This window comes from Schistocerca nitens, chromosome 1, assembly GCF_023898315.1.
Source record: "Schistocerca nitens isolate TAMUIC-IGC-003100 chromosome 1, iqSchNite1.1, whole genome shotgun sequence".
NCBI classification, from domain to species: domain Eukaryota; kingdom Metazoa; phylum Arthropoda; class Insecta; order Orthoptera; family Acrididae; genus Schistocerca; species Schistocerca nitens.
In genome coordinates, this window is record NC_064614.1 from 1069105642 (window position 1) to 1069177730 (window position 72089).

Genomic DNA, 72089 nt, shown 5'->3' on the forward strand with positions numbered 1-72089 from the left:
CTCAGTTCCAGACTGAAGCGCCTAGAACCGCTCAGCCACTCCGGCCGGCTAAGTGTACACAACTGTTTTATTCACGTCTACATTAACAAATATCAGTATCTCATGCATCGTACACGTATGTTTGCACTGTGCAGTTAGCGTGATATTACATTGATCTGATGGCTGTCCGGTGTTGGAACAGCATCCCAGCTTGGGACTTAATGGGGAAATCCTGCCTATATCTTAGGCGTGGATAATCTGTTGATCTGATGGAATTAAATTTTCCTTGAGATATCTGAGCCTCATCTTTATCTTCAAAAACATAGAAGACGAAGAAATAGATTAAAATTTGTGCCATAGTCATAACGTGAACTCATATCTCCTGGTTACTGAGTAGATGCACTAGCTATTACATCACCGTAGCAGTACAGCTAATACACCTGCATAGGCTAACGTAGTGTAGTGGCGCTCCCCCCCCCCCCCCCCCCCCCCCCCGCTTCCCCAATTCAATCAGTCCACGCCTTCAGCCTATTTTTCCCCTTTTCAAATCGTCAGAATTTCAGAGGCTCTCTGGTACCCGTCGAGGACAGTCCGTGCAGTTATGTAAGCGGGACTGCTATGGTGATGTAATTGATAGCGTAACTACCAAGTAAACAGGAATTCTCGTTTCAAGCCCCAGCCAGCACAAAAATTTTAATTCATTTCTTCAGCTTCCGTGATTATCGAAGGTAGAGTTGAAACTCAAATGTCTCAAAGAAAATTTAGTTCTATCAGATCAGTAGAGCATCTACGCCTGAGGTACAGAAAGGATTTCCCCATTACGAACAAAGCTGGGGTGCTATTCGAATGCCGGAGAGCCTCGACAATAATGTCAATTTAAGAACGGGAAAATAGGCTGAAGGCGTGCATTGATATTTGCACTGGAGTACGGTAATCCGTAGAACCGTGTTGGCTATAGTGCTAAGATGGTGTAATGGATATCACATGTCTAATAAGCAGATGATTGGGATTAAGTCAAAATTTTTAATTTCCTCGGCTCCTGTCATTATCCTTATATTACATTGTTAATTTAGATAGCGATCTGGCTCAGTAGGTTTTAAAGTTTTGCTGTCGCGCGCGGCGGGGGGTGGGGTGGGGGGTGGGGGGGTGAGGGGGGCGGAGAGAGGGAAAGCCACACTTTTGCTGCTATGTCTGTGCCACGGTTTATACTACTGATATGGACCGTACTTTGTGCATCCAGATACGACGTAGTTCATATATCCATCGTCTTCTAGACGTGCGCAGCGTGTGGGAGAGACTACCACTCGGGTTCTACTGTTATCTCAGATGTGATATGCCAGTTTTGTAAGAACAACAAAATATACAGACTGCAGATTCTTGATTCATGGACAATTGGAACAGCTGATACTGCTGACCTTAGGTCAAGGTGATGTCGTGGCATCTCAAATGGATTGCTACCATTGAACCAAATGACAAGAACGCGATAAGCAATGACTAAAAGATCAAGGGAAACCAGTTATTCAACTCGCGTTAGAAGAGAAATTCTGAGAAGTTCTGCAATTAGTCATGGATACAGAACTGAGCAAAACGTACCCCAGCTATAAATAATTTTTATTTCAAAATATGTATAAAAAATGCCAAACATCCCACAAAATATCGTTGATTGTTGTCCAGTGTCTCCTATCATTTCCAAACATGTATTTTTTCATTGCTGCCTGAGAAAATATCAGTTTTGAGCTGTTTTCTCTTTAATTAATCATCTCTCATTGTCACAAGCCAAACTGTTCATGAACACCGAATCTAAACTTAACTTTTTAGATCTAGTGCAAAGTTAGTTTGGAAAGTTCAAGTTTACCCAAAGCACGCGTGCTAATTTTTACTCTTGTTTCTGGCTTTGTGCTGTCCATACAGTTGTCTTCAGCGGTCTTAAATACGCGTTGATTGGTTCTAAAACTTCACCATATTTGTTAACTGCTGGTATGATTACTCAATCACTGTAGTTCAGACGATCCGTTAGCAAGTACAGTTTCACTTAATCATCACTTGGATTTGGAACTCTAACAGCAGGTGTTATTACTAGCTAAATTATGGTAAACCAGGTCAATCTGTCATGTAAGCAACTGTTCTTCTTAACGCCCAAACATGATTATAACCTTTGTAGCATCAAAAGTAGATATTTGTATTTAGTTCTCCAAAATGCAAACATAATTATTGTAACACCTTTGGGCCTATAACGGTTTGTGATTGTCTTGATTATTATCTTATTTACTGTTTGCAGTTTAGAGAATGAAATAACAGTCGCCACTGAGCGTCACAGAACGGTGCTGATAGGGCTGTGTGGGTATCAAAACTAACTGTTGATGCTATAACAGGCGAACCTGAACTCCCGTAATATAGTTACATTTCGCTGTCAATGTTACTTCTCGTTGCTTACCCATGTGTATGAACCAAATTGCTTATGAGATAGAGTACTTCTGAGACAGTTTCTTAGGAAACAGTTGGCTTGTAAGGAAATTTGAGCTATCTACAATTTCAGACACTTCTGAAAACTGTGGCAGACGACTACTGACAAGTGGAGGGGGAGGGAGGTCCTTTAATTAGTTCTTGACGAGGATTACGCGAACAAACCAGGCTAGATCACAATTTTCACCTCTAACATTCATGCCGCTAAGTTTTTATGACCGACCGCTGGAGTAAATATCATGTTATATCATTTTGCGGAGAACAGATATAGGTGGGCTACCACCAACCCTCACTTGAATGCAGCGCAGTTAGAAGAAAGACTCATGTCACATTCCAATTGAGGAAGGTAAACATCTCGTTCTATAAAAAGCGCAATGCCGTCAAGTACGGCGCTTGCCGATTTGGTGCAAGTCTACAAAACAGGAGCCGTGACCAGAAAACTTGTTTACGGGTGGTTCAAACGCTTTTGGGAGCAAAAAGAAGCTAATAATGAGATGTGACTTTCGGGGTGATCGTCAACAAGCATTAGGAAAGCAAAAACCAGCACGTGTAACAGATCGTGCCACAAAACAACGACTGCATCTGACTGACGCAAGAGAGATTGGGGACTAGAGACGATAGTGATAACATCGTCAACCAAACAAGATTTTAGTGACCGAAAATGTGTTCCCGATTCGTGCTACACGAACAATGACAACGACGCCGTTAGGCGTGTTATATTCAGTTCTTTAGTGTCAATATACTAATACTGATAAAACAATACAATTCTCAAAGTGAATTTAAAAAATATCAGTTCATTACTACAAAGAGAGAGAGAGAGAGAGAGAGACTGATAGACTAAAATCACTTCAATCGTTGGTTCTAACACCTGCAATGACAGGAGAAATGAAACAAAAAGAAATGTACGTACATATGACAGAATTAAATTTTTCCCGAGACATTTGAGTCTAATCTTTGCATGCGATAATGATGAAAGCTGAAGAAATGAATTCATATTTGTGCTTGGCAAGGGAAAATTGAATTACATCGGATCTATATATCACCTACGCCTGAGGTACAGGCAGGATTTCCCCATTACGTCCAACCATGGAGTCTTATTCCAATACAATGCCGGACAGCCTTGGCAATAGTGACGATCTAAGAAGGGAACAATGAGCTGAATAAGTGGATTGAAGTTTGTGTTAGGGAGGGCACTTACCTCGCGTAATTCGTGCAGCTTTTTTTCTTTGTTTCAACCTACAGCTCTCTCTGCTAGCATGGAAGTCGGTCACTGATGTCTTAACAGATTCCTATCATTCCGTCCCTTCTCCTTCTTGTCAGTGTTTTCCACATATTCCTTTCCTCTCCAATTCTGCGCAGAACCTCTTCATTCCTTAATTCCTTACCAGTCCATCCAATTTTCAACATTCGTCTGTAGCACCACATCTCAAATGCTTCGATTCTCTGCTGTTCCGGTTTTCCCACTGTCCGTGTTTCACTACCGTACAATGCTGTGCTCCACACGTACATTTTCTCAGAATTTTCTTCCTCAGATTAAGGCCTGTGTTTGATAGACTTTTCTTGGCCAGGGGTGCTCTTTTTGGCAGTGATAGTCTGCTTTTGATGTCCTCCTTGCTCCGTTCGTCATTCGTTATTTTGCTGCCTAGGTAGCAGAGTTCGTTAATTTCATTTACATCGTGACCATCAATCCTGATGTTCACGTCCTAGCTCCTAGCTGTTCTCATTTCTGTTACTTCTCATTACTTTCGTCCTCCTTCGATTTACTCTCAACCATATTCTGTATTAATTAGACTGTCCATTCCATTCAACAGATCACGCAATTCTTCTTCGCTTTCACTCAAGATAGAAATGTCATCAGCGAATCGCATCATTGTTACCCTTTCACCTTGAATTTTAATCCAAATCCTGAACCTTTCTTTTGTTTTCATAATTGCTTCTTCGATGTACAGATTGAACAGTAGGGGCGGAAGATTACATCCCTGTCGTACACTCTTTTTAACCCGAGCATTTCGTTCTTGGTCGTCCACTCTTATTATTGCCTGTTGGTTCTTCTACATATTGCATGTTATCCGTCTCTCCCTATAATTTTCTTTTATTATTATTTTATTATATTAGTATATTATATTATATTATTATATTTATTTTTATATTTTTATTTTATTTTTCTCAGAATTTGCACCATTTTGCGTTGTCGAGTGCTTTTTCTATCAAATCCTATGAAAGTGTCTCGATTTTTCTTTAGCCTTGCTTCCATTATCAACTGCAACGTCAGAATTACCTGCCAGGTGCCTTTGCCTTTCCTAAAGCCAAACTGATCGTCATCTGAGACATCCTCAGTTTTTCGTTAGATATAATGCTGTGGTGGTGTAATGGCTAGCATATCTTCCTAAAGTAAGGAGACCTGCGTTCAGTTCCCGCCCACAGCATGACTTTTAATTCATTTCTTCGGCTTCCATCGTTATTGTAGAAATGTATATGTTGTATTTTTGGTTCTTTCGGCTCTTTTTTCCGCAGCTGCAGATACACAAGTTGTATAGGTTAAATACCGTTTTTTGCAACTGTAGTGAAAGTCTTATTAAGACTTCGCTTTATTTCAAGGCATCTCCAGTGGTAAAATTTTTTGTCGTTTTCAGAAAAATAAAACGAAATGGCGAGATAACATTGGTTCTTCACAAGAAGAAGGCAGTATAAATGAAAGTGCTGTGTGCTAAAATCTAAGTAGTATCCGTGAAAGAACAGGAAGAATGATTTAAACAACAAATAAACCTGATCAATGAAGATGCTTTAGGATAAAGCGAAACGATTCTGGTCGTATTAAGACTTTCATTACATCTACAAAAGACGGCATTTAACCCAGACAACCGTATACAAGGAAAGACGTAAAACAGTGAAGCGGAGAATTATAGCTGACTGGTCACTGGACTAAAAAGTGAAATAACATTCACTCGGGAACACACTTAGATCTGCAGGCTCCGGGATTAAGGTGGAGTTTGCGCTGCGCACGAAAATTTAAAAATATAACCACACATGCCTTGTCACCAACTAAAATTAAATCAAACATCAAATTCAGAGCGGCCGTTTCGTCATAACAGAAAATTCACTCCTTTAAAATATTACGTACCGAAGTTCATACACCGCAGGTTCTTGAAACGGGTGGGCCTTCTCTGCAGTACCATGTGGTTCTATGCCATATTTGGAGACACATAACTGGAAACGGATAGTCAATCCAACGGTCCACGGCTTACCGTCCACCCTCTCAGAGTTACTCCCACTGATGCACGACTTTTGGGTCAACAGCGAATTAAGGTTCAAAAATGGCTCTGAGCACTATGGGAGTTAACATCTGAGGTCATCAGTCCCCTAGAACTTAGCACTACTTAAACCTAACTAACCTAAGGACATCACATACGTCCATGCCCGAGGCAGTGCCCGAGGCAGGATTCGAACCTGCGACCGTAGCAGTCGCGCGGTTCCGGACTGAAGTGCCTAGACCCACTCCGCCTCCACGGCCGGCGCGAATTAAGGGAATGACACTTTAGTGGAATCTGTTGTCCCTCAGACTTCCTTGACTACTGTGTCAGCTTCTTTGTTTCCGTATATTCCTGCATGCCCAGACACCCAGCTGAATATCACCTCCTACTACTGTTGTCACAAATGAAGAATATCCAGAATGTTACGTATCATTGTTTCGCTGGATGCATTTGTTGAAGACTCTACAAAGCACTAAAGAAATCGAAGCAAAGCAGAAAAATCTTCATATGTTCTCGTCTGATCTGTCCCACTGCCTTCACATTCGCGTGCACTTCACCATGGCGCACTGTAAACATCTGCGACAAGTGGATGCGGAAGGTGCGATCAGGGAAAACTGCTGAGCAATCGACAGCGTCTATCTGTTTAGAATTTGTACAGTTTTCAAATTGTGATTTTCACCCAAAGTACCACCAAACAGATATCTAAAAATTACATTTAAGCTTCTTTCTTTTTTAAAATTAGTCCAATTTAAAACAATTATGATATCTTACACAGACAAGCTGGTGATATACTATTGCTGTAAAACATTAATATTCGCCACACACATTTCTAAAAGACTGTCTTTGCACGAATCCCAAGAGACTTTATTGCACACGGACGACTATTACAAGATCGGTTCATGATTACTTATTTTGCCGGCCGGAGTGGCCGAGCGGTTCTAGGCGCTACAGTCTGGAGCCGCCCGACCGCTACGGTCGCAGGTTCGAATCCTGCCTCGGGCATGGATGTGTGTGATGTCCTTAGGTTAGTTAGGTTAAGTAGTTTTAAGTCCTAGGGGACTGATGACCTCAGAAGTTAAGTCCCATAGTGCTCAGAGCCATTTGAACCATTACTTATTTTATTCTTTCTGAAATTCCGCGTTGCCCTGGTATGTATTTATTTAAATTGTCTTATTCCGTTTCCTCCTTCCCCTTTTATCTGTTCATCTCCCCTCTCCCTCTCTTTGTCCATCTTATTTCCCGCTCTCCGTCTACCTTCTCCACCACCGCTCTTTTCCATCCCTTCTTCGCCCTTTTTCTGTCCGCCTCCTGATTCTCTCATATCTCCTCAACTAAGTGTCGTTCAATGACATAAGTATGTAGGCACATTTATCGGCATATGTAGATACTGTCTGCTAAATGTGTTGCGAATAGAATTATCAGCTAAGAAGTAATAAATTTAAACGTCATGAAGTCCTGTCTGATGGAATAATTTTACCGCAGCGTGAGCAGCGAGAATGTAGTAGGCGATAAAAAATTTTGTTTTCACCATTTTGTGCGGGTAGTGAGCAAGAAAAAGTGTCGTGAAGGTTTGGCATTATATGTAAAGTTTGTTGCAAGTCAATAAGCCCTCTCATTCTCAGATACTCGAGGAATAAAATCTGGGACTTTGCAAGTCGTGACGTACACTTCTCTTTCAACCTCACACCTTTGATACCTAGGTGGTGCTCACCCCCACAGTGATTATTTTCTAGTATAAAATAATGTGTGTACAAAGTTTTGTTGAAATCGATCCAGTGGTTAAGGAGGATCTACATATTATTTTCCGTGATGCGATTTTGATGAACTGCAACCTATACGTTGGCCCAAACTATAGCTACCTGTGATAACATCATGAAAAATCGACTAATAATTTGGGAGACTAGCATGTTCAAAGACAAACAAGCACGACGGTCTTACAGATTTATTATGATTATACACTGAAGTGCCAAAGAAACTGGTATAGCCGTGCGTATTCAAATACAGAGATATGTAAACAGGCAGAATAAGGCGCTGCGGTCGGCAACGCCTATATAAGACAAGTGTCTGGCGCAGCTATTAGATCGGTTACTGCTGTTACAATGGCAGGCTATCAAGATTTAAGTGAGTTTGAACGTGGTGTTGTAGTCGGTGGACGAGCGATGTGCCACAGCATCTCCGAGGTAGCGATGAAGTGGTGAATTTCGCTAGTGTGCCGTGAATACCAGGAATCCGGTAACACATCAAATCTTCGACTTCATTGCTGCCGGAAAAAGATCCTGCAAGAACGGGACAAACGACGACTGAAGAGAATCGTTCAATGTGACAGAAGTGCAACTCCTTCCGTAAATTGCTGCAGATTTCAATGCTGGGCCATCAATAAGTGTCAGCATTCAACGAAACATCATCGATATGGGCTTTCGGAGCCGAAGGCCCTCTTGTGTACCCTTGATGACTGCACGACACAAAGCTTTAGCCTCGCCTGGGTCCGTCGACACCGACATTGCACTGTTGATGACTGGAAAATTGTCACCTGGTCGGACGAGTCTCGTTTCAAATTGTCTCGAGCGAATGGATGTGTAGGGGTATGGAGACATCCTAATGAATCCATGGACATTGCATGTCAGCAGGGGATTGTTCAAGCCGATGAAGACTCTGTAATGGTGTGGGGCGTGCGGAGTTGGAGTGATGTGGGACCCCTGATACGTCCAGATACGACTCTGACAGGTGACACGTACGTTAGTATCCTGTATGATCATCTGCCTCCATACATGTCCATCATGCATTCCGATGGACTTGGGCAATTCCAGCGGGACTATGCAACACGCCACACGTCCAGAATTGCTACAGATTTGCTCCAGGAACACTCTTCTGAGTTTCGTCACTTCCGCCGGCCACCAAACTCCCCAGACATGAACATTATTGAGTATATCTGGGATGCCTTGCAATGTGCTGTTCAGAAGAGATCTCTACCCCGTCGTACTCTAATGGTTATATGGACAGCCCCGGAGGATATTTACACCAAGAGATATTTTGTTAATGTTTTATGCATTTGCTATCCATATTTTAATAGGGGATTAAGGAAAAATTTTATTGTGTTCCTGTGAGGCTATTAATGTTACCTGCTTTATTGTGTTAAAATTATGCAAGGTGATAAAAATTGTTTAACACAAGCTTCCTGTCTTATTATTGGGCGTAAATAGCACGTTCCATCGACGTTTCCAAAGTAGCATTTTTCATGGTTGCAGGAATACCCACATAGCCTTTAATGATCTTTTTCTTCTTTTGCACATCACGGATCAGGCACTTTTGTCAGTTCTGGTTTCACAGTTTTCTCCAACGTATCCTGGGTCATCCTCAATCTGTTTTTCTTCTCGGCATGTAATCCAACTCCATCTTGTGAAGTTTAATATTTTCCATTCTTTGTAAGTGATCGGCCCTATTCTGTGGAGCGATAGGCCCAATTCCGTCTATTATGTAATATTTTATATGCAGTGATTTTACATTTAATTATTCCCTAATATCTTCATTTCCGATCTTATTTGTTGTGACAGAGCCTTTTTTAACACTCCTTAAAAATATCATTTATGTCGACTGTATTTTATTCAGCTGCTTTTGAGTAAGGACCCAGCTGCCATAAAGCAATGTTGGTAAAGCCATTACTTCATAAAATTTCATTTTTTTTCTTTTTAACTTTATTTTTTATGGTCCCATATACAGTTTGAAAATCGCTGACTTTACTGCCTCCAATGCATGTGCGTTCCTTTTCTTAACTGATATTAATTACATATCTTCTAAGGACATTTGGCACTATTAGCTCGAAGAAACTCTTCAATATCTTGAAAAATACACATACAGAATGAAAAAAATGTAAGAAAAATAAACTAATAAAAAATACAGCATATGGGATAGAAATTTGTGGAGTACATGTAAATACAAAATGTAAAAAAATATGAAATAAGACTATAAACATCTTAAAAGCAAAATATTCTGGAGGTACTCAACGAAATTCTCATCTGCTGCCTAAGATTTGTATATGACATTACTAAATGACAGCGAGAAATGTATGAGGAATGTGCAATTATAAAAACATTTGAACTTAAAAGGAACAGTCAAATGAAGACTGAGAAGACCATAAGATATCAAAAGCGATAGAAATACAACAGAGAATGGTGGCACATTTTGTCATTTAGGCATCTTACTTACAGAAGACAATAGATACAGCATAGAAACCACAAAAACAGCACTGCAATAGCAAGATGTGCTTTCAATAAAAGAAGACAACTGTTACCGAACAAGTTGTTTAGTATAACAAGGAAACAAAACTATCTGGCAAACCGTTTATCTGAAGTTTGTTCGTGTGTGACTGAACACTGTTGCAGACAGGGAGGAAGCAGTTAGAATCAACAGAAATGTTGCCTTTGAGGAGGCTAATGAAGACCAGATGAGGAGACACAAAAGCTAATGAAGGTGTTTGGAAAGAGATCAGTGAGCAGAGACAACAACAAAAACAGCAACTAAAAAAACACTTTTTACACGTTAATTTAGACAACTTAATCAGTTTTTAATAAATATGTTAGAAGAAACATTTTTAGCAAAGAAATCCACGAGGAGATAAAGGATGAAATTGTAGAGCTACTGGAGAAAACAAAGTGTCAAAATTATCAATAAATTAAAAGAATAGTACAAAATAGCGACAGGAAATAACCTTTAGAAGACGATAATAATGATGCAGAACTGTGCCAAACGTACCTACCAACTATAAAATCACCTGCAGAGTTCAAATGTAAAAGCCACAGGTCCCTACAACACCCAAAATATCGTTCAAAGGCAGCTTTCACGCGCTGTCCATTGTACGCGTGCTTCCGAATGAGTGACGGACTGCACACAAGGGAAAGACTCAAAGCGAGAGAGCGGGATTAAAGTTCAGGCCTGGGCAACACAGGGGCCAGAATGGTGAAGACAAACGCGCCGCAGGATTTGCGAACACCGCCATAACCTTTCAGCAAACAAGCGCATTCAAACGAACTTCACACGAAATAGCCCCGAACAAACGTGTGCAGTTGGATCGTGCCCAATTATGTAAATGCGACTGGGTGTACTTTTGTTAGAGGAAGCGAAAATTAACCGCTCCGGGAACTGAAAATTTAGTTCGCATATCTGTGGAGCGATACGACTGTTTTCCAAATGTTTTGCGCTCTCTTTTGTTGTGGTTATTGCAAATTGTGTGCCTCCAATACATAAGCCTGGATTCTAATGCGTTAATTGGTACCACTCGTAAGGCGTACATATAAATTTAATTTTCGGATACAGCGTAAATGAAATTCGATGTGCCTGATATCGAAATAGTCTCACATGCTGTCCACATCTGGAGGTCGTCTCAGACACAGGTATGGAGACTGAGAGGACGATATATTTAAGTACATCTACATCTACGTGATTACTCTACTACTGACAATAAAGTGCCTGGCAGAGGGTTCAATGAACCTCCTTCAAGCTGTCTCTCTACCGTTCCACTCTCGAACGGCACGCGGGAAAAACGAGCACTTAAATTTTTCTGTGCGAGCCCTGATTTCTCTTATTTTATCGTGATGATCATTTCTCCCTATGTAAGTGGGTGGCAACAGAATGTTTTCGCAATCGGAGGAGAAAACTGGTGATTTAAATTTCATGAGAAGATCCCGTCGCAACGAAAAACGCCTATGTTTTAATGATTGCCACTCCAAATCACGTATCATGTCTGTGACACTATCTCCCCTATTTCGCGATAATACAAAACGAACTCCCCTTCTTTGTACTTTTTCGATGTCATCCGTCAGTCCCACCTGATACCCATCCCACACCGCACAGCAATACTCCAGAATAGGGCGGACAAGCGCAGTCTCTTTAATAGATCTGTTACACCTTCTAAGTGTTCTGCCAATGAATCTCAGTCTTTGGTTTGCTCTACCCACAATGTTATCTATGTGATCGTTCCAATTTATGTTATTTGTAATTGTAATCCCTAAGTATTTAGCTGAATTTACAGCCTTCAGATTTGTGTGACTTATCGCATAATCGAAATATCGCCTAATATAACAATATGTATCTGTCTTGTAAATGTCTTGTAACACTGTGATTGAGGCACTGGTCACACATTCCGTAAGAGCGTGTCTCAAATCGTTGTACAGACATCATGGTTTCCATAAGGTACGTCAGTAAAATATTGGGGTTGACCATCCACGACGAGTTTGGGCGATTTTCCCCACTAGTTTTCCTACCTACAGAACGTTCTGCACTAATTAGCTCTGCCTTATGCGGACGTTCTGACGACAAGAAGCGGCTGACGTGGTAAATAACTTTTGGGAAATCACGTGCGGGTAAAGATTCAATGTGTAACTCTACTTGTTGCGCTCTCTCGCCTGTTTATCCTATTAATTCAAAGACTTCCGAGACTGCACCAATTAAAAATATAGAAAAGTGAAGATGGTGGTGCAGCTGAACAGACTCCCTCCACTTAAATAGAGACCATACAACTTTCACACGAGGTAACAATGTGTCAGTGTCAGTAAGTGCCAGAAATGCGACGGCCGGTGTGGCCGTGCGGTTCTAGGCACTTCAGTCTGGAACCGCGTGACCACTACGGTCGCAGGTTCGAATCCTGCCTCGGGCATGGATGTGTGTGATGTCCTTAGGTTAGTTAGGTTTAAGTAGTTCTAAGTTCTAGGGGACTGTTGACCACAGATGTTAAGTGCCATAGTGCTCAGAGCCATTTTGTCAGAAATGCCGTCATTTGGAATGTTGTTCAACTCGCGCATCACGTAGGATTGAATGACCCTTTAAGTGAATTTCTGCACTCTGTAGCTTTGTGATAGGTTCGTGTTGATAGCACCAAGTGTAATCACCCATTATGTTTTTTTTTCTTTTCTTTCAGGAAAGATCTCGTTTTACTTTTAAATCAAACTGCGGTGGGGGTGCCTAGAAGTTGAATATGCCACCGTAATTATTGCACTGGCGTCGTTTATAGAACATAGAACAGGAATACAATTAGTCTCTGGATACCTCGGATGGATGCTGTACTTGTATACATAGAAATAAAAAAAAATTGGTAAGTGTGTATCGATTTAAGCATCCGTATGTCCATGAGTAGATGGGAGAATACATAAAGAGTGGCTGCCATCTGGTGGTTTCAAATAACGTTAGTGACTTACCCAAGCACAGTAATGAATAATTTAGTATATGGTTAGTATATGGTTAGAGGGTCTATACAAGAGCGATGTACTTGAGGACAATATTATGGAAATGGAAGAGGATGTAGATGAAGATGAAATGGGAGATATAATACTGCGTGAAAAGTTTGACAGAGCACTGAAAGACCTGAGTCGAAACAAGGCCCCAGGAGTAGACAACATTCCATTAGAACTACTGACAGCCTTGGGAGAGCCAGTCCTGACGAAACTCTGCCATCTGGTGAGCAAGATGTATGAAACAGGCGAAATACCCTCAGACTTCAAGAAGAATATAATAATTCCAATCCCACAGAAAGCAGGTGTTGGCAAATGTGAAAATTACCGAACTATTTGGGGAGCAAAATAACTGATGATGGTCGAAGTCGAGAGGATATAAAATGTAGACTGGCAATGGCAAGGAAAGCGTTTCTGAAGAAGAGAAATTTGTTAACAGCGAATATAGATTTAAGTGTCAGGACGTCATTTCTGAAAGTATTTGTATGGAGTGTACCATTTATAGAAGTGAAACATGGACGATAAATAGTTTGGACAAGAAGAGAATAGAAGCTTTTGAAATATGGCGCTACAGAAGAATGCTGAAGATTAGATGGTAGATCACATAACTAATGAGGAAGTATTGAATAGGATTGGGGAGAAGAGAAGTTTCTGGCACAACTTGACTAGAAGAAGGGATCGGTTGGTAGGACATGTGTTGAGGCATCAAGGGATCACCAATTTAGTATTGGAGGGCAGCGTGGAGGGTAAAAATCGTAGGGGGAGACCAAGAGATGAATACACTAAGCAGATTCAGAAGGATGTAGGTTGCAGTAGGTACTGGGAGATGAAGTAGCTTGCACAGGATATAGTAGCATGGAGAGCTCAATCAAACCAGTCTAAGGACTGAAGACCACAACAACAACAACATGGTTATGAATATTATTCAGCTATAAGAAAAGCCCAATACTCGCAGCTGCACTTAGAGCTGCAGTGTGCAAAACAACACAGACACTGGTCAACAGCTGACACTTGACGCGGTCACGCGAATGGTGATATGATATCTTTACGGAAGATGCAACATGCCGAGCGCACCGACAGCTGAATGAAGTGCTTAACACGCTCTGTGTGGATGGTGTAGTTCAGACAGCGAGTCTTTTTGTGGAGTTTAGGTGGTGTATCTCGTTCCATGATTTGGGCCCACCCCCTCTGGTTACTGTGAATATGAACCAGGATAATTACACTGCTGGCCACCGTAAATGCAACACCAAGAAAGACAAGAGGTAGCACAACAAAATTTATTTTGTAGATAACATGTTGACCAAGTATCAAATGATTACGTTTACAGACGTCTGTGACATGTGGTTTCTGCCAGAATCAGTAGCCAGAGTAGCCGCCATTGTTGGAGATCACCGATGCCACACGTCTCGACATTGAGTCAAAGAGACGTTGGATGTGTTCCTGGGGTACAGCAGCCCAAGCAGCTTCCACACGTTGCCAAAGATCATCTGGTGTGGCAGCTGGGGATGTAATCTGGGTCACTCGTTGAGCAACCATGGACCACATGTTTTCTATCGGGGAAAGATCCGGAGAGCGAGCCGGCCAGGGAAGCAATTCAATCTGGTTATTGACGAAGAACCTTTGGACAATGCGTGCCACGTGTGGTCGCGCATTATCCTGTTGAAATATGGCTGTGGCCGAGCCCTGAAGGTAAGGAAGGACAACTGGCTCCAGCACCTCGGATATGTAGCGCCGGCTATTTAAAGTACCGGCAATGCGTACTAGAGGCGTGCGAGAGTAATATCCAATACCGCCCCATACCATAATACCCGGTGCAAGACCAGTGTGGCGGTGCATAATGCAGCTGTCCAGCATCCTCTCTCCACGGTGTCTCCACACTCGAATCCGACCATCGCGGTGCTGCAGACAGAAGCGTGCCTCGTCAGTAAAGACCACGTCATTCCATTCTGCCGTCCACATCAGTCTGTCATCACACCATTGGCGACGGAGACGTCTGTGGTTCTGCGTCAATGGTAGACGAAGCCATGGACATCTTGCGGACAGACCACTCTGCTGTAAACGGCGTCGAATGGTACGCACAGACACTGGATGATGCGTTACAGATTCAATGTGCTGTGCTATGGTTCGGGATGTCACTGAGCGATCCGTCACTGCCATGCGCACAATTTGCCTATCAGCACGTGCAGTGGTGCACCGAGGTGAATGCGATTGACCACGTCGGTCCGTCGTATCCTCCTGCATCCAACGGTCACATATCCGCATTACAGTTGTTTGGTTTCGTCCAACACGACTAGCGATTTCTCTGTATGATAATCCACAATCTCGGTAAGCCACTATACTTCCTCTGTCGAACTAGGATACTTGATCAAAAGATGTTCGCTGTTGTCTACGAGGCATAACTGGTCGTCTTGTGAAACAACCACAAGGTAAACACATGTGCCGAACGTACACTCGTCGAAATCGCCAAGCCTTAAATGGCGCTATGAGGTGGCGCCACAGGCGCGCGTGATGTGCGTCTGCGCTGAAATTCTAATCAGTTGCATATCTCATCGCTGCAAGCTCATGGTGTAAATTTCACTCGATTCGGATGCTTCCTTCAGGGTGTTGCATTTACGGTGGCCAGCAGTGTATTTCAAAATTACCAATGATCTCATGACGCCCCTTTCATCTACATTTTCATGATTAGTATGCTGTGAAATCTGTCTTCCAAGATGATAACAGCAATGTTCACAGTGCCTCCTATATAAGTTCGCGGGCTGAAAACCCTAAGGAAGATTATCGCACTTCGACTGCCAGAATGATTAACCTCTTCTTAATCCTACAAAATGTTTGTTGACAATTAGGAACAAGGGGACTGATGACCACAGATGTTAAGTCCCATAGTGTTCAGAGCCATTTGAACCATTTGAATTAGGAACAGAAGGTGAAACATAGTAACTCACATCCCAACAATTTGGTAGCTCCCAGTGATCTAATAATCAATGAGTGTTTTCGGCTGGATATTGCAAACATGAAGAAAATTGTGGACTCTCTTCCTTGCTGAATTGAGTCACTAATATATGGTACAAATGTGATACCTTTTGGAGGTGGCTAATGTTTTGATCAGTGTCCTTAATTCACTTTCCTTTACTTAAAAATGTCGTACAAGCAGTGTGGCTGTGGTCATCATCAACAGAACATTTCACAGTACATGACTTAGTCATACCTGTTATCGCTTATGTATAAAAAGCTAAGTTTACATGTGCATGTCTGTGATCTTCTCCCAAACCCCTGGATTTATTTCATCAAAATTTGGCACAGAAACAGCAGGCCTCAAGAGTATCAGCACTGTGGGGTTTATATCCTCCTAGATCCAGCAGAAGGAACCATATCCACCTAAGAAAGTCAGCCTGCTTCGTAAGGCAGTCTACATGCCATGGGGAGAAATGGTTTCCCAGCTCTTGACATGTAGGATGTCCTCCATGACAGGCATGTTGTATTGGAGTAGTATCAGGTTGCGTTATCAACCTGATTTGAATGGAGGTCTGTACTGCAGGGGCAAATAACTAATTCTCAAGTGCCTGATTTATAGCCTGCTCTGTATGACAGGCGTGTTATGGGAGTAATACCAGCCTGATTTATTTAACTGTATTGCAGGGGCTACATGTGACAATGAGCATAGCTGGGACAGGTTGGGAAAACTGTAGGAGTTTATCGACAGAGTGAAGTGGAGGAGGGAATGAACAGAGAGAGGATGGAAGGAGGAGATGCATAAGGCAGATGGAAGGTGTAGAGGGGTAGTGGGCAGGGAGAGGAGGATATGGTCAGAGAGAGGAGGTGGAGACATGGAAAAGAGATGGAGAACGAGGAGGAGTGTTCAGTATATGTCTCAAACACGTTCTTTATAAGAGCAACGTTTTGATCTCTGTTACGAGCTGCCTATATCAGGATGATAAAAGTTGATGGTCCAAACGATCGTTTTATAAACAAATTGGCGATGAAGTCATATTCTTGGAAACATTTTACTGAAGAATTAGAGACATCGCTAAAATTCCAGATAATCATGTTTAATGCTGTTCAGGCCTTAAAATCAGCAGATCGTGTAGTTGCCTGAAACGGTGTCAATACCCACTTAGCAAGTCCTTCCGTTATAATAAGGATTTATGTGTATCTGCATGAAGTTTTTGCATTTGTGAACTACTGGAAGGATAACTTTGACACTCTCTAGTATCAAATTTTATCCAAAGAAGAATAACGGACTGAAGTTACCGCATATTAATATATACTCCCGTTCTCGTATTCATATTCCTTCAGGTTGCGATTTGTTCGTCTTATCATATCTGAAATATCCAGTAAATGCTGCAATTTTTTTCAACGAGCTTGTGCATGCCGTGAAATGATGTGTGCTAACAGGTTAAGGGTTTTACATATTTATACGAGTTAACGTCCTGAAATAGAAATAGACCAAACTTTGTTTGCTAGATCTTTACTACCGTACTATAACAAATGACATGTGAAACAGTCAGTCGTCCGGAGATCTGATCAATTTCCTCTGGTCGTTCATATGGAATTACACAAAAAATACTACATAAACGTACAGCAATTAAAAAATGGGCGTGTTAAAGTACTCCAGACAACGAGCCTTATAAGCAAAATAATGAAAAATAAAGAATATACCGTGGATCCAAGAAGTAACGATGGCGTGCTGGAAAGTAGTGCCTCCGAATCTTTTATGCGAGAACCGTTTAAAGATTTTTAAATAAAGTAAACATTTTGCACCTGTATTCTTAGTGTCTATGTGTTTATTTCCCAACGGCGAACACACTTCTCCCAACGAGAGACCCGTTTGTTGATGCCATCACTGTAGAGTATTTGACTTTGTTGACGGAGCCACTTCACCTCTCCGTGCACCGCGTCATCACCATCAAAGTGAGGTCCTCTAAGATGTTCTTTAAGTTTTTGAAACAAATGAAAATCGGATGGGGCTAATTCGGGACTATGGCGGCCTATCGATAACAGTGAATCCAAAGTGTAGGATGGTTGCAGATATCGCAGCTCTCGTGTTTGGCCTGTCATTTTCGTGCTGAAGGAGAGCGTGCTCCATGTACATCTACATCTACATCTACATGGATACTCTGCAAATCACATTCAGGTGCCTGTCAGAGGGTTAATCGAACCACCTTCACAATTCTCTATTATTCTAATTTCGTACAGCGCGCTGAAAGAATGAACACCTATGTCTTTCCGTACGAGCTCTGATTTCCCTTATTTTATCGTGATGTTCGTTCCTCCATATGTAGGTCGGTGTCAACAAGATATTTTCGCATTCGGAGGAGAAAGTTGGTGATTGGAATTTCGTGAGAAGATTCCGTCGCAACGAAAAACGCCTTTCTTTTAATGATTTCCAGCCCAAACCCTGTATCATTTCTGTGACACTCTCTCCCATAATTCACGATAATACAAAACGTGCTGCCTTTCTTTGAACTTTTTCGATTTACTCCGTCAGTCCTATCTGGTAAGGATCCCACACCGCGCAGCAGTATTCTAAAAGAGGACGGACAAGCGTAGTGTAGGCAGTCTCCTTAGTAGGTCTGTTACATTTTCTAAGTGTCCTGCCAATAAAACGCAGTCTTTGGTTAGCCTTCCCCACAACATTTTCTGTGTGTTCCTTCCAATTTAAGTTGTTCGTAATTGTAATATGTAGGTATTTAGTGGAATTTACGGCTTTTAGATTGGACTGATTTATCGTGTAACCGAAGTTTAACGAGCTCTTTTTAGCACTCATGTGGATGACCTCACACTTTTCGTTATTTAGGGTCAACTGCTACTTTTCGCACCATTCAGATATCTTGTCTAAATCGTTTTGCAGTTGTTTTGATCTTCTGATGACTTTATTAGTCGATAAACGACAGCGTCATCTGCAAACAACCGAAGACGGCTGCTGAGATTGCCTCCAAAATCGTCTACATAGATACGGAACAGCAAAGGGCCTATAACACTACCTTGGAGAACGCCAGAAATCATTTCTGTTTTACTCGATGACTTTCCGTCAAATGCTACGAACTGTGACCTCTCTGACAGGAGATCAAAAATCCAGTCACATAACTGAGGCGATATTCCAAAAGCACGCAATTTCACTATGAGCCGTTTGTGTGGTACAATGTGAAAAGCCTTCCGGAAATCCAGAAATGTATGGACGAACTCTTAGAATTCGAAACTCGATTGCAGCAGGCTGTTTCTCACGCAACGCCATAATTGCGTTACGCACCTCCCTGGTACGCGCTGTAATTCCGAGGCCTGTAGTGAGCAGAGGTCTGTAAATATGTAGACATGAAGAATAAAGATGTAGAATGATTCTATCATTTGTTTTATTTTAAAAGATTTACGAGTTCGGAAGCATTAGTTGTCAGTTCACCCTCGTGAGAAGGGCGCCGTAAATATCCAGATGGAAGCAGTGAATGTAGTAGACAGAAAACTGTTTACTCAAAGGCTAAACGGCTTGGTTGTACAGCCTGAGAATGCTATGGAGAAAGAAAAATAGGCTGCAGAGAGATTATGAGAGCCCTATCGAAATCTAAAGTCAATGACCCAAATGTGAAGCACCCAGAGGAGGAGATGGAAACGAAATAAAACTTCACGGGTTGATATGGTATGTGACATTATTTCAGTGAGTAATGTATCTTGTCGAATTTTTCAATAAAAGTAACGGTGTGAGCCTATTTATCAGTTTGACGTTTTATCCCCCCTGACCTGGACGCATCATGATTCGTTTGGGAACGGTGAAATAAATTCGTTATATCGCTAAATGAAGCAAGCTGTCCCACAACTGTTGTAAGTGGCCTTTGATGATACTGCCACTGTGTCGCAGATAACGTTAGAGCTAGTTCTTCAAGTGTTCTGTAGGAGATAGGTATGCGATCTTCATGGCTACAAGAGTATCTCATCGTCACAGAGACAGTTCATAGAGGCACGTGCCAAGTGCGACAACCATTTTCCTGTTGAAAAATGGCATCACTTCACTGCCTCATAAGAGTGAAAACATGAGGATGTGTTTGCCGGTAACGCAGACACTGCAGCCGGAGCCGCGTGTGTTGTGGAGTTAACGGCAGCCTACACATGTGACGGTAATTCGGTAGTCTGGCTGCTGCTGGTCTCCAACCTATGTTGTGGGATAACACAGTATATTGCAGCGAGTCCGTTAGTTGCACTCGAATGTCCGGTGATGCCCCCTTGTCGTTGTCAGACGCGGTCGCCGGGAAACTTTGACGACACCTAGTCTGCCCCCACGTTATCATGCAGTCGGACCACTGTCACATCCGGCAAACCTAAGTAATGCATAATTCAAGGAGCCGGCCAAACGAAGCACTTTAACGTGGACCCTCTTACATTCTGCAGGTGCCGATAACGCTGTATCATATGTGTACACGGTATCTCTGTTTCCTCCACAGGGATCTAGTAACGTCGGACTATTCAGGGCCCTCATTTACCCTACCAGGCCTGTAACCACACTAAACACAAAGAACATTGATGAACATCTGTGCCAGAGAATTGCAAATCTAGTCATGTACGTATCCCACCTTGGACTATACGTGTAGGAAGTCCGACCACGTTTTCTGGATGCTTCAGTACTTAGGCAGTAAACACTGATGAGTCAAAACGTTATGACAACCTGCTTAATAGCTTGTTCGTCCGTCTTTGGAACGAAATACATCACTGATTCTGTGTATCAGGGATCCGAAAGTTCGTTGGTAGGGTTATGGATGTCTGTGGTGTTAGATGTCAATGTACAGGTCATGGACTTCGTGTAAATAACGGGCCGCTGATTTGCGTACGTGGTACCATAGGATTCACATCAGGCGAATTTGGTCGCCGAGACATAACCTATAATGCTCCTCAAACCACTATGGCACGGTTCCGGTTCAGAGATACGGACAATTATACTGATGAAAGATGACATCACCGTTGGGAAGACATCAAGCATAGAGGGATGCAGTTGGTTCGTAAGTGTCAGCATGTCTACGATTACTATCAAAGGTCCCATCCAAGCGCAATAGAATGTCTGCCATACCATAATACCGCTGCCACAAGGCTGCGTCCGTGGTGCGCTAAATGTTTCGAGCTGCCGTTGACCTCGATGACAGCGCTTGTGGAGACGATCATCGACCTAGCGCAGCAATCTTAATGGACGATTTCATTTTGTGAATACGTATGGGTGGTCTACTGCGGAGCTCGATATTCAACAATGTACGATGAACGCAGTACTCCGAATCACTTGTTCGTACACCAGCATTGTGCTCTTTCGGCAGAGATGTCACAGATCAAATAGTTCAAATGGCTCTGAGCACTATGGGACTTAACTGCTGAGGTCATCAGTCCCCTAGAACTTAGAACTACTTAAACCTAACTAACCTAAGGACATCACACACATCCATGCCCGAGGCAGGATTCGAACCTGCGACCGTAGCGGTCGCGCGGTTCCAGACTGAAGCGCCTAGAACCGGGCTACACCGGCCGGCGTCACAGATCACTATCTCCTACTTTACAGAGCAGAAAAGCCTCCAATCGCCACGTTGTGTGAAGAGTTGTGGACGTCCAACCATTTAGCGCGTATTGGTAGATTCACTGTCCTTCTACCTCTTCCCGTAGATGCTCACGATTGTAGCACATGAGCATTCGTCCAGTCTCGCCGTTGTCGAAATACTCGTTCACAGGCTTTACGTAATAATAATCCGCCTTTTATCAGAGTCGCTTATCTCAATCGATTTCCAAATTTTCGCTAGGGTGTCCGAAACGCCACCAAGCGACGTACAATGCCGCCATGGGCAGTGGTCATAATGTTGTGGCTTATGAGTGTATGCCATACTTTTTTCCTTTTCCCAGCTGACCAAATACTGCATTCCATAATGAATTTTTAAGATAAATGAATAACTGAATCCAGATACCAGTGTAATTCTAACATGCGCATGGACTCATTAGACTTTAGATTCATTTGACTTAAAGCTAACATCGAATTACAATTTTAGAGTTTTAGCTCATCCATCTGTAGCCTTTTCTTTAACACTACTTGAAGCCTGTGTAGAACTTGTTCTACTGAGAGCATCTTGAAACATATTTAGTATGGGATGCTTCATTATATTAAATCTGAGTCAAAAAAAGAATTTCGGCACCACTGCGTGGCCTCGAACAAAAGTGTGGAATTCCACTTTTGGGCTAAAGGGGCTGCACCAGGAAGGGTTATTCTGGGTGCGAAGTGGAGACAGGATCCATCATTACGTTTCTACCGCCCACTCTACTCGGTGCTTTGTAGCAGAAAGTGAAAAATTTAATGAGGGATTCCTTCGCACGGTGCGGCCTCTAAGGGCACGCCCTTAAAGTTGAATCATTCCTCTGCGTGAGACGATGTGTGTTTCGTTAAGTAACAAGGGACCCTGTAAGTTCTTCCTGAAGCACTTGTCTCAGCAAAGTCTCCCTTTGTATGCATACGACAAGCAGCATTAAAGAAGAGAATTGTGAAGCAATGACACCAATCTGATTTTCAACCGATATCCCTCTAAGCTAATACCGGATCAGTGGTTCCGGCAGGTAACACTGCTATTACGAGACACTGTGAAGTATGAGTCAGGTCTCTGTATTTCCATGTTCAAAGTTTACCACCTCTTTAGTAATGTTAATTTTCATTTATTTATTTATGTTTATTTATAAGCCTTCTCTTACAATGTATCAAACCGTTCATATTTTTCTACGTAGATGTATTAGTTTTTGCCTAGCAATGAGTAGCAATAAATGGAAGCGTGTATTCCAAGGGCGCAAAAAGAAAGAAAGAAGAGAAGGGAAGATCATATAACAGAAAAATAGTGGTACATGAAAGGGTGCAACAAATTAAAATGTCTAAGATTTCCGGTATTTGTTCGTTGACTGTGGTATAGACAACATTGTGACAATGAGCGTGAAACCACAGCTGTGTTTCTACGTACTAGACAACAGGTTATTTCTCTGAAATTACGGGAAGCTTTTTCTGCAGACTATATTTTCCATCACAGAATGAGCTTGTGTTTGCCAAACAATCACTGAAAATTAAATATCTGGGAATGCGTAAGGAATCGAATTTCAAAGTGGAACTTTGGTAACCGTCCGAAGGAAATTACCGGGCTGAGATTTGGGTAAATCCGGGAGAGATGGCGCAATTTTTTCAAAACCGCATATGTATGTCCCATGGTGCACTTTTAGTAACACTTTTTTGTACAACTAAACACACCCGTTGCCTGTGACATATATGCGTAAAAATAAGTTGCGATGAAGTGCTAGCAATAGTTCCTTTTAATGATATCTTATTTTTGTATTTAAGTAGTTCACTTTTTTAAATAACTACTTTACTTATTGCCAGTTCAAGGTGTTAGAACTAATACATATAATCCATTTCTCTGCAGTTAGCAAATTCAATAATTCCTAGTGAAATATTAACTGAAAAGTGAACTACGATTTGCAAACTTAACTCATTTGTTTTTCTTTATATGTTCTCAGCCACAATCGACACAAAACATATACAAAGTAGTACAATCTTCGTGTAAAAAAACTTAAGTTGCATAACGTAACCAATCATTCTTTTGCAGTTTTCAGGTATAATTCTTCCCACTCCTTACATACATCTAGGGAAACGTCTTTTGATTGTTTTGTGTCGTCATCCGGGTCGTCTGGATCTGAAATAGTGTGTGTGCTAAGTCATTTGAACTAAAATACAAAAGCAAAAAATTCACTTATTTAAAACTGCTATTTGGTTTGTGTGGCAAGTATCCCTAACGAAAAAATGTGCGGCGTATGTACCGGATTTTATTGTGGATCGCATCCCGATATACAGCGCAGAGACACCGCACCTTATAAATTCATGACCTTGATAGGAAAGATGGCCGCGCTAGAATTAAACCACGCCCTATTGAACTTTCTGCTAATATTTGACTATTTAGAACACACTAAGAACCAACTGTGTTGCTGAAAAAGTTTTGAAGGAAGGTTTACAGTCTTAGCTCAGTTCTTCTCTAAGAGCTTATGTGAAAGTTTCTCGATCGAAACGTAACCACTATCATTATAGCTTGGCGTCTACTGAGTTACTGCAGTGCCATACCACAAACACAGTCGGTGTTTGCAGAAACGACGAAGTGTGCGCAATCTATACCGCACGCGGCCCCTCTCTCGGATTTACCCTAATTGAAACGGTCCGCCCGATGTGTAGTCAACCACTATGGAAGTTGCGTACAAACCCTCGTTCGACCAATTCTTGAATATTGCTTATCAGTTGGGAACCCTTACCAGAAACGAGTGATGAAGAAAATAGATCCAAAGAAGACCAGCGCGTTTCGCAACATGATCGTCTGTAATCATGAAAGCCTTACAAAGATGGTGGCAGACATTACAAGAGAGGTTTCTCTTCTGTATATTCCGCGAGAAGATCAACGAAGGTAAAATTAGTGAGATTCAAGATCAGACGGAGGCTTAGAAAATAAATAAAAAATCATTCTTCCCCTTACCAGTTGTGATTGGAACAGGAAAGACCGAAGTGACAGACTTTTCTTTTCATAAGGAAAAGTCATCAGCTTTTAACTGGTTTGATGCGGCCCGCCACGAATTCCTCTCCTTTGTCAACATTTTCATCTCGGTGTAACACTAGCAAACAACTTATGTCCTCAAGTTATTTGCTAGATGTATCCAAATCTCTGTCTTCCTCTACTGATTTTACCCTCTACAGCTCTCTCTATTACCATGGAAGTTATTCCCTGATGTCTTGACAGATGTCCTAGCGTCATGTCCCTTCTTCTTGTCAGTGTTCACCACATTTACCACATATTGCTTTCATCGCTGATTCTGCAGAGAACTTTCTGATTCCTTATCATATCACACCATCTAATTTTCAACATTCTTCTGTAGCACAAATGAAATGCTTCTGTTCCCTTCTGTTCCATGTCGCACTGACATACAATGCTGTGCTCCAAACATACATTCTCAGAAATTTCGTCCTCATATTAAGATCTATGTTTGATACGAGTAGACTTCTCTTAGCTGGGAGTGCCCCTTTTACCAGGGCATCCGCTTTTGATGTCTTGCTTGCTCCGTCCGTCGTCGGTTATTTTGGTGCTCAGCTAGCAGAATTCCTTAACATAACAGAATTCCTAAACTTCATCTGCTTCGTGAGCATCAATCCCGATGTTAAGATTTTCGCTGTTTTCATTTCTGCTACTTCTCATTACTTTCGTCTTTCTTCGATTTATCTCAATCCATATTGTGTACTAATTAGATTGTTCATTCCACTCAGCAGATAATGAAATTATTTTTCATTTTGACTGAGGATAGCAATGCCATTAGCGAATGGTATCGTTGATATCCTTTCTCCCTGAATATTAATCCCACGCTTGAACCTTTCTTTTATTTCAACCATTACTTCTTCGATGTATAGATTGAACGGTACGGGCGAAAGACTGCGTCCCAGTCTTACACCAGTTTTAATCCGAGCTCTTTGTTCTTGGTCTTCTACTCTTATTATTCCCTCTTGGCCCTTGTACATACTGTATATTACCCGTCTGTCCCTATAGCCTACCACTATTTTCCTCAGAATTTAGAACGTCTTGCACCATTTGACATTATCGACCGCTTATTCCAAGTCGACAAATCCCACGTACGTTTCTTCATTCTTCCATTATCAAACGCAAAGTCAGGTTTGGCCCTCTGGTGCCTTTATCTTTCCTAACGGCAAAATGATCGTCGTCTAACACTTCCTCAATTTTCTTTCCATGCTTTTGTATATAATTCTTGTCAGCAACTTGGATGCATGAGCAGTTCAGCTAATGGTGCGATAATTGTCGCACTTGTCGGCTCTTGCAGTCTTCGGAATTGTGTGGATGATTTTGTTCCGAAAATGAGATGGTATGTCGCCAGGCTCATACATTCTACATACCAACGTGAATAGTCGTTTTGATGCCACTTCCCCCACTCATTTTAGAAATTCTGAAGAATGTTTACAATTCGTTCTGTGTTATATGATCTGAAGACCTCCAAAGCTCTCTCAAATTCTAATACTGCATCCCTACCTCTTCTAAATCAACTTCTGTTTGTTCTATCACCTGAGACAAATATTCGGTCTTATAGAGGCCTACAATGTAGTCCTTCCACCTATCCGCTCTCTCGTTTGCATTTAAAAGAGAAATTCCCGTTGCACTCCTAATGTTTCCACCCTTGCTTTTGATTTCGCCGAAGGCTGGTTTGACTTTCCTATAAGCTGAGTCAGTCCTTCCAACAACTATTTTTTTTCAAATTCTTCACATTTTTTATGCAGTCATTTCGCCTTAGCTCCCTCTCATTTCCTATTTATTTCATTCCTAAGTGACTTGTATTTTTGTATTCCTAAATTTCACTGAACATTTTTGTTGTTTCTTCTTTCATCAATCAACTAATGTATTTCTTTTGTCACACATGGATTCTTCGCTGTTACTTCTTTGTACCCACGTTTTTATTCCCAACTTCTGTGATTGCCCTTTTTAGAAATGTCCATTTTCACCTGTACAGCCTACGGAGCTATTCCTTATTGCAGTATCTACAGCATTAGAGAAGCATATCTATTCATTCCTTAGTAGTTCCGTATCCCACTTCTTTGCATTTTGACGCTTTCTGACTAATCCGTCATACTTCAGCCTCCTCTTCATCACTACTACATTGTGATCTGAGTCCTGCTCCCGGGTACGCTATACAGTTCAGTAACTGATTTTGCAATCTCTGCTTGACGGCGATGTAATCCAACGGGAATCTTCCTGCATCAATCAGCCGTCATATAATCAGCTGAAATAAATGCATAAACAAGTAAACAGAACCTACAAACTGCTGGGAGTTGGATCAAAGGACATTTCGTTCGTTTGCGTCCCAGATTCGACCAACTGGATAAAAATCCGGGACTAGTGGAATTGAAGTCGGAAAACATCCATCCTGCCCGTGGACTGTTACTCAAGCTTTATTGAAACAATATGAGACCAATGCGCTGGGACATTGTCTTATGGGAAATACAGATCGCTTGCGCTATGCTGGATGTACACAAAGTGATGTACTTTTTCACATAGTAGGCTAGTGTTCCGTTCGCCTCTGAGGGTCAATGACAGACGTTATATGAATGCGTGGTCCCTGTTCTTTCGGACATGTCTGCGGGAGCTACAGGTGGGAAAGCGTTTAGAAAAAAAAATAGCGTTTTTTAGCGTGTTTGGCATGAGCCATTTAAATTAGCGTGAATCCCAGATAGAAGTTGGAGCAGCAGAGAGAGTACAAAACGGTGATCCATGGGTCGTGGGGTCGGGTCCCCGTACGGAAACTTCTTTATTTCCCATTTTTACGATAGTTACACCGCAATTAAACCGAAATAATGCTCAGTTTATTGTGTTTATTAACGTTAAGCAAAGAAAACTTTGGAATTGCAAATAAATTTCGACGAAGGAATTTTGTATGTAAAATTACATACCCTTATTGTTGTACAATTAATGATTTACATATGTGGGGTGATATTCATCGTAAAAAGAGGGAAAACAGTAATTTATTCGGTACCTTGCAACCGTTATAAACTCCACACTTTTATAATCCAGTGGCTGGGGGTTTACATTCGTAAAAAGTTTGACAGCAAAAAAAAAAAAAAAACGCGTAACGCATCATAGGATAGCCGCTGATGAAGAATGATGCAGTCTTCTCGGGATGTGTATTTCGGGCTTGACGCTTCGTGGAGCGACGCACTGAGCTTTCTTATTCCGAGCAGCACATCAAATGGATGTGATTTATACACTTGTGTTTTCGAGAAGAGTGCATTCAACCGACAAATTTCAGTTATACTGCAACATCTCAGCAAGGAAAGTTTATTCGGGTTAAATTTACATGCCGGCCGCTGTGGCCGAGCTGTTCTAGGCGCTTCAGTCTGGAAGCGCACGACCACTACGGTACAGGTTCGAATCCTGCCTCGGCCATGGATGTGTGTGATGTCCTTAAGTTAGTTAGGTTTAAGTAGTTCTAAGTTCTAGGGGACTGATGACCTCAGATGTTAAGTCCCATAGTGACCAGATCCATTTGAACCATTTTTGAATTTACGTGACTCGAATTTACAAGTTCTTTAAGGTTATGCTGAATTGTGTTCCTTTTGGCGTTGCATTTTGCATTCGAACGTGCCGTGGGGAAAGTTATGCTCATTCGTAAATTCAACCAGTTTCTCTCACATGCAGGATCATGTTTCAGAAGCTTGTAAATCTATTTTGAATTTTCTTTATGCTATACCGTTTGCTGGAGATGTTAAACAGTTTGATGTGATACTTCGTATGTATCCAGAGATGTGATAACCGCAATCCCAGAATCCAATGAAGTTCGTTACCTCCATCTCAGTTTGATCGCCAATTTCGCTATGAAATTAGCGGATGACATGCCTCATTGTGGCTCCTGCTGATATGCACGCTATGCCGTTGAACTATCGGATCACGGAAGTTCAAATCGAGTTCTACAGCCGGTAAGAAGTACATATAAGAAGTTCCAAATGTTAGAGCACAGCAATCAGTCGTCCTTTTCTTTCAGCCTTTATTAGGCAATTCTAGATTTTGGCTAGGGCCTTTCTGCTATCAGTGCACTATTTCATGGTATCAGTGCATGTCCTAGTACGTAAGTCGCCTGTTGTTGGGTCTTCTGTCACAGTTAGTTCAAGTCTTGAACGTGACTCCAGTGGTGTGGTGTCGATACGCGATACCACAACATGTTTGCCTTTCCTGTACATACATCAAAGGATGGGATGAAGTGGTGCCACCCGACCAGCATCTGAAAGTCGGACACATTCGCTCCAGAACCGTCGTATATCATATCGAATGAGTTACTCCACCACTGTGGTTGGTGTGAAGAACCTGACATTTCGAGAAGACACTGCTCCAGATGAATACTAAGCTCGTGTTTGTTTTGTACGCAAAAGTAAAAGGAAGGAAGATTGGGTTTAACGTCCCGTCGACATCGAGGTCATTAGACACGGAGAACTATCTCAGATGGTGTCAAGGATGGGGAAGGAAATCGGCTGTGCTCTTTAAAAGGAGCCATCCGGAATGTTCCTGGAGTAATTTAGCAAAATCAAGGAAAACCGAAATCTGAATGGCCTGATTTTTGAGGAAACGAAAATTCACATTTGGGGTAGTCTGATCCACATGCTAAGCACCTCGCTGCATATTTCCTTTACTACGCTGCTTCTGTTGTGTAATGTGTTATAATTAGTGGCATCCTTTTTGCTTGTTAACTTTGAATTCGCAAGCTGCTTGGATGTGATCTTGTTGTGTTTTGTCCGTACAGTCTTCCATATTATTTGGTAACTCTCCACTGTTATTTGGTAATTTTCTAATTTTATTTGAGCTTTTAGAGAACTTTCCTCTTTGTTGATTTTACGTGAATTATGTCAGTCAAATGTGGTCGAATGTGTGTGAAATCTTTTGGGACTTAACTGCTAAGGTCATCAGTCCCTAAGCTTACGCTCTACTTAACCTAAATTATCCTAAGGACAAACACATACAGCCATGCCCGAGGGAGGACTCGAACCTCCGCCGGGACCAGCCGCACAGTCCATTACAGCAGCGCCTAAGACCGCTCGGCTAATCCCGCGCAGCAGTGTCAGTCAGTAAGAGCAAATAGATGTCTGGTATTCTCAGTCCTGGCAAAGGTTACAAGGTTCCTTACTGTCCGACAACTATTCCACGTTTAGACGACCCACATGTAATAAAGTGTTGGTCACACTGCGACAGTATGTTCGTTGACCGCAAGGGCCAAACTCAACTATCAGTTACTCAGAAAATTTAGAGAAGGGCACGAGCATTGCACACGCTCGTCTTGCATGGTTATTTTTTTTTATTATCGACCAGAGACAATGTCTTTAGTTTTCCCTTGGTCTACAGCTTGTATAGTTCATGATATTAAGGCTAACGAACTTTAAGACAGGGATCGTAACCTTCACTTCAAAAAACCATTTATTTTATTAGTCTTCCAAGTGGCCTGATCCGGCTTGTCACGATTTCCTACCCGCAGGCGTCAATCTCTTTACATCAGAGTAGCACTTACTCCCAGTGTCCTTACGTCCTTAATTATTTCTTCTATATATTCTAATCTTTATATTCCTGTACAATTTTTGGCTTCTGCTGTTCTCGCCAGTAACACAGAAAATGTAAGATACGAAAAAAGCTATGCTGCCATCAATGTTGCCCATTGAAAATGAGGAGGGTGTCTTGCCAGACGTCTCTAGTAAGCTGGTCGCGTGGAAGATAAAACCTAAGTTTAGGCTGCAGTTTTGGACGTTCTGCAGCGACTGATGGGGTGTTTAAGGCGCACTTCCCTGTAAGCCTGACGTGTACTGCAGAACAAGAAGCGCCCCTCGAAATACTGACGGCAGGCTATCCCTTCTGATAGGTCTGACGTGGCCCACCATGACTTTATCTCCTGTGCTTATGCGTTCACCTTAGTGAAGCCCGTTCACCCAATGTATTTAATTACTTCTCGCATTTGAATTGTAATTTCTATTTTCCCTTCCAATTTTTGCACTCTTGTACCATCTTGTTATTAATCAATGTATGAGTGTATGTCCTATAACCTTGACCCTACTTCCACTCAGTGATTTCCTCGTATTCTATTTCTCGCGATGGCTCTCCTCATTTCTTATCAGCCTACTTCACTTTCAATATCCTTCTAAAGTTAAATTTGACATGATTCGATCCTATTCTTTTCCTGATTTCCCACAAACCATAATTAACTTCAGTATAATGTTGTACTCTAGAAGTACAATCTCAGAAAATTTCATTTTCGCGTAATGCCTATGACTCATACTAGTTGATTTCTTTTCTTACCGAGGATTGAGACTTGTCTGTTCTAATCTGATCATTATACCGTCCTTGCTTTGCCCATAATGCGTTATTTTACTTCCAACGAAACAGAATTCCTCCACTTCGTCTTCTATGTAACACTTTTTCTTTTGAGTCGTCAGTCTTCAGACTGCGGCAGGCTACGAATTCCTCTCCCGTGCCAACCTCTTCATTTCAGAGTAGTACTTGCAACCTAAGCCCTCAATTATTTGCTGGATGTATTCCAACCTCTGTCTTCCTCTACAGTTTTTGCCCTCTACAGCGCCCTCTGGTACCATGGATGTCATTCCCTCATGTCTTAACAGATGTCCTATCATCCCGTCTCTTCTCTTTGTCACTCTTTTCCACACATTCCTTTCCTCTCCTATCCTGCGCAGAACCTACTCATTCCTTACCTTATCAGCCTGGCTAATTTCTAACATTCGTCTGTAGAAAATGGAGAATACTAACTGACCACTGAAAGCTGCCGGTAGACTAATTTTTGGAACAGCCCATTTGCCTTTCACTCCTTCGAATTGAACTCTAGTGACCCAGTCTTACAGACTTCTCAATAATTGATGAAACAGTCAACGACTGTACTGCCGATAGGTAATGTCCAGCGGGTACAATATTTCGAGAATCAGACACATCACCATATCCAGAGACCAACTGACATTCCAGGCCGCATGGCTGCTCCGTACCTGGTTCGTATACGAAGGCACGTGCTGGCAGCCGATGAGGTGACTGCGTCGGCGACATATCTGATCACCGAAATACGAGGTGCGGCTAGAAAAAAACCGGACTGATGCTGGGAAAACATTTATTTACAATTATTTACAATTTCATGTTATCTCCTTCAATGTACTCTCCTCCTCGGTCTCTACACCGCTCCATACGAATTTTGCACTGTTCATAGCAATGCTGCAGATCATTTTCGGTAAGTCCATACATTGCTTCCGTCGCTTTTTCTTTTACTGCTTCAACAGTCTCAAATCTAGTTCCTTTCAAAGCTGACTTGACTTTAGGGAAAAGAAAAAAGTCACAGGGGGCCAAATCAGGTGAGTAGGGTGGATGATCTAAGATGGGAATGTTGTGTTTTGCGAAAAACGCCTTCACTGACAACGCACTGTGAGCTGGAGCATTGTCTTGGTGAAGGATCCATGACTTTTTTTCTCCACAATTCGTTCCGTTTTCTCCGTACTCGCTCACGTAGCGTAGCCAGGACGCTAATGTAGTAATGCTGATTCACTGTTTGTCCCTCTGGTACCCAATCAATGTGCACAATCCCTTTGATGTCAAAAAAAAAAACAATCATCATAGCCTTGAATTTCGATTTTGACATTCGTGCTTTTTTTGTCGTGGAGAACCAGGAGTTTTCCAATGCATCGATTGGCGTTTAGTTTCGGGATCGTAAGTAAAAAACCACGATCCATCGCAAGTAATAACATTTTGTAAGAAGGTGGGATCACTTTCAATGTTTTCCAGGATGTCAGAACAAATCATTTTTCGGCGTTCCTTCTGTTCAATTGTGAGACACTTTGGAACCATTTTTGAACACACTTTGTTCATGTTGAAACTTTCATGAAGACTCTGCCTAACACTTTCCTTGTCAACTCCTGTTAACTCAGACACTGCTCTGATTGTTAAACGGCGATCTTGTCGAACAAGTTTACCGATTTTTTCAATGTTTGCATCAGTTTTTGCTGACAATGGTCTGCCAGTGCGAGTGTCATCACTGGTGTCTTCGCGGCCATCTTTAAATCGTTTAAACCACTCAAACACTTGTGTTCGCGATAAACAATCGTCGCCGTACACTTGTTGTAACATTACAAACGTTTCACTTGCAGATTTTCCTAGTTTGAAACAAAATTTGATGTTAACACGCTGTTCTTTCTGTACACTCAACATTTTCCGACGCACAGACAAAACGTCAACTACTTAAAACAGACGCCACGGGCAGACTGAGTGCAGGAGGCAGATGAAACTCGAGCAGTAGGCGGAGCGAGAGTCACGTGACAGGCCACGCGACTTTCAGCCTTATTGCATTCGTGTTATTGTTTCACCAGTACTAGTCCGGTTTTTTTCTAGCCACACCTCGTATTATGTCCACTCGACTCTATGAACGTGTAACACACCTGTGGACTGTTCCATCAAGTAATATGCCGGAAGAAACTGAAGAATCACTTTTCAGTTGCATACCTGCATGCTTTGCTGAAATAACACTCGTGGCAGAAGAGAATTGTAGCTCAGGGAGGATTTCCGTTAACCATGTGACACATTGTCACACTGTCGACTGTTGACAAAGGTGCAAGCATACGGTGTAAGTTCCCTGATATGTGAGTGGCTCGAAGACTCCTTAAGTAATCTAGTTTCTTGCCCTCGACGGCGAATGGTCATCAGAGAAGAGTATCGTCAGGGGTACCCCATGGAAGGTTGATTGGCCCGATGTTATTTTACATACACACAAATGATATAGCGGACAGGGAGAGCAGCAGTCTGTGGCTGTATGCTGAGGATGCAGGAATGTGTAGTCATTGAGTAGCTGTTGGAGGATACAAGGTGAATTAGGTAAAATTTTTAGTTGGTGTGACGAATGGCAGCTAACTCTAAAAAACTCAAATGGCTCAAAGCACTATGGGACTTAGAACTACTTGAACCTAACTAACCTAAGGACATCACACACATCCATGCCAGACGCATGGTCGCGCGGTTCTCGACTGAAGCGCCTAGAACCGCTTGGCCACATGGGCCGGCAGCTAACTCTAAATGTAGAAAAATGTAATTTAATGCAGGTGAGTAGGAAAAACAAACCCTTAATGTTCGAATCGAGTGTGCTGGCCGATACAGTCATGTTGGTTAATTACCTAGGCGTAACGCTACAAGCCGGCCGCGGTGGCCATGCGGTTCTAGGCGCTTCAGTCCGGAACCGCGCGACTGCTACGGTCGCAGGTTCGAATCCTGCCTCGGGCATGGATGTGTGTGTGATGTCCTTAGGTTAGTTAGGTTCAAGTAGTTCTAAGTCTAGAGGACTGATGACCTCAGATGTTAAGTCCCATAGTGCTCAGAGCCATTTGAACCATTTTGGAGCCATTGTAACGCTACAAAGCAGCAAACGGAGTGAGGATGTAAGGACTGTAGTAGCGAAGACGACTGATTGGCTTAGGTTTACTGGGAGAATTTTAGGATGGTGTGGTTCTCCTGTAAAGGAGACAGCATATGGGACTCTAGTGCGATGCATTGTTGAGTGCGGTTCAATGGTTAAGTGTTTGGGATCCGTACTAGATGGGATTAAAATAGACATCGAAGCAATTCAGAGGTGGGCTGCTAGATTAGTTAGCGGTAGGTGGCAACACGAAGCAGGTATTACGGAGATGCTTCGCGATCTCAAATGGGAGAGGAAAGGCAGCGTTCTTTTCGAGGAGCACTATTCAGAAAATTAAGATAACCGGCGTTTAAGGCTGAGTGCAGAACGATTCTACTGCCACCAATGTGGGTTCCGCGTAAGGACCACGAAGATAAGCCCCGAGTGATGAGGGCTAGACCGGAGGCATATAGACATCCGCTTTTCCTTCGTTTTATATGCTAGTCGTCGTCTAACCGCAGCCACCATACGGTGGCTTGCGGAGTGTGTATGTGGGTGTAGATGTGAAGTTTGGGAAATGACAATGACAGCTTTGGCAGACAAACTTCGACCGAGACATTAGGCCTTAGTTGATAAGAGCAGCGTCCTTGGAAGCTAAGACACTGAGTTAGTGTGACAGTCCGGCACACTGTTGCAGTTTGTCGGGGATTGCGGGAACACCGATTCCAGTCCAGTAACTGTGCGTGCTACACCCGTCCGAAATATCTAGAACAAGGACAACAAACTGAAACACAATTATATGTGAAATAATCAGTCCGTTGTCTCTGACTTTGACTGTACACACACACACACACACACACACACACACATACACACACACACACACACACGTAGACGTACACGCACGATGACAGGCTAAATATGTGAGAAATTCCCACGAGAATTGGAGCTCGTTCCCGCAGAGCAGCGGAAAAACAGCGTTCGTGCATGTACGAGGACGTTAAAAAGGCGTTGTTTGTTTTGGCAAGAAGGTCGGCTCGCTCGCTTGCTTGTTAAAGGAGTGTGTTTGCAGAGCGCCGTTAGTGATGGACGAGTAACGCGGGGAGCTCGCCAGACGAGAAGCGGTCGGCTTATCTGCGTGCGCTGGTGCCGCAAGCGGTGAGTCAGGCGTACCAACGCTTGTCTCGTGGGCAGTTATAAGCACTTGGGGCGCCGTTGTCGGAGATAACTTTTCTGGGTGATATGCTGGATCACAATATGATGAATGCCGAAAGGAAAACCTCGCAGGTCATGGTGTTACATTAAGGCCATTTGCTTGTGAATGCGCTTCAAAAAATCGATTTTTCTCTTCCATCTTAAATACGTGTTAAAAGTTTCTCGAAAAACATAGTAGGTAAAGGAACTAAGCTGGACATCGGGAAGCCGTTAAAGAAATCAGGTTAAAGACCGCTCAGTGTGCGTCTACACCCATGTTTCCGCAGCTTTCACACGTCAGTGTTGTCATTAGATTTCTGTTTGAGAAACATATAATATAAAATTGGTTTTTCAAGTTGGCGGCCCTGGTGTTAAAAATAGGCTTTTCTATGCTCTTATGTTTCCCTTGTATGATTTTGGTTTCCGAGTGTTATTTTCCTTATAAACTTTTCTTTGGTATGAGTTGTTGTTATTTTGTCATTCTCGAAAGGTATTATGCCTGCAATTTGTTTTCACTCTGAGGCAGATAGCAGCTGTGAAGTTCTAGAGTTACTGGAAGTATATTCTGGGTTTAAATAAGATAGTAACTGTTGGGAATTGAGTCCATGAGACTGGCCGAAGCTGAAAAGTGTGTCCTTGAGGCAACTAACGCGGCCAGGGTAACGAGGCGAAGCAATAAAAGGAGAGAAGATGACAAACATATAAACGAAGAAGATTATGTAACTAGAACGTATTAAGAACAACAGAGGTGAGTCATAGATCAAATATAACTTTGAATTTAAAGTCCTCATATTTGAATTTTCTAACACGTTTATTTTATGCAAAAAAATCTATTTAGGCTAGCGACCTGAAATTTTTTCGGATGTTTCAGGGCACTGTTTGGAGAGAGGTAAGCTACAGACAGTAACGTGCTATCAACAGGAAAGAAAATACATACTCATTAATTATAAAAATGTGCCCCTAATTTTGATTATGAGATGTGAATATTTCTTGAATAAGAACTTGTGATTGAAATAACATGACTGTAGTCTACTTTAGTCATTGCATAGATTCCAAGTATGGACCGGCATATAAAAATGTAATTTACAGATCTTCTCAAAAAATTGTATTAAACTCAATGTGAGAACTAATTTGATTGTTGTATATGTGCAGCAAAAAGCATTCGTAGTTTACTACAATTTTCATGCACTAAGAGTTCACGTTTTTCAAATAAAGCGGTGTAAATTTTCTAAAATTCTTAGTATCTTTCGAGGCGTTCAAAGGCAAGTTATGCCCTGATCCTTTCACAAAGAAACCCACTAGAGGAGATTGAGGAATTTAGCATGAAACCAACACAGCGATTATCAGAAATGATTACTGTTCAAATAAGTAATCGATTCAGCACCTTACGGCTGCTAACTACACCGTCGGGTCGAAAAATTGTGATACTGGATTAATAAAACATAGGGATAAGTTGTGGTTTTAAAGCTTAACCTCCCTCCACTTGAGCACAAGACACGAAACGTTCAGACAACTATGTGAAACTGTCAAAAAATCTTTCTAAAGCCAGCTCGCATAAATATTCCCTTCTTTAAAACTACCACTTTCGACAGACTTTGCTGTCAGTTTCAGGTCTTAAAAAATCTTTTGTGTTATGAAAAGCGTTCATTTTAAGTTGGACCTCACGCCAAATTTTAAGGTGGATAAAAAACAGCACATTGTAAAAGATTTGTGCCATTTTATACATATGACAAATTGACATATAACAAAAAGACTTTTAAGACATGAAGATGACAAATTCTTTCGAAAGTGGTTGTTTTAAAGAAGGAAATATTTATGCTATCTTGGTCTTACAAAGTTTTTATCAAGCGAAACAGATCACTCCTTCTGACTTCTCAAGTTGAGGAAATCCAATGCCAAATAGCCCTGCTTTCGGGATGTTATTCAACTGCCGCATCGGAAGTCGGTTGTGTCGCCAAAGCGTTGATCCTTCAAAGTGAATTTTTATTTTGTCGTGCAACAAGAAGAAATCCCATCGCTTCCATAGTTGCGGACGAACCATCTGAATGCTTTTGCACAACCAATCCGTGGCATGCAAATAATATTGGGAATTTACATAGGTGACGGTGGGAACCAATTCCTTGTAGATAAACCGTGAGCTTCAAGGAACACTATGTGCGTTGTCTTCAACATCGATTTTGTCATTCGCAACACCTTCGATCTTGAAAAACCATCAGCGGCCCATTCTGCACTTTGTTATTCTGTGGGAGGTTCATATTGGTAACACCAGCTCTCGCACTCGTGACGATTTTTTCGACAAAAGAACTGACCGCATTTTCATTTCATTCAGGTCGCGGCGGGCGCCCATCAGTCATTGTTTTTGTTCAGGGGTCAGGGTGTGCAGGGCAAACTTTGCACACTTTTTTCTTCTTCTAAATATTCTAGAGAATGTCTTGAATATTTGATTTAAGGATGTTCAGTTCTTTAGCGATAGCTATACATGGGTGATGATGGTCAGTTTCCAAAAGATCAAAATTTTCTCTGTTTCCGTCGGATGAACTTGAGGTGGGACGCCCTGACACATTACCGTCCTCGAGCGATAACTACCCTTGTTTAAAACGTTTAAAGCATTCAGGCGCTTGTGCAAGAGCTAAACAACTATTGCCGTAAACCTTGTGCATTGACTCAACTGTCTCCGTAACCGCTTCACCAAGTAAAACGTGAAATCGAATCACTGATCGTTGCTCCTTTGCGAGTTGTGACGCAACAATTTTGACTCAGTATGGCCGTGCATCCACTACTTAACACCACTTATCGCACTGTTTAACACGTCCTGCTCACATCTGTTGATTACAGTTAAGCTGCTACTGTAATTAATGCACGGACGGCGCTTATAAGCCAGGAATAAAATCAGGCTCGGAACTTCTTGGGCGGTCGGTGTATTGTCAAGAGTAACTTCCTTTAACAAGGTTACCTTAATAAAACTGGTCCGAAAAATGTTTCCTCCACTTCGTGACAAAATTGTCTAAATAGTGAAGATGTTATCTTCTTCTTTCGAAGAACCCATTTGGAGGGTACGATGAATCAACTTTGGCGACTCTTCACTGTATTAGATTTCCGTAGTTTCCAAATTTCCTTCATCCTTTTAGAGTGTTGTTCTCTTTCTTCTTGAGTCCACTTTCGTCTAGTTGTTTTCTTTCTCTCCTGAACTTCTGCCTTACTGAAATGTGTTCTGTTTTCTATTGTGTCTATTGTAATTCCTGCGTTTTCCATGTCCTTTTCAGTCTCTATGAACCTGAGGGCTTGGATTTGTAGCTGTTGAGTAATGTTAATATCCGTTTGGTTAATTTGTTGTTATCAATTCTGAATACATGTCCAAAAACCTGTAATCTTCTCTTCCGCATTACATCCATGAAGATATTATCATTATTAATCTATCGGAAACTACTGTGGGCAGTAGGAAATGTTGCTAAACTTAAAGAGACTCTGAAGAAAAATCGCATAAAATCTCCGTTGATATATGCGAGTGGGAGTTGAAGGACTTTCATGACGTAACATGAGCTCTGCATCTTTAGCTTAACAAATTACCTTTGTACGAGGGACATAGATTAAGTAATGCAACATACTTTTTTCCTCGTCAATTACGGATGAAAAAATGAGGAATTTGATGTGAGACATCGTGAAATATTCTCGCTTTAGTGATAGGTGTCTGTAACGAAGATGCATTCCAAGCTGAGTTTCTTTTGGTGGAAAACCAGAGCATCGCAGATATTCATACCCGCTTGCAGAATGTCTACGGACACTTGGCGGTAAATAAAAGCGCGTTGAGTCATTGGGCGAGGCTTCTATCATCATCGCAGAAACATCGTGGAGACACGTCCGACAGTCCGCGTTCGAGCTGACCACACACAGCCGGGACTCCTGCAGTGTTAAAATGTGCGTACAGTCTAATTTGAGGTGATCGATGGATCACAATCAAACACCTCGCTGCACAATTGGACATCTCTGTTGAAAGTGCTGACTCTTTCGTCCACCAGTTGAGGTACTAAAAGTCGTGTGCCCTTAGGGGTACCTCGCCATCTACCTGAAGACCACAAGCAGCAACTAAGAACCATCTGCGCGGAATTGCTTACGTGTTACGAGTCTAATCGTGCCAATTTTTTGTCGAACATTGTTAGAGGCAATGTAACTTAGGTTCATCGCTTAGAACCGGGAACAAGGCGGCAGTCCATGGAGCGGCACCACACCAACTCCCATCCGAAGAAAAAGTTCAATGCTGCACTCTCAGCTGGTAAAGCCATGGCGACGGTCTTCTGGAACTCTGAAGAGGAGCTCACGAAACTTCATTGGACTGTTGTTCCTCGTCCCCCCTGCAGCTGCGATCTCACACTTCTGACTTCCATATGTGTGAGACGATGAAGGCTGCACTCCAATACGTGGCTGATAGGAATGTTAATGATACAGCAAGACGCTCATTCCGACGTCTACCAGTAAAGTGGTACCAAGGGGGAATATAGGCCCTCCCAGTAAGATGGCGTAAGGCCTCCGCTTTGAACGGAGATTATGTTGAAAAACTGGGTTTTGCAGCCAAAAGAGTAGGGATTAATATGGTGTCTTGTACCCCTGAATAAAGCTAACCTGTTTTCAGAAAGTAAAGTGTTGCATTACTTATTGAACGCCCTACGTACACAGGTTGAAGCTTTGAAATAAACATGTGGTTAATGGGTTCTGCAACGAGTTTCTGTATGATTTGGTATTGGGAGTTTCTGAGCCTCAGTTTTTCATTACTTCTGAAGAGTCTGGTTTCAGCCTGTACGTGTATGTAAAGTCACAGAGCAAGCAGTACTTCGTATCACATAATCCACATCAGCATTCTGAACATCCGTTTCAATGTGTCGTGGTTCGTGCTTGGTATGTAAATGCCAAGCCAGTTTTATTTTTCCACTCTTACGATCTCGTCAGTGACTGGATTGTTTCTGTGAATAAATAAATGACAAAAACAGCAACATTATGATAGAAGAAGACTGTATTCTTCCCTGGAAACGCAGTCAACATGTGACTGTAGACGGCGCGCTTGGGCGTATTCAAAACCAACTGCTCCACCATTACGCACATGAGTATAAACAAAGGAGCCAGTAGACGTTTCACAAGACACGGGGCCACCAGTACCGGCCAGTGTTCTCCCAACAATGGACACGGCATGTTTGTTCGCCGCCGGTCTTCGCTTGGCACGCTATCCGCCCATCAGCGGACGTCCTATTCCGGTACTGCCGTGCAAATGGACGCCATTTCCGCAGATAGTCAGCAGCGGTGACCACGCGTTTGCTCTGAAGCCCCACTGGCCGGGGGTCCGCTTAGCTGCGGGACTGCAGTCTTCTGCGGTGACCCTCTAAGGCAGGGGTTCCCAAACTTTTCCTCCCTCGGATCAATTTGAGAATCCTCGTACTTTGATGGAACACTTTGTTTACTTTGAAGGTTACTAAAATTTTAAAAATGTGAAGAACCTGTTTTATCAGTTATTACTTCAATTTCAAATCATAAATAATAACGACAGAAATCACTTGTTTTGGCAAAATATCTAAAAAGTAACAGCTATGTTATTAACAATTTTTTGTGGAGCACTTATTCACTTCCCACGGAATATCAGTATCCCGAGAAACAGAATTTGGAAAACTCTGCTCTAACGTGGAGTACTGTCAGTATTCTTGAAATAATGGAACTTTGGAGACTCAGTAGTTTTCAATGACGACGGTGATAGATTTTGTCGAAGCTCGAGTTTATGTGAAACGTTGTAGCACTAAGAATGTTATAAAAACGTTCATTCTGGTGTTGTCCATCAGCAGCACACAGTGTGATAGTATACAGCATAAAAATCTTTGGCTTGGATTCATTTATCTATCAGACTATCCTCCAGCAGGGAAGGCGTTTCGGTCCCCGACGGATTAGTGTCGTCCGCAGCTCGTGGTCGTGCGGTAGCGTTCTCGCTTCCCACGCCCGGGTTCCCGGGTTCGATTCCCGGCGGGGTCAGGGATTTTCTCTGCCTCGTGATGACTGGGTGTTGTGTGATGTCCTTAGGTTAGTTAGGTTTACGTAGTTCTAAGTTCTATGGGACTGATGACCATAGCTGTTAAGTCCCATAGTGCTCAGAGCCATTTGGATTAGTGTCGAGGTCCGGTGTGCTGGCCATCATGTGGATGGGTTTTAAGGCGTTTTTCCATCTTCCTCGGTGAATGCGGACTGGTTCCCCTTACTCCGCCTCAGTTACGTTATGCCGGCGATTGCTGCGCAAACACTGTCTCCATGTTCGCGTACACCATAATTACTCTATCACGAAAACATTTGGGGTTACACTCGTCTGGTATAAGAGTTTCCCGGGGGAGGTCCACTGGGGGCCGAACCTCTGAATAACCCTGGGTTCAGTGTAGGGCGGCGGTGAGGTGGGTGGACTGCTTTGGCCTGTTGTGGGATTGTGAACCACTGAGGGCTACGGCGGGGCAAAGCCTCTTAGTCGTTTCCAGGTCCTCGGTGTAATACACAATCCTCCAGCAACTGTGTGAAATAATATCACTTCTGCTTTCACTGATTTTGTGCTGAAGATTTGGCCTTTCCTCCTGAAGTATTACAAACTTTGTGCCACCATTAATCCAGTGAGTTTCACACAGTGGGCAGGGGCCCAGATTAACGAGCAGAAATCTCTGCATTGATGTCGCTCTATTACATCTTGCGAAGGGAAACAGAACTTTATGCTAAGTATTTAAAAAGTTCATTTACAGGTCCAACAACAAAAGAACTCAGAACAAGCTGGTTTTCGGAAATGGGAAGGTACTGTATCAGATACTATGTTTGAAACGTAAGTTTGAAAACCAAAATGTAACCGGAGGTGTTTTCGTTCACATAAATGGGATCTATGTACTGTTAACCACTGTACACTGTCAATTAAACTGTATTATGACGAAGAAATACAAGCTTAGCCAGATTCCAAAGCGATGAGCTTCACATCATATTATCCTCTCATTCATTTCGATATAAACACAAACATGGAACATGTACCAAGCGACACCAGTCTATCCTTAAACGTAGGTAACATCGCCACTGGTGCTCAGGAAGAAACGTTTGCGAATGTAGTCAGAAACCTGTCACAAGTACAGATGAGGCTCAGTTTTCGACTACAAATTGTACCTTTGAAAACTAAGGTCTGCAACTTTCTTCTGAAGAACAAACAGGACAAGGAGACTGATAGTGATAAGGCATGGATTCTCTTTGAACGCCATACAACACAGAATCATTTAGATGTAATCGTAAATAGATCTCTGTCCGGAAAAAAAGCCTTGTGTGAACGCTGCAGCGTCTGCAGGAATCGCAGGCTCGCTTGTACTGAATGGGGAGCCTGATACTCTGAACTTGTATTTTGATAATCCTTTATCTGCACCAGAAAACCCATGTCCTGTTTGGCATTCGTCTTACCACGAAAAAATACACTTATAAAAATGCTGCTAGTTTACTTGTCGTTGGAGGCTAACTCATTGTGACCAAGCTAACTGCTTGTCAACTATTTCACGTTCAAACACTGAATGAGACGTATAAGTCACATAAAGGAGGCTAAAGCAGGTATGTTGCAGTCACGTCTAGTAAGTGGGAATCTGTTTTCCAAGTCACGAGTGAAGGCTAAATGTAGCGTTCAACGTCTGGCTGAAGGCTTTTGTGACTCACTGCCCAGTCTTAAGATTATACAATGAAAAGGGCAGATGCCACCAGATGTCTGGATTCGTTGCCCAACCTTAAAGTCTTCCAGCAAAAGATGAAACAACGTGGCTCACGTGGACACAGATTTAAATCTGGAGTAGGAAGGTAATAGATAAAAAAGTGAGATATGAAGCTGTCCGTACAAAATGACTCTTTGCTGTTGTGGTTCGCATGCTGAACGGTGCATAATACTCTCTGTCGTACACAATGAAGAACGTAGTGAAGTGAGCACCGAATGGTAATGAGCTTGCTAGATACCGTTGTAATGGGCTGTGACAGACTGGTCTCTGTTGACAGATGTAACACTTGTATACTCCAGTAATGTAATCTAAATTAAACGTTATTCATATTGTCATTTTGCCTACTTGGTCTTTCGCTTTTTGCAAGTCAGTTATCATTCGAATCATACATGCCGGCCGTTGTGGCCAAGCGGTTCTAGGCGCTTCCGTCTGGAACCGCGCTGCTGCTTCGGTCGCAGGTTCGAATTCTACATCGGGCATGGATGTTTATGATGTCCTTACGTTAGTTAGGTTTAAGTAGTTTTAAGTCTAGGGGACTGATGACCTCAGATGTTAAGTCCCATAGTGCTCAGAGACATTTGAACGAAAAATATCATCATCATCATCAGCCACATCTGTTAATAAATTGTGGCATTATTATCACAAATTGCTACGCAACAGTTATTCATTTTTGACGCCATTTTTTGCTTCATGTTATTTAGAGTATGCTGGATGCATTTGTTAGAAGAAAAGCTTTGCGTTTTTCTCACTGAATTGGATTGGATTGGATTGTTAGGGAAAGGAGACAAAACAGTGAGGTCATCGGTCTCATCGGATTAGGGAAGGACGGGGAAGGAAGTCGGCCGTGCCCTTTCAAAGGAACCATCCCGGCATTTGCCTGGAGCGATTTAGGGAAATGACGGAAAACCTAAATCAGGATGACCGGACGCGGGATTGAACCGTCGTCCTCCCGAATGCGAGTCCACTGTGCTAACCGCTGCGCCACCTCGCTCGGTGTTTCTTTCTCCTTGGAAAGGTGTTCAGCCGGTGTGGCATCCGGGTTATCTTTGTCGGCAGGAGGCGATCAGTGAATCCCCTTAGGGAGAACGAAGGTTTCCCGGGAGCTGGACACTTTTCAGGCAGGTAAGGCTGCAGTCTGCTTTGTGCTTTTGTTGCCAGAGCCGGCATGAGCAGAGTGCCCTGCAACTGTCATCCGCACAGAATAATTGAGCATCAAAAGATGGGCCACGAAGACGCCAGCTGACCATTGTGGGAATGTTCATTACTTTTGCTCCAAAATTAGGTGTTCCCAATCGCACCGCCACCGTCCTTGTGAAGTAGCTGACCATTCGATGGGACACTGCTACATTATTTCTCAATGGGTGTTTTGTATGCCAAGAGTGGGGTGTTTCCGGAGCATTTCCCCACTTTTAATGAAATAAGCGATATTCTCGTCCATCGCTCTGGCAACTGCATGGATCCATCCCCACCACATAGAGTTTGTTTTGTAAATTGGAAGATCTGTGTTTTGTGTCATTTGAAAGCCGTCCTCCGTTACGATCACTCGTCTCTCACCACCATTTGGTGTTTATAGATGCACATTTTGTTGATTTTGGGAAAACACAAGTGTCGCATTTGTGGCAGCGCTATCAGTATTCTGAGAAGCTCGCTACTTGATTACCTTACAACGCTACTTGTGTTGCTTAATTTCTTCAGCATTTTGGGCATTGTGTTCTATCGTTAACTCTGATTTCGCAGGCTGGCCAGATGAACAGATCTTTTTGCGTTTTCGCTATAGTCTTCCACACTTTTTGGTACCTCACCACATTATTAGGGTAATTTTATTTGAGTTTTAAGTAACTTAGTTCTCTGTTGATATTACTGCAATGTTTGTCAGTCATTAGAGCAAATAAATATCTGTTAATCTCAGCAGTGACTTGCGTTCCAAGGTCTTTTACATGATCCTGTAGTTCCATGGTTAGGTAACCCAATAACAACAAATAAAAATGTATTTAATAGTCGCAGCGTGATTCATATTGTGAGCAGATCGTTAATGGATTACTTGGTGATGCAACTTTTGTTGCTTAATTTGGTTTTGTGGCATATTTCTCTATTAACTTTGATTTGCGCTTTGTTGGTACAATCTTCCACTGATTCTAATGTCTCCAAACAGTGTTAGCGCAATTTGGTAATGTGATAAAAGTTTTAGAGAACTTTGTTCCGTCTTCATTTCTATTGCAGTTTTTGTCAGTTGTTATACCAAATAAATATCTGCTAATCTCAACCTTGACTTAGTTTCCAAGGTCCTTTACATTATATAACAGCTTTTCTATGGTTAGCTGATCCACTAATAATAAATATAACTTGGTGAACACCAAGTTTGTTGTTTTCACTATGATGGCATTATTGTTGGGCACAGTAGCCGAACGATCATTTATATCAAGAATTTAGAGAAAAGTATACGCATTGCAGTCTCCCGTTTCATATGGGCAAAATCTAATTTACTGTAACCAGAACTACACTTACGCACCGCCACTCTAATCCAGAACTGGGACGAAACTCTCAAAATTATGTGTTATCTACAATAACTGAGCTCAAGTATGCCTGTAACGTTTTCTCTCATGAGCAGCGGTCTTGGTGATGTTCAGCGAATTAACTCGTGTCATCTTCTGCAGGTCTTTGTCTAGTTTTCTGGTGGTCTTTCTCGTGGTCTGTTTTATGGACTCCATTCCAGCATCGTCTTCGTCCATAGGTCGCCATTTCTTTTAGCAACATCCCAGAAACATCGCTATTTCGTAGTGGCTGTCCTCTTCAGGAGATCTCTGACGTCAGCAATTGACCTGATGTCATCTATCCCTTTCTCTGTCTTTCCTTGTAATTCCCATGCCTCGCTGTGCATTTCTATGCTTCCGTCTTGTATAATCGTGGAGTGTCGAGGTCTCACACCCGTAAGTCAGCACGGGGAAGTCATATTTATAAAAAACCAATGTGCTTCAGTTTTACTACCGCGTTTGACCTCAAGACAGAGGGATGTGATCCAAATGTTTGCCAACCTAGTTTGATGTGTTGAAAGATTTCAAACCTTAGGTCTCCCTTCATACTTACAAGTCGGCCAAGATAGATGGTTTCTCTGACAGCGTCGAGTAGTGCATTTTTGAGTTTTACTTTTTCTATCGTACTCCATTTATAAGACATAACTTATTTCTTGGAAAGGTTTAGTTCCAATTGTCATTCCGAGGCGAGAACCTGTACTAGCGTCTCGATTTCTGCAAAAGCATCTGTCAGTTGCTCAGCGTCATCTGCAAATCTCAGATTGTTAATTTTAAGACACAGTTTACTGACCTGAATGGTAACAATGCGTTCAGTGCCATTCAACGAATTAATCTTTCAGGTAGACGACACTTTATTGCAACTTGCGGGTTGACAGTTTTTGAAAAGAATATAAAATTAAGCTTTTTATTCTGCGTGATCCTATGAACGGAATCAGAAGAATGATGGAAGAAATGTAAGACAGTGCCGAACGAAATGCGTTAATGACAACTATTACTTTTAACAGATTAGAACCAAAACTAATTCCATATTGGAACATGCACTAACAAAAGTTGACGTTAGTTTTCTAATCTACTTACCTATGGACTACCAGGCTAAACGAGAGGTCCACCTTTGTTTCCTCTTCGGTGGTATGAGTCACTTACCTGCAAAGAAAAAATGTGATACTATTATAGCACTGAGATTCATAATATTATGTTAATAATGAGGTAAGAAATGAAGACGTTCTCCACCGTATTGGAGTAGAGAGGAATATGGGAAAAACACTAAATAGAAGAACGGACAGGATGACAGCCGCTATATTAAGAAATCAGGGAATATGTAGCTTGCAGGGGATCTCAGAAACTAACTTAAACATGTAGTTACACGATACAGATCGATTCGCAACTACCGTGACGCATTGACAGAAAAGAGTACACATCTGTGTTTCTTGCAGACACAGCTCTGCTTCGGTGCCTCGCAGCGTGTGAGTGAAATGGGGCGGCAACTGCAAACGTACTCTGAAGTTGAAGTACTATTCTTGTAGGAAAATCATACAATTTGCACACAGATTCACCGCTTTAATCTGGTGGTATACTGACCTAACGCAACGTGGCTTCCAGAGCGGAAAAAAGTCTTTGGCGAGTCTGAGGACGACATGGGAAGAGGCGCTATTTTCCCAATATTCTTTAGAGGCACAGATGTATTAGTACTGGCGTCATGATATGCGGAACCATTGGGTAAGACTTCAGGACAAGGTTGGTGCTGATTGAAGGAATTCGTAAGTCACAACATAACGTCACGAACATCACGAGTCTACTCGTGTTACCTCTCACACGACAATATCCTGGCGCCATTCTTCAACAGAATAATGCTCGTCCACCCATGGTACGTGTCTCTGTGAACTGTTTGTCGTGGTTAGGAAGGTATCCACATCTCTTCTCAATAAGACATGTGTGGGACCAGTTTGGACGTCAAGGATGATAATGATGATGATGGTGATTTGTGGGCCGCTCAACATAGTGGTTATCAACGCCCATACAAACTCCCAATCTTTCCATCTCCAGCCTCGCCACTTCCCTAATGATGATAAGATGAGGAGGACAACACAAACATCCAGTCCCTGGGCGGTGAGAATTCCTAACCCGGCTGGGACTCGAACCCAGGGTCCCATGATCCAGAGGCAGCAATGTTGACCAATAGACCACGAGCTGTGGACTCGGACTTCAAGCCTACCCGACTCTATCAGAGATATCAAGAACCAATTACGACAGTTGTGGGTCAGCTTGCCTGAGAAGATGATAAAACATCTTGATGACACCCTTCTCAACCTAGTTAGTGGGTGCATTTAGGTCAGATTGGGTGTTAAGTCGTACTGATAAGTCATTTTGTAATCACTGCAATAACATCACACACCCCCTTAACCCGCGAAGTTTCCTCCTCCCATTCTGCTTGCTACACCTTTTCTTGTCAAGCTGTGTGTGTGTGTGTCTCTGTGTGTGTGTGTGTGTGTGATGGATGGGCAGAAACACACGAAGAGAGAGAGTTTAATGAAGGCAGGGTAAGGAAGAGGGTGTAACTACAGCGTGTAATTGTGAGTCAGAGAAGGAAGGCAAGAAGGCTAGAGAGGGAGTGAGAGAGACAGAGAGAGAGAGAGGGAGGGAGAAATAATGAAAGTGGCAGTGGGAGGGGGGAGGGGGGGAGGGGTTAAGGGGGGAGGGGGAGAGGGGGGAGGGAGTAAAGTAAATGGAGCTTCAAAAAAGGTAACTAATTCTGTATTAAAATGTGACCTAACATTTTACATTTTATAAACCTTGTATGTTGTGTGAAATTGTGTGTGTGTGTGTGTGTGTGTGTGTGTGTGTGTGTGTGTGTGTGTGTGCGTGTGTGTGTGGGATGAACAGAGAGGAATGGCATATAGGGGGAAGACAGTGGCGATGGAAAAAAGAGAAACGCTTCAAAAATTAGTTATCAAGTGCGTGACTGACAGTCTACTGCACACAGTCAGACAGATATCGCAGAATGATGGAAGGAAAACGCGTAATCTTCTGTAAGACTAAAGAAATGTTTGCACGAAAGAAATGTGTAAATATTAATGTTGTTTGCTGAAGAATGATCACATGATTGTTTAATAAAACAACTTGTGGGTCATGATGTTCTCCATTGGCTTTGAAGGACAATTTTCCTGGCGAGGCCGTGGCTAAAAATGTGTTTTGGAAATAGGAGTCCCACTCGTACACCTTGTTTTCCTTTTTGTCAATTCAGTTTCTAGTGTGAGGGTCTCAGCTCCATTCTCAAACAACGATAACCGCCATCGTGGCGATGTGTTATTCCGACCTGACGGCTTAGCTGATGGCAGTAATGATCACTTGCGAATGCCGCTGAGCCACTAGAACTAGTCGCAAAGAACGAAAGATAAATAAACAAAACTGAAAATAAAATGTAACTGGAATTTCTATTTACGGATAACAAAAGTAAATGTAACTAGAACTACAAATTTGGATGTACTACAAACAAAAACTGAAAAACTAGATGATGACATCGTCCGTGAGCACAATGATATAAAATTTCCAACTGAAAGAGAACAGAACAACCAAACTAATTTTCTGGATATAAAAATCAAAAAACAAAACAGTAAGTATGTGTCTGAATGGCTGGTTCAAATGGCTCTGAGCACTATGGGACTCAACTGCTGTGGTCATCAGTCCCCTAGAACTTAGAACTACTTAAACCTAACTAACCTAAGGACATCACACACATCCATGCCCGAGGCAGGATTCGAACCTGCGACCGTAGCAGTCGCACTATGTGTCTGAAATTCACCGTAAATCCACAGTAAATGACATTATCATATCCCAATCTTAAAACCACCCACATTCACAAAAGCAAGCGGCACCTTGACACATGCTTCATAGACTCAACACAGTGCCACTCAACAAATAAAACTAACAAAAACAACGGACACGGTAACGCAGACAGCCAAAAACAATGGTTACAATAGTAACAACATAATTAAAGGGAGAAACACACGGCGGGGTCAGGGATCTTCTCTGCCTCGTGATGGCTGGGTGTTGTGTGATGTCCTTAGGTTAGTTAGGTTTAAGTAGTTCTACGTTCTAGGGGACTGATGACCATCGATGTTAAGTCCCATAGTGCTCAGAGCCATCTGAGCCATTTTTTTTGGAGAAACACAAACAGAAAACACTAAGCCACAGACAGCAACACAGCAGAAACAAACACACTCACAAACGCTCAATACCATAACAGCTAAACAGAAGAATCATAAAAATGGAAGAGAAGACACAAGGTGATACACAATGGCATTTAAACACACTCACACATACAATCAGAAACAATTTCGAAACACAGGGCATAAACATGGTGGCATACATAACAGACAAATCTGTCCAAAAATAAACCTCAACACCTAAAACGAGAGACATATATATGAATTAGATTGTAACACTTTTGATGGCAGATACGTAGGACAGACAAGCAGAACGTTTGCTGTCAGAAACAAAGCACACATGAGAGTGTGGAAGTATGGCAAAGACCACTCCATATTTTCAGTATACCTAAGAGAACACAATACAAGCCAACCTGTATAGAAGAAGGCACTAAAATAATTAGAACAACCAATCAAAACACCTTGTAACATTGCAAGAAAATTACCACATATAAAGAAACCAAAGCAGAAAAGAAAATCCTGTTGAATGATCAAGTATGCATTTATGTTAATAGGTAAAATAGTAGAGTAACGCTCCAACAGACGATTATAACCATAACAACGACACCCAGCCCCTTTCCCCTCATTCGTCCGCGTACCCCTCCACAAATCATTTAAACGAAAACTCAAATCAGTTGAACACCATAACCATCAACCACTCTGACAGCTATTACAATCTCATTCAACTTTCTATAGCTCGCACCGACTAACCATCCCCCTCCCCCCCCCCCCCCCCCCCACACACACACACAATATACAGGGTGTTACAAAAAGGTACGGCCAAACTTTCAGGAAACATTCCTCACACACAAATAAAGAAAAGAAGTTATGTAGACATGTGTCGGGAAACGCTTAATTTCCATGTTAGAGCTAATTTTACTTTCGTCAGCATGTTCTTCCACCTACGCTCAATGGAGCACGTTATCATGATTTCATTCGGGATACTCTACCTGTGCTGCTAGAACATGTGCCTTTACAAGTACGACACAACATGTGGTTCATGCACGATGGAGCTCCTGCACATTTCAGTCGAAGTGTTCGTACGCTTCTCAGCAACAGATTCGGTGACCGGTGGATTGGTAGATGCGGACCAATTCCACGGCCTCCACGCTCTCCTGACATCAACCCTCTTGACTTTCATTTATGGGGGCATTTGAAAGCTCTTGCCTACGCAATCCCGGTACCAAATGTAGAGACTCTTCGTGCTCGTATTGTGGACGGCTGTGATACAATACGCCATTCTCCAGGGCTGCATCAGCGCATCAGGGATTCCATGCGACGGAGGGTGGATGCATGTATCCTCGCTAACGGAGGACATTTTGAACATTTCCTGTAACAAAGAGTTTGAAGTCACGCTGGTACGTTCTGTTGCTGTGTGTTTCCATTCCATGATTAATGTGATTTGAAGAGAAGTAATACAATGAGCTCTAACATGGAAAGTAAGCGTTTCCGGACACATGTCCACATAACATATTTTCTTTCTTTGTGTGTGAGGAATGTTTCCTGAAAGTTTGGCCGTACCTTTTTGTAACACCCTGTATAATATACTTTCTCTCTCCCTTACTCTCTCTTTCTCTGCCTGTCTGTCTCTCTCTTACACACACACACACACACACACACACACACACACACACACAAAGATATAAAGACAACAGAATTGAACAGAGATTAGTTTTCAGGTTGGTAATACGTACATAAACAAACGAAACGGGAAGACACATAAAGTGAACACACACAGTGATTACGACTGCAAGAAATCACATATTTACGTAAATAAGCAAAATGTGAATTGTTTTGTAATATAGAAATATCGCTTATCAGGACGAAACTGTATCATTGTAGACTGGTTGGAGATGCCTTAAAGTAATAGGCGAAACGCATCTGTCACAAATAATATACATTGCAGCAAGCAAAAGGCAGTTTTTATTTACAAAAATACTTAGAACATTCATTTTTGGAACATTTGTGATGAGAAAAGACGTATTCTATTAACGGAGATAATGAAAATCGTATGAAACACGAGAATATTCTATCGTAGGAACACAGGCAGCGGCATTCGCGTGATAATGCCTCTGATGTTCCTTGTTGCCAAGAGGAACTGAAATGACAGTTGGAGTATCTGTTTTTAGCAGTGCGCTGCCAAGGCGTCATGCCGGCAGTCCCTTTTGACGATAGACCACACAGCAGTGTTTCCCCCAGGCAGCCGCAACCTAGCCTTCACTGAGAGAAAGCGCACCCAACGGCAAGACGTGCGCGGAGGAAGACATCCTGTACGTGCCGCCAGGCGCGTCTTCCGGACACTGGCGAAACTCTGGCGCGATACCGTGGCGGAAAACCGCACAACCTGGAAACGCGTCCGCTATACCTGCGCTTGCCAAGGTCGAGCGCTGACGCTGCTTCCGAGATGCACGTCGCTGGTTCTCTGTACTGAGTAATGCAGTGATGTCACCCGTTTTAGATGCAATGCGTAGCTTAATACCGTATCGTACCTACCTTTTTACGGCTTAGTGCAGCAATTCGACGTGGTATGGACTCAACAAGTCGTTGGAAGACCCCTGTACAAATACTGAGCCATGCTGCCTATACAGGTTGTTACAAAAAGGTACGGCCAAACCTTCAGGAAACACTCCTCACACACAAAGAAAGAAAATATGTTATGTGGACATGTGTCCGGAAACGCTTACTTTCCATGTTAGAGCTCATGTTATTACTTCTCTTCAAAACACATTAATCATGGAATGGAAACACACAGCAACAGAACGTAACAGCGTCACTTCAAACACTTTGTTACAGGAAATGTTCAAAATGTCCTCCGTTAGCGAGGATACATGCATCCACCCTCCGTCGCATGGAATCCCTGATGCGCGTGTGCAGCCCTGGAGAATGACGTATTGTATCACAGCCGTCCACAATACGAGCACGAAGAGTCTCCACATTTGGTACCGGCGTTGCGTAGACAAGAGCTTTCAAATGCCGCCATAAATCAAAGTCAAGAGGGTTGAGGTCAGGAGAGCGTGGAGGCCACGGAATTGGTCGGCCTCTACCAATCCATCGGTCACCGAATCTCTTGTTGAGAAGCGTACGAACACTTCGACTGAAATGTGCAGGAGCTCCATCGTGCATGAACCACATGTTGTGTCGTACGTGTAAAGGCACATGTTCTAGCAACACAGGTAGAGTATCCCGTATGCAATCATGATAACGTGCTCCATTGTGAGTAGGTGGAAGAACATGGGGCCCAATCAAGACATCACCAACAATGCCTGCCCAAACGTTCACAGAAAATCTGTGTTGATGACGTGATTGCACAATTGCGTGCGGATTCTCGTCAGCCCACACATGTTGATTGTGAAAATTTACAATTTGATCTCGTTGGAATGAAACCTCATCCGTAAAGAGAACATTTGCACTCAAATGAGGATTGACACATTATTGGATGAACCATTCGCAGAAGTGTACCCGTGGAGGCAAATCAGCTGCTGATAGTGCCTGCAACCGCTGTACAAGGTACGGAAACAACTGGTTCTCCCGTAGCACTCTCCATACAGTGACGTGGTCAACGTTGCCTTGTACAACAGCAACTTCTCTGACGCTGACATTAGGGTTATCGTCAACTGCACGAAGAATTGCCTCGTCCATTGCAGGTGCTTCGTCGTTCTAGGTCTTCCCCAGTCGCCGATCAATTGCTTCGAACGTCTTCCTGTCGGGACACCTTCGTTCTGGAAATCTGTCTCGATACAAACATACCGCGCCACGGCTATTGCCCCGTGCTAATCCATATATCACATGGGCATCTGCCAACTCCGCATTTTTAAACATTGCACTGACTGCAAAAACACGTTCGTGATGAACACAAACATGTTGATGCTACGTACTGACGTGGTTGATGTTAGTACTGTAGAACAATGGGTCGCATGTCAACACAAGCACCGAAGTCAACATAACATTACCTTCCTTCAATTGGAACAACTGGCGGTGAATCGAGGAAGTACAGTACATACTGACGAAACTAAAATGAGCTCTAACATGGAAATTAAGCGTTTCCCGACATATGTCCACATAACATCTTTTCTTTCTTTGTGTGTGAGGAATGTTTCCTGAAAGATTGGCCGTACCTTTTTGTAACACCCTGTATAGCCGCCCACTGCTGCGACAGTGTTGCCAATGCAAGAGTTTGTGCACTAACTGACCTCTCGATAAATCCCCATATATGTTCGATGAGACTCAAATCGAGCAATCTGAGTGGCCAAAGAATTCGCTCGAATTGTCCGTAATGTTCTCCAAACCAATCGCGAATAATTGTGACCCGGTGACACGGCTCATTGTCACCCATAAAAATTCCGTCGTTGTTGGGAATATGAAGTCCAAAGAATGACTGCAAATGGTCTACAAGGAGCCGAACATAGCCATTTCCAGTCAATGATTGGTTCAGGTGGACCATAGGAACCAGGCCACAGCATTATGGAGTCACCATATAACGACATGTTTACGTAATGTGTATACATAAACATACAGTTATACAGGGTGTTACAAAAAGGAACGGCCAAACTTTCAGGAAACATTCCTCACACACAAGTAAAGAAAATATGTTATGTAGACATGTGCCCGGAAACGCTTAATTTCCATGTTAGAGCTCATTTTACTTTCGTCAGTATGTTCTTCCACCTACGCTCAATGGAGCACGTTATCATGATTTCATATTGGATACTCCACCTGTGCTGCTAGAACATGTGTCTTTACAAGTACGACACAATATGTGGTTCATGCACGATGGAGCTCCTTCACATTTCAGTCGAAGTGTTCGTACACTTCTCAACAACAGATTCGGTAACCGATGGATTGGTAGATGCGGACCAATTCCACGGCCTCCACGCTCTCCTGACCTCAACCCTCTTGACTTTCATTTATGGGGGCATTTGAAAGCTCTTGTCTACGCATCCCTGGTACCAAATGTAGAGACTCTTCGTGCTCGTATTGTGGACGGCTGTGATACAATACGCCATTCTCCAGGGCTGCATCAGCGCATCAGGGATTCCATGCGACGGAGGGTGGATGCATGTATCCTCGCTAACGGAGGACATTTTGAACATTTCCTGTAACAAAGTGTTTGAAGTCACGCTGGTACGTTCTGTTGCTGTGTGTCTCCATTCAATGATTAATGTGATTTGAAGAGAAGTAATAAAATGAGTTCTAACATGGAAAGTAAGCGTTTCCGGAAACATGTCCACATAACATATTTTCTTTCTTTGTGTGTGAGGAATGGTTCCTGAAAGTTTGGCCGTACCTTTTTCTAACATCCTATAAATGTCCCGGTTCGTAGTCGCTAATTATAACAACATGTTTAGTTTTGTTCTGTAACATATAGCTATAATCAGTGGTGGAAATATATTTGCGAAGGCCGACCGTGAGCGGCTGTTTCTTATTGGATCGTCTGATGAGTCGGAAGTTGCATTGCAGAGGAGAGTAAATGCCTATTCATAATATAATGATTTATGGATAGCTCAACATGAATTTCCTAAGGGACCGTAGTTTATCATGCATTTACCAGTAGAATATGGCGCGGAGAAATTATTTCGCCGCATGCAACTTCCGTCCGATTTCGACGAAAGAATTCGTGACTGCGAACTCTCTATTTGGCAGAACCATAAAGAAAATTAAATAACTTCATGAAGGAGTGAGACATAGATTCAATACTAAATAAATAGTCCATACACCAGTTCCATTTAACTCTGAATTTATGGCAGTTAATAGATGAACTTACACTGCAATGAAGGATTTAACATGGATGCCGTTTTGACTGGCACTTCTCTTCTCGTAATGAAAATAATTCCTTTGACGTTTTCACATACGCGTCGCACAATAAATCTACTGCTATGCAGTATTGCACTTTTAGTACTGCACTTTTACTTTACACTAAAATAATATTATTTTTAATAATAATAATACGGCGGCAAGACATGCGCGTCCGACGCAAGTTACAAGAGATAAGAGAAGAAAAAAATAAGTAACTGAGTAACTGTTAATCGAGAATATCTCGTACATCAAAAGAATGTGTAAAAGTGTTCTTCTTCTGCCCGTTTTTCGCGCCGCGGTTTTCAAAGTCAGTAACTCACGGCATCTCTGACGGCGCTTCGACAATAAACAAGTTACGTCACCGGTCGTTCACCTTTTACATTCTCGCAACATTATTTGCTAACTGTAGCTGTTGCCGAGCGACTGCTCGATTAGTGAATGATTTAAAATGATAAGACAATCACATAATGTTACAACCACCACATTGCACGTCCGCAGCTCGTGGTCAAGTGACTAGCGTTGCTGCCTCTGGATCACGAGGTCCAGGTTTCGATTCCCAGCCGGGTTCGGGAATTTCTCTACCCGTGGTTTGGGTGTTTGCGTTATCATCATCATTAATGACAGTGATTGGACTGTGTAAAAAATTTGACTTTGTAAAGAGTGGGACTTTGTACGGGCGCTGATGACCGCGCAGTTGTGCGGCCCACAAACCGAACATCATCATTCCACCGTCTTGTAGAGTGTCTTGTTGGTAACTTCGGTCCATGGCTTCGTGGGGTCTGCGGCACACTCGAACTCTACCATCAGCTCTTACCAACGGAAATCGGGACTCATCTGGCCAGACAACGCTTCTTCAGTCGTCTAGGTTCCAACCGATATGGTCAGGAGCCTAAAGGGCACTGCAATCGATGTTGTGCAGTTATCAAAGGTACTCGCACGGGCCGTCTGCTGCCATAGCAGATCAACGCCAAATTTCACGTCACTGTTCGTCGAACGTCCCACATTGATTTCTGCCGTTGTTTCCCGTAGTGTCGTTTTCACGTAGTGTCGCTTATACAGTCAGTCACAAAAGTATTCGGACAGTGGGAAGTTTCACAATCAGTACTCGAGGAACACTGACTATGAAACCCAAACGTATTTATTAGCAATATATATGCGTAACAACATTAATTACAAAAGAATTATTGTATTATTTCGTTTCCAAAACATAAATAACAGGAAAATTAACAACAAACCTGAAACATCCTGCACACCCTGCTGCTACAAAAGTATTCGGACACTGTCCAATAAATGTTCACAAGTTGTACGACGAAAATGTCGGGTCTAGTGTAGCAGGGGATACAACCCGTCGGCTTTGAACAATGACGTCACAAGTCGCCAGAGAGCATGTATTACAAAGATGAAAGAGCTGAGGAGAATGTTGAGAAACAAAGGAATGCGAGAGAGATAAACTTTATTTCACATATGTAAGGGCCAGTAGTATTTTCACGTTAACGATATCGCGTGTTTGTATCTTAGTATTTTTCCGCAAAATACAATGGAAAGAAATGAATGAAATTACTAGCAAAGAATACATCACGTTACATGTATGTCAGCTGTATCTCGAAAGTCTTTCGAACTGTATTGCTTAAGTGCAGTACGGGATACAAGTTCAGCCTAGTCGATTTCTTAGTTTCAACTAGCATTGCTGTCCTGTTGTTCACTTGAACTATGTATCCACTGCTTCACTAAACCGCAAATGAAACACCCGATACAAATTAAAAGCTCATTCGAAGTGTGTTGCTTAAGTACAGTCCGGAATACGAGTTTGTCGTAAGGCGATTTCTTCGTTTTCACTATCATTACTGCCATGTTCTTCACCTGAACGATGTATCCTCCGCTTCAGTAAACCCTAAGCGGAACACGGGATACAAATTGTAGATGTGCTGTTTATTTCGTCTCCGCTATTACTAACAGTCTTTTCTTACGTACATATCAGTATTACTGATGACAGAAGGACCTACGTATGTAATATATGTATACCAGACTTCCATTGACCTCGATATATGTACACTGGTAACGAATAGGTGGAAATACATGAAAGTTACATTTGCAACCTGTTTCATTTTATATGTTTTGATTGTTTATGGTCTGGTGATTGGGGAGGGAGGGTGCAATACTTTCGGGCAATTGAAGAGCAACCACATTTGTACAATATTCTGCGGTATACTTGGGATCATTATCCTGATAAAAATGAAAGTTGTTCGCAATACCTAGATATCGTGCACTCTGCTTCAAATGTCCTCGCAGTATATTCAAATACGCATTGATCTTGTGAAAAGCCGAGAAGCGATTCTTCTTAGTGTTGTAGCTACCTTCAGTAGCTGATAAGTGTTTTTTGGCTTTTTAAAAAAAAAAACTCACGGGATAGAATAAACTGATCCTACTTCATTAAGCAATCAATAAAAAAACTAAACTAAAACATAACAGCAAAAGCTGGTATGTTTTAGTTTAGTTTTTTTATTGATTGCTAAATGAAGTAGGATCAGTTTATTCTATCTCGTGAAATTTTTTTTTTAAAAAGCCAAAAAACACTTATCAGCTACTGAAGCATATTGGTGGAATAAGAAAGTGAAATATGGTAAAATAGTGAAATATAGATAAACGATCGCTTTTAGATTCACATTCAGTTATTTTAATGATAGCGCTTATTAGAACACAGAACTGCTTTATTATCTATTCCTCGAAGTGAAGACATTACTATCTATGACTAAGGAATGACGTCATTGTTCAAAGCCGACGGGTTGTATCCCCTGCTTCACTAGACCCAAAATGTCAATACCTTGTGGGTCCACCTTTCATTTTCAATACCTCATCCAATCTACTAGGCACACTTTCCACAAGTTTTTTCGTGAAATCTGGGCCTATATTTGCCCATTCTTGGCGCAGTTTCTCTTTCAAGGTCTCCTTCGTATAGATGTTGTCCACGCGGAGAGTCCGTTTCAATTTATCCCACAAATGTTCGATTTGGTTAAGGTCTGGTGATTGGGGAGGGGGGGTGCAATACTTTCGGGCAATTGAAGAGCAACCACATTTGTACAATATTCTGCGGTATACTTGGGATCATTATCCTGATAAAAATGAAAGTTGTTCGCAATACCTAGATGTCGTGCAATCTGCTTCAAATGTCCTCGCAGTATATTCAAATACGCTTCCTTGTTCATCGTATCATCAATGAACACTAAATCACTCACACCATTGCCGGACATGCATCCCCACACCATGATGCTCCTACTTCCAAACTTTGCTGTTGGTTTGAGGTTCTTGGGATTCATCTCTTCATTGGTCTTACGCCACACGTTTGCCTTTCCGTCGCTTTGCCATAATGTAAATTTACACTCGGCGCAAAATATCACCCGATTCCACAATGCCTGATCGTATTCGGCGTATTCCCTCGCAAACTGCATGCGTTTCTTCTGGTTCACTGCATTTATGAATGGCTTTCGCCGTGCCACTCGACCATGGTATTGCGATCGTCGTAATACTCTCCGCACGGTTTCGGGATAACTTTTATACCAAGGTCTCCCTCCACCTCACTTGCAATTCGTGTGGCAGATATTTTCGGATTCTGTTGTACCTTTCACAGTCTCTGTGAAAATGTCCGTGGCCGTCCTGTACTGCAACGGAATTCCAATCGGTCTTCTTTCTCGAACCGTTTAATAATGTCGTGAACTGTACTTTGCTTCGTGTTGACTATTGCGGCAATTTCCCTGCAGGTTTTCCCCTCCGCGTGATGATAAACGACAAGTTTCCTTTGCTCGAACGTAGAACACTTCCCTCTGCATCCCATCGTTGACCTGCACAGGCTCGCGATACGTGTTTACTAATCATCGCTATCGTCTCGCGGGAATGTCGGACACACTGCAGTCGCTTCACCCTCTGTGCGTCTCGGAATGAACTACTCTCTCACGTTGTCCGCCTTTGTCCGAATACTTTTGTTGCACCTTCCCATGCCGTTTTCAGGAAATATTACGTAACAGACACATGTCCAACAACAACTCTTCGTATTTGACGCTTGTTTCACGTTGCGACATCGTACCCAGAGTCCCAAATACATAACAAAGTGCAATTTCTGTATTTGTTCATGCGGCAAACTGCAACATTATGCGCCGTTACGTGCTGTCCGAATACTTTTGCGACTGAGTGTATGTTAGCACTCCACGCGAACAGCGCTGCTCTCGGTCGTTACGTGAAAGCCGTCGGCCACTGCGTTGTCCGTTGCGAGAGGTAATACCCGAAATCCGGTATGCTCGTCACGCTTTTGACGCTGTGTACCTCGGAATACTGAACTGTCTAATGATGTGCGCAGCGGTATGTCGCATGTTTCTAGCTCCGTCGTGACGTTCATTAGAGTGTCCTGTAAACGTTTGGAGTAAATCACTCAAGAACTTTTCAAAACTTTTGGGAACAACGTTTAACTACGACTTGTCTTTATACGTTAGTGAGCCGTGCTCACTCCCAACTTAGCGTTTTCGTGAACTGTCTATCTGTGTTTGGTTTCCCGCCCTTGTTGCGGTTACGTCGTGGTTCTTCTTCCTCCTACGTGTAGAAGCAGTAATGTGTATCGATATTTGCGCCGTGTACCATCTTTGGTTTGGTGTATATAGTTTCCGGCTAAGGGGTCTGGAGGCAGTCGGTCGGTTGTTGCGGACAAAGGGAGTTATATCCGCGCGGTGCAGTCGGCTGGGGCCGATGGCAGACCCTGCGCAGTGTCGGAGCGTGTGTGGAGCTATCCGATCGCTACGAGCTTCGAGGTTCACCGACCCAGGACGTCAAAATTGAGTAGTGGTTTCAACTACCCAACATTCATGTTGTGGTGGTTCGTTTCGGTGGTTTGCTGTTGGGGAGGTTTTCCTGTGAGCAACACCGCGTGTTTCTACTGCTGAAATTTAGCCGCCATGCGGTGCAATTAACTAGTTTGGTCGATTGCAATTTGAGTGCACCAGTGGAATTTTCCGTCTTGTGGCCGTTAGTATTCCGGTTACCTGCCCTGGCCACTAACGTAATTTCAGTCGGTGTCCTTTCCTCACCTGTTGTCGCTGTTCAACATGGTGTGTAATGTTGACCGCTAATACCTACTCCATTGTGGATTATCACGTTTGTAACCTTTGCGGTTTGAGTTCTCATATACTTATTGACGGGAAGCAAGTCGATGTGTCGGTCGGTCTGTGGCTGTCCCCTGGTTGGGTTCCGACGGATCAGGTATAGTTGTGCTCACCTCCTGTCTCGCCTAAGTGAACGAGGGCCGACCGATCTTCCTGGAGGCTTCTGAGTGCCACCGGTATTTAATTATCTGTTGTCAGCTTCATTAAATTTAAGGCTTATCGTTATTTTTTTATTTTCTTAAAAATTTTGCAAAATTATTTTTTTTAAATTTACCTTTCAAGCTTAAACATTGCTGCCTTCTGCCTTTAAAAGATTATGGTAATATATTTTAAAATTTTGAAACTTAGTTGTGGCCCTCAGCCAGTTGTATTGCACTTTGCATATGTTGCTGTTTTTTTAAATTTTTTATTGCTCTCTTACATATTTATTGCTATCATTGAGCAAGTGAAGGAAACAAAACAAAAATTAGGAGTAGGTATTAAAATCCATGGAGAAGAAATAAAAACTTTGAGGTTCGCCGATGACATTGTAACTCTGGCAGAGATAGCAAAGGACTTGGAAGAGCAGTTGAACGGAATGGATAGTGTCTTTAAAGGAGGGTATAAGATGAACATCAACAAAAGGAAAACGAGGATAATTGAATGTAGTCGAATTAAGTCGGGTGATGCTGAGGGAATTAGATTAGGAAATGAGACACTTAAAGTAGTAAAGGAGTTTTGCTATTTGGGGAGCAAAATAGCTGATGATGGTCGAAGTAGACAGGATATAAAATGTAGACTGGCAATGGAAAGGAAAGCGTTTCTGAAGAAGACAAATTTGTTAACATCCAGTATAAATTTAAGTGTCAGGAAGTCGTTTCTGAAAGTATTTGTATGGAGTGTGGCCATGTATGGAAGTGAAACATGGACGATAAATAGTTTGGACAAGAAGAGAATAGAAGCTTTCGAAATGTGGTGCTACAGAAGGATGCTGAAGATTAGATGGGTAGATCACATAACTAATGAGGAAGTACTGAATAGGATTGGGGAAAAGAGAAGTTTGTGGCGCAACTTGACTAGAAGAAGGGATCGGATGGTAGGACATGTTCTGAGGCATCAAGGGATCACCAGTTTAGTATTGTAGGGCAGCGTGGAGGGTAAAAATCATAGAGGGAGACCAAGAGATGAATACACTAAGCAGATTCAGAAGGAAGTAGGTTGCAGTAGGTACTGGGAGATGAAGAAGCTGTGTTCAAATGTGTGTGAAATCTTATGGAACTTAACTGCTAAGGTCATCAGTCCCTAAGCTTACACACTACGTACCCTAAATTATCCTAAGGACAAACACACACACCCATGCCCGAGGGAGGACTCAAACCTCCGCCGGGACGAGCCGCCCAGTTCTTGCCTGCAGCGCCCGAGACCGCTCGGCTAATCCCGCGCGGCGAAGAAGCTTGCACTGGACAGAGTAGCATGGAGAGCTGCATAAAACAAGGTTCAGGACTGAAGACCACAACAACAACAACAAAATTGCTATCTTAATTGGATTTTTATCTTGTTGATTTGTTAAGATTTCTTGTTTGGGGGTCTTCAGCGGTGAAAGAGTTGCATTCGGTAAAAGTCCGGCTATGTGCCGCTTTGGTTGTAAAGGTTATTAAATGTCAATAAATGACAGTTAGAAGGAGAAACTGACATCAACCTTTGGCCCTTTCCACAATCCTATTACCTGTTCTGCCCAGCGGGTTTAGCGGGCGTATCAATTAGTATAGGCCAGTGGTGGTCAAACATTTTTGCTGAAGAGCAAATACTGCCATTGTGGGCGGCTCCTCGGGCAGCATATGTACTGATCTTGTTATTAATCGGTAGCCTACATAACTTGCCAGTACCAGGTTTGATTCGATGGCGAGCAGTCGTGCCCAGCGACAGTACTTATTTTCAGTAGTAAAGGTCACAGCAGTCAATCGCAAAAAATGTTTATTGCATATACAAATTTCAGTCACTGCGTGGCCATCTTCAGTGCCGTAAGTGTAAGTTAAACATTAATACCGCTTACACTAAGGTGACGTGATAGCGATATGTACATATACAGATGGTAGCAGTATCTCGTACGCAATATATAAAATGGCAGTGCTTTAGCGGAGCTGTCATTTGTGCTCTGAGATTAATGTGAAAAGGTTCCGGGCGTGATTATCGCCGCACGTCGGGAAACTACATCTATATCTACATTTACATCTGCATACATACTCCGAAATCCACCATACGGTGCATGACGGAGGGTACCTCGTACCGCAACTAGCATCTTCTCTCCCTGTTCCACTCCCAAACAGAACGAGGGAAAAATGACTACCTATATGCCTCTGTGCGAGCCCTAATCTCTCTTATCTTATCTTTGTGGTCTTTCCGCGAAATATAAGTTAGCGGCAGTAAAATTGTACTGCAGTCAGCCTCAAATACTGGTTCTCTAAATTTCTTGAGCAGCTATTCACGAAAAGAACGCCTCCTTTCCTCCAGAGACTCCCACCCGCGTTCCTGAAGCATTACCGTAACACTCGCGTGATGATCAAACCAACCAGTAACAAATCTAGCAGCCCGCCTCTGAATTGCTTCTATGTCACCCCTCAATCCGACCTGATGGGGATCCCAAACGCTCGAGCAGTACTCAAGAATAGGTCGTATTAGTGTTTTATAAGCGCTTTCCTTTACAGATGAACCACATCTTCCCAAAATTCTACCAATGAGCCGAAGACGACTATCCGCCTTCCCCACAACTGCCATTACATGCTTGTCCCACTTCATATCGCTCTACAATGTTACGCCCAAATATTTAATCGACGTGACTGTGCCAAGCGCTACACTACTAATGGAGTATTCAAATATTACGGAATTCTTTTTCCTATTCATTTGCATTAATTTACATTGATCTATATTTAGAGTTAACTGCCATTTTTTACACCAATCACAAATCATGTCCAAGTTATCTTGTATCCTCCTACAGTCACTCAACGACGACACCTTCCCGTACACCACAGCGTCATCAGCAAACAGCCGCCGCACATTGCTATCCACCCTATCCAAAAGATCATTTATGTAGATAGAAAACAACAGCGGACCTACCACACTTCCCTGTGGCACTCCAGATGATACCCCCACCTCCGATGAACACTCACCATCGAGGACAAAGTACTGGGTTCTATTGTTTAAGAAGTATAAAAAAAGAATAAAGAGACTTTGAAGCGGAATGTTACTTGAAGCTTGAAGCATGTGACATTCCATTTCGGAAATCGCAAGGGACATTTCAATATTCCGAGATCCACCGTGTCAAGAGTTTGCCGAGAATACCAAGTTTCAGGCATTACCTCTCAGCATAAACATCTTAGTGGCCGACGGCCTCCGCTTTGGAGCAGCAGCGTTTGCGTTGAGTTGCCAGTGCTAACAGACAAGCAACACTGACTGAAACAGCCGCAGAAACTGCGGCGAACGTATCCTTTAGGTCAGTGCCGCGAGATTTGGCGTTAATGGTCTATAACGGCATACAGTCGAGACGAGCGCATTTGCTAACGGCATGACATCGCTTGCACTGGTGACCATATCGCTCCAAGACGACGGAAAACCGTGGGCTGGTCCCAAGTTGTCATCACGGCACTGTGGAATCTGGTGGTGGCTCCATAAGGGTGTGGGCGGTGTTTAGTGTCGGCCGTGTTTACGTGCACTAGACTGTGTCCTTTGGTGCAACTGAATCGATCATTTATTGTAAAGTGTTTTGTTCGGCTGCTTGCAGAACATTTGCAGCCATTCACGAGCTTCATGTACCTAAACAACGATGGAACGTCTATGGATGACAATGCACGATGTCACCGAGCCACAAGTGTTCGCAATTCGTTTCAGGAACATTCAGGACAGCTCGAGCCAGTTATTTGGCTATAAAATTTTTGAAAACATTATCAGCGATCTCATATTAATATGATAATTAAAAACAGTCTTGATCGCAAATTTCTTTAAATCGGAGTGACTGGTTTCAACCCTTAAGGATCATCTTCAGACTGAGCAGTCAGCTCAGCGTCGTGGATCGGCGCAGCTTGCTCCATGGAAGTCCACCTGCCGTTCTGGAGTCTCTCTGGAGTGTCCTCTTTCAACTACTTTGGAGCCCTGATAGTATATGATAATTGTATTGGAAAGGCATAATGGAAAGAATACAAGCGGGAAATAGAGCTTACTTTGCAAATATGCAAATAGTCAGAAATAACCTTGTTACAAGAAAAACAAAACTGCTAATATATAATTCCCTCGTCCGCCCAGTTATCACTTACGGTCAGAAGTATGGACGTTGACAGAACATGATAAAAATGCACTAAGACCCATTAAGCAGAAAATACTACGCTTTGGGCCAGTAAGGGAGGAAGAAGGCTGGAAGCAGAAAATACTACGCTTTGGGCCAGTAAGGGAGGAAGAAGGCTGGAGAATACGCTACAATGTCGAACTACAAGAGTTAATACAAGGTAGGGACATAGTAAAATTTGTGACATCACAGCGAATACAATGGCTAGGACACTTGGAGAGAATGGGAGAGGATAGAATTCCAAAGAAAATGATGAAAGCTGTTATCCATTCAGCTAGGCGAAAAGGTAGATCTAGGAGAAGATGGGTTGACGACGTAATAATTTATCTCACCAGTATGGGAGTCCAGGGGTGGAAAAGAGCAGCAAATAACCGAGAAGTGTGGAGAAAGATCGTTGAAGAAGTCAAGGCTCACCAAGGGCTGTAGCGCTACTGAAGAGAGAAAGAGAGACAGCGAAAATCAACTGGTAAATGCAGTAGCGGGGTACTACATAAAAGAAAGGAGACTGATGCTACCAGTATGATGAATTAGTTGTAGCCAAATCAAAAGTTGAATCCAAGAGAGTGTTTACACAACAGAATTCATGCCTTCCACTAGTGGAAATATCTCTGCAAGTAGTTTCTTGAGAGGCTATGGAGAAGCGCCGCTACGTCCACTTCACAAAGGAGTTCAAGAACACATCTGTAGTAAACTGTTTGGCTATAATCACTGAGGTTATTGGTTCTGATGAAATCTATGTGGAAGCACACAGTGAAACCCTAACAAATGTTTCATCTAGAGTTAAATGTATGGGGAAGTATCTCAGCCATTTGAAATAATAGCTTGTGCTGGAAAAGGGACAGCTTAACACTTTAAGGTGTAATTGTTTTTCAGAAAAAATGGGTCTGGGATTTGGAGTTAAAAATTCAATAAACTGAACTAATAATTCTTGGAAGGAAAACAAATGGAATTAAATCACTCTTCCTGGCTTTTGCAGACGTTTTTCCAATAGTTTCAGAAAATGTGACAGAAGCAAGTAAATTTTCTGGAAAGAAATAGTAAATGGAACTGCTCTCAAAATTTCAGCTGAATCTACAAAATTCATGGCTAATATAAAAATGCACTAAAATACGTAGAAACATAAATAGGTAAAGCAGAGTGAGATAGTAAATTCAGTTATTTTGGGGAAATGATTGAGCAGAATGCAATAGGTACTTGGGTTAATAAAACTGAAGCAGTATATGGTTTGGCAAAAAATATCTGTAACAAGAAATGCTTATTTAAAGAAATAATACTAACCCACTAACCGCAGTGGTAAAATCAGAATGTTTCTATGAATATGAATGCTGAACGAATATCATGAAGAGAATAGGCGTTCTTGAAAGACGGATTATTAGAAAAAATAATAAAAGCAATAGGAACAATAAACATATAGTTGAAAAATGAGAAGTAACGAGATGATGTATAGAGAAATACGGATAAAATACCAGAAGCAACTGCAAAGTGAATATTAATCTTCTTTACAGACCCCTACAGAATGAATGAGAACAGAATTTCGAAACAAACATTCCTGTAATTCCGAAAAAAGAAGTCGACAATAACAATGGCTACAGAAATAAGAAAAGAACTAGAAAGAAACAACATGTACGAATCCGAAATAATAGAAAGAAATTTTTTCAAGAATAAAATACTGAATTTAAAAGGTTTTCAAGGCAATAAAAATGATAAATCGGAAAGAATGTTGGCAGAACAAAGAAAAGGACAACATGAAGTGTTACCTTCTCCTAGATCGGTTATAGGAATATAAAAAAATAGACTCAATTTACTATCGAAGGAAAGATACACATTAATATAATAATTTATAATATGAGTTATTTAATTTATAATAATTTGGAATACAAGCAGCCTCGATCCTTTTCTTTTCATGCGACTTGATATTTATGTTTTTCTATGGCACCATATGGCATTCAATTGTAACCTTCATCAGCTGTATGATCCTCATCACGGTGTCATTTATTATCTTTTGCTGGGTCCAGTTCTCCTGTGCCCTCTGTCATGGGTTATATCTTCAGCTGTTCACTTCCTCGGTGCTCGTGTATGTTTTATGACATCATCTACCCACCTTCCAATTAGGTTGTTGTCTCTTGGAATCCAGTAAACAACGCCTTTGATCCATTTATCATCTACTCCCGTAGCTACGTGTTCCGCTCACCTGAATTTAATTTTCATTACGGTTGTAATTTCGCCTGCCACTCCACTCCTTTCCCGAATCAATTTGTTTCTTTTCCTGTCTCTCCTAGAAAACCTTAACATACATCTTTCCGTATTCGAGTGAGCAGCTTTTACTTTGCATGAGAAGCCCATGTATCACTGTCTAAGAAACTGGTACTATACGTTTCGTAATGATATGAAGTTTAATTTTGAAAATTTTCTTGGGTTTGTCAAAAGCAAGCAATCATTCTCATTCATAAAATAATTTAGAATTGCACGCCATCATTTTCTTCAAATGCTCTAAATACAAAAACCCTTCAACTCGTTCTATAGTTAGATTGTAAATTATTAAAAATGTGTTTCGGTTTCATTTTGTCTTATTATAACTGATTTTAGCCCAATTATTAACTTCATTGTTGAAATTAGTCTGCAGAAAAGTTTGCTAGTACAATGTTTTTAGCAAGTCTAAGATAGTTCAGATATGTTACATCACTTTCAATTACAGTTTCTGGAAGATTGCTAACAGAAATTTTCGTGATATTATCTCACCTAATTCCACTTTCAGTTCTAAATTTCTCACAACCCTGCTAATGGTAATGAAGTTTTAGAGCTCATGTGTTATATTGTTCCGTATACTAACGCTACTTAAATATTTCTCAAGGGCGGTAAAATACGGATGGTTTTGAAGCTGTCCAAAGCTCCTCAGACTCAATAAATCAGAGACAAAGTAATAATTCGTATTGTTTGTTCCTATCCACTGCTTGAAAATGGTCCATCGTACTACAGACACATTGTAAGACCAGCATTTACCCTTACCTGATTAAAATAATACGTTTTTTTCTGTTTGATCGTTGATAATTTCCGTGAATATCTTGTACGTTACAAATAAAGGTTGATATCTATACTTTTGTATCTGTTCCCTGTCGGCTTTCTTTCGAAGCGTAATTATTTAATCAATTTTTTTCTAGTTTAGAGGCAATTAGCATCATGTAGAAACATTCTGCAAGCAATAATTCAAGTACATTTTGAAGTGTGTATCCTCCACCACGTACCATTTCCATTGAAACACGATCTCCATACACCTTTCCTGTCTTCATATATTAAGGAATTGTATTGTTTTCTGGATGTCGTTACTTAAACTATTAAATACGAGTGATTTTTATGCATGTTCTGAGCTGCACAGTCATTTACAAAAAATCTTGGAATAGTTGTATGGTTATCTATCTGTCATTAGTTGTGTTTATCCTACTATCGTAACCAACGAAACATGTTGTTTTCTTCAAATTCTTATCCTTTTCAAATGCACCTTTTATCTAATTTTCTTTTATTCTTCTCTCGTCGTGCCAATAGCTTTTTTATTTAATTCAGCAAAGTATATCATATTCCTCTTCATTTGTCTGTAACTCTTCCCTTCTCTTTAATAGCCGCTTTGTTCCATTGGAAAAATTCGTTTTTTTTCTTCTTTTTTATTTCTTTATGTGAAATCTATCTGTGCCTGTATACGTATCTTTGTAAAACCTTGACTCCCTTCCATGTTTTTATAGTCTTTATTGTCTAAGATGCGGAAATGTTTCCTAATATTTGTATATTATACCTCCCAGCACGTAAAGAAATTCTCATAAACTATATTTCTGAGGTCCTGACAAATCAACCTATTGGTCTATAGCATTATGTTAATTTCACTGTGCATCATAAAAGTCTATTATTACTTGCACTTCGAAAGTGGCTGAGGATCTTCACATTTTGTCACATTTTGTTCAACTTCTTTCTTGTTTTATAAAATCTGGTGAAATTCATTTTTGTTCCATCTAGTCTTTGCCAAGTCAGTTTTCCTTTTTTTCTCGTAGAGTAGGATGGTAACTGACACATTGCTCTTCTCCGCATATACAATTAATACGTGGAGCGTTCAGTAAGTATTGCAACATGCTTTTTTTTCTGAAAGCAGGTTGGTTTTATTCAGGATTCCTGTACACCACATTTTTTCCCTTTATTTTGACTACAAAATCCTACTTTTCAACGTAATATCCGTTCAATGCGACGGCCTTACGCCACCTTACTGGCTTGTGCTTGTATGCCCCCATGGTACCACTCCAGTGGTCGACGTCGGAGCGAACGTCTAACTGCATCAATAAGCGCTCTATCATCCACGTACTGCTCCCGCGGAGTGTGTCCTTCATTGGGCCAAACAGGTTGAAGTCGGAAGGTTTGAGATCCGGGCTGCAGAGTGTGGCCGAGAGGTTCTAGGCGCTTCAGTCTGGAACCGCGTGACCGCTTCGGTCGCAGGTTTGAATCCTGCCTCGGCCATGGATGTGTATGATTTCCTTAGGTTAGTTACGTTTAAGTAGTTCTAAGTTGTAGGGAACTGATGACCTCAGATGTTGAGTCCCATATTGCTCAGAGTCATTTGAACCTGGCTGTAGGGTGATGAGGAAGAGACTGGCGTGAGCTTGTGACGATGACAAACGCCTCGGCCAACGAGTCAGCGTGTCTTTTTTGACTGAGAGGTTTTGAAGACATTCTGCAGGCGCCAATCAACGGCTGCGATGCTGCAGTTTTCCGTCAAAAGAAACTCAGTGACTGCTCTCTGCTTCTAACGCACTTCCGTTTCGAAGGCTACGTATACCGCCGCGCCTATCGAAACTTCTTGGAACTGTAAGAGCTGACACGGGAATATTCTACGATGTTCTACAACAATTTCCGCGTTTTTTAACCAAAAATGGCACAGAAAAAAATGTATTGCACTGCCTATTGAACGGCTCTCGTTTATGACCTCTGGTATCAACCTCAAAGTTTCCCACTGCAAAGTCGTATTAGTTTCCGATCTACATTTCCTATTAAAATCACCCATCACACTCCTAAAGTAGGATATGCTGTCATTTTCTGTAACTCCTAGCAAAGGTCTATCTCTTCATCTGAAAGTGAGCATAAATTCGATGCACAGATTCGAATGTTTTGTTTTTCTATTACTTACATGACTTATGGTAATGTTCCCAGGTTCACTATTAGCAACGTTGTGCTAAATTCGATACGTAAGGACACGTGACAGATAATATCCTGTAGAAAATAATAATCAGAAATTGTTGTGAGCTGTCTCGGAAGACCAGTTGCTCCTTCTCACACACAGATGTCACTGACAGTCTACGTTTCCCAAGGAATCGTAAATGCCACTCTTGACGCTGAGTTATGGCCCACCGCCTTCTCCTACAATATCGCCTACATTTGCAAGAGCCGGCCGGGGTGGCCGAGCGGTTCTAGGCGCTACAGTGTGGAACCGCGTGACCGCTACGGTCACAGGTTCGAATCCTGCCTCTGGCATGGATGTGTGCGATGTCCTTATGTTAGCTAGGTTTAAGTAGTTCTAAGTTCTAGGTGACTGATGACCTCAGAAGTTAAGTCCCATAGTGCTCAGAGCTATGATTTGCACGGTTTCGTTGCAGAGGCAGAAGGTGTGGAGCGCTCGAGGCCTGTGGAAGCTGGATGTCGCCGATCTCAAGGATCCGGAGTTCAGGCAGGTCGTAGAGACGGTGGAACAACTGTGTGAGACGCCCTGCAGCGTATCCGTCAACACTCCGGTGGTGGCTCGAATGCGCCAAGCCTGCTTTACGTCGTTCAATGATTAATTACGGTCGCGACAAAATGCTGTGGCAACGACATACCATGGAATACTATTTCACAATTCTCCGCAAACACTCAAACCATGCCCCCTGTGTTCAACAAGAGGTTGAAAAATGGTTCAAATGGCTCTGAACACTATGGGACTTAACATCTGTGGTCATCAGTCCCCTAGAACTTAGAACTACTTAAACCTAACTAACCTAAGGACATCACACACATCCATGCCCGAGGCAGGATTCGAACCTGCGACCGGAGCGGTCACGCGGTTCCAGACTGAAGCGCCTTTAACCGCACGGCCACACCGGCCGGCAAGAGGTTGAAATTCAACGGATTAATGAGAAGATAATTTCTCTTATGCTCCACCGCCTTGTCGGTACAATAGCACGCTCAAGACGCCACGATTGTTTACTAGGAGAACCCCCATCAATGCATCATATTATCCGAGAGAAGGACCGGTGTCGGAGAAACCTGGTCAACGCTCACGACATGCCAGATGGTCGCCGACTGACGTCCAAGAATGATATAACAAACGCGTTTGTGGATCACTCTGCAGCAGAGGACCAGAACGTGGTGGTAACAACTTCTGTCCTCCGTTCCTCAAAAAAAAAATGGTTCAAATGGCTCTGAGCACTATGGGACTCAACTGCTGAGGTCATTAGTCCCCTAGAACTTAGAACTAGTTAAACCTAACTAACCTAAGGACATCACAAACATCCATGCCCGAGGCAGGATTCGAACCTGCGACCGTAGCGGTCCTGCGGTTCCAGACTGCAGCGCCTTTAACCGCACGGCCACTTCGGCCGGCCTCCGTTCCTAGACAGGTACCCTTGACGGGGCTGCTGCGGAGATTCTCACAGCGACAATTACGGCTGATGACGTCGCTGATGCTCTTCATTAGGGCGCGATGAAGAAAGCCCCAAGTCCCGAGGGTTTTCCGCTGCAGTTTTACCCCGCGTTCCACGACATCATGGGCTCACGCTAGTCTGCGATGTATGAAGAATTGATGAACCCTGACCTTCCCTTCCCATCTGAATTCGTAGAAGACTGGCTTATCCCTGTCCCCAAGCCATCGGGTGATCGGGGAGTTGGACATTATCGGTCGTTGGCCATGTTAAATTGCGGCTTCAAGGTTTTTACCGGTATTCTTGCCGTTCGCCTCCAGCGCGTCATCCCTTATTTCCCTGGATCAAACGTGCTTTGGTGGTGACAGTAACATTCAGACGGCACTCAGAGATTACCGTGACATCATAGCCCTGGCTACGACCTGTCGCAGTCGCGGTGCCTTAGTGACAGTGGACTTCGACCACGCCTTTAATATAGTGAGTCATCACTTTCTAGATGAACGTTGTTGTCTGTGCATTTGTTGGATGATGACTCCCGGAAGTATACTTAAAGATTCTGTTATCACCGAAATCTCATTTAGTCTAAGCGGCCTGGCGAACTAGAGAACTTGCATATTGGGCACTGCCTGGTTCTACCCGCTGTTAATTACTTGTCTGTAAACTTGGAATGAACGGCTATGGCTCTC